Below are 71,757 nucleotides of genomic sequence, written 5' to 3'. Positions count from 1 at the left end.
ATAAATGAATATTAAAAGAAAGAAAAAAAAAAGACTGTGTGCTTGACTGTGGGAGGAATGCAGGCTGCAGATTCCAGTTTGCAATCCTCTGTCTACTCGAAGATATGTTGAGCAGAATGGATGCACGGTTGACAGTTGCATGCCTGTCTTTGAAGGAAAAGCATGTGGATGGGCTCTCATGAGCAATCTTAGCAAAGCTGTCCAACTTGAACTTTGATGGAGCTGAGGAGTTACTATCAGTTAATCTGTAACTGACTTTTATGGTTCTAGGATCGCTACATTCTGTTAAAGCAAACAAACAACAATAAGCACAAAAATAAACTGTCCATTCCGTCCTACACACAATGGCAAGGCAGCTCAGTGGCTACTGTTGAGAATACATGAATTATTGAGTGGATTATTTTCCTTGCAAAGAAAATAGTCTGGAGATAAGCTGACAGCCGTTCTTAACTCGATTCAAATTCCTTTAGGATACGAGTCACTGTGAGCATATCAGAGGCCATGACAAAGTTCCTCTTTATCTCTGCTCTCTTTCCCTAGTGTTGCTCATTGATGGGATTAAATGATGTCACGAACTGTTCCTACAGAGGAAAAGCTGTGATAAAATGAATGTTCGCTTTTCAGTTTCTCTGGACAGGATATGGAGAAAGACTTGCAGGAAAGCATCCCAGATTGTCTCAACTTGTCCTTCCCCACATACCTACCTCATAAATCCCTGTAGTCTTTTGTTTACTCAATAAAATCCTTAGCAACTCAACACCATAATCTTTAAGAAAGTTCTTTCCTGGAGTATATTCCTGAACTGCGGCATTAGAATTTCTTTTATACCTCTCTGTCATTTAAAAAAAAAAAAAAAGCACCAGAATCCCATTGGAAGGCTCAACAACAACTTTCATATGTTCCTGAATGTTGGAAAGAGCAATCCTTTGAACACTATCCTAAAGATTTAATTTACTTCGCACATCACTCGTGTTAGTGAGGTTAACTACCGGAACGAACAACCAAACATTTTAGCAGAACCAACCATTCATTTCTTTTACCACCATTCAGTGCAAAATGTTAGGGTAGGGCCAAGGAATTCTGTTCCATAGCATCCATCAGAGACTCAAGATTCTTCTACCTTGCGAGTCATCCATCTTCTCCATCCAGGGATTGACACCCTATCACAGCTCTGTCGCAGCTGTGCACACCTGCCACTACAACACAGAAGCAGCCATAGACAGTATGTCATTAACTCATTGCTGCCATGCTCCAACACCGTTACATTTACAAAGACAGGCAGTAGGGGCCAACACTGTGACACAGTAGGTTAGCCACCACTTGCGGCACCTGTAGCACCTGCACCCCATATGAACACTGGTTTGAGTCCCAGCTGTTCCACTTCTGGTCCAGCTCCCCGTTCATGTGCCTGCGAAGGTAGCAGAAGATGACCCAAGGCATTGGGTCCTGCTCCCATGTGGGAGATCTTGGTTCCTGGCTTTGACCTGGCCCAGCCCTGGCTGTTGTGGCCACTTGGGGAGTGACTCAACAAATGGAACACTCTCTTACACACTCTCTCTCTCTCTTTTTCCAATAATAATAATAATAAGTTAATCCTAAAAAAACAGGTAGCAGGTTGGACATGGCACAAAGGTGATGGTATGCCTCTCTATATTCAGCCAGTAGGCAGAGAAAGCAAGCATCATGAAAGAGACACATACACAATCAAGTCCTATCCCCCATGACTCATAGGAATGACACTAAGTGTCAGCCATGTACCTGATGCAAAGGCCAGTATACAGGACTTGCTTGATCAATGGTAACTACCACTATTGTTCAAATACAGAATTAAGTACCTTTGATATTTAAGAAAGAGGTGGACAACGCTACTGGAGGGGATTCAGGAAAGGTGATTACAACTGATACTCAAAAATAGGAGAGGATTTCAAGTAACAAAAGTGGAAGAATCATGCAAGCAAATGTGAACCAACAAAAAAAAAACATTGTGGGCTGAGTAAAGCACCTATAGAACTACAGGTGTATTTTAGGTACAGAACTGTTTGGCCCTAGCATGGGTGTAGAAGGCTTTCAACAGATTTAAAGTCTGGATCTTCGAGGAGACAGGGGAGACACTGAGAGTTGCTTAAAAGTACACATGTAAGTCTTCAACTACAAAAATGTATTTGCAAATTTATTTGAATCTCAGTGTTTTCTAACACAGTGTAAGCAACGGGACCTGCATTCTCAGACTGATCCACAGAACGGAGTTTATTGGTGTTTATCAACTCACAGTGTTTGGAAAGGACTTCTTATTCAGTCCATAAGCCCAGTTAAAGAGCTATTTCAGTGTTGCTTTGGTGATCATTGTCTTGATCTAAAATGAGCTTTCCTAAGACAAGCTCCTCAGACAACACACGCAGAGATTTTGAGAGCCTGAGATTCCTGGAAGTGCATGCCATCACAAAATACAGACTCAACTTTTGGCCATCATATTTGCATGCTGGGAAGAGATTTACATAAAGGTGGAACCACGGGAGCATATTTAGCGAGGCCTTCATTTCCAGATCCTTAAAAAGAACTACTTATCCCTAATTGACGCAAACCTGTTGGGCTCATTTGTCGGAGTCCATCTGTGTTGCAGGCATTGAGTGGCTTTTGCACAGGAATCTCTACTTCCACCTGCTGGTGGAGAAATCTGTGAGTGCTAATTCTCAAAAATAGAATGATCCAAGGCCAGTGCCTGGTTATGAATGCTTGAAGTGTGCATTTTTCCATTCATTTATGAGAGCCTACTGGATTCCAGATACTCTCGGTGCCAGGGACAGTGGAAAGAGGTCACGACAAACAGATCTGAAGCAATTTGTCTGTCTTCCAATCCTGCAGCTTACGAGTGCATTTCAGGTACAGGACAAAGGTGTACATAAGAAAATAAGCACCTAAAACTGTGGCTGGGGTCAGGAGAACTTTTCCCGTCAGATGATATCTGAGCTGGGATACCAAAAAAGAAAAAAAAAAAAAAATAGAGGCTTTAGACAAAGGGGGAGGATAACATTTCAGGCAAAGGAACCCTAGTCCTATTTTAGAAGACACAGACTATGCCAAAATTGGTGTTTGTCATTTCCTTTCATGTTTTACATAATCCTACTACATATGCAGATTTTCTTTAGCGACAGCATTGCTTGGCCTGATTTTAAGAATCCTATGCATGAAGTCATAAGAGTGCACCAAAGCATGTACAATGGCCATCGATGGTCTGTCAGCCTCACATTCTATGACCTCTTCGACCTGCTTTTGTTTTCCTCCACTGTCTCTCTGTGCTTCCTTCTGAGGAATTCCTGAATACTTCTTTCCAATTTATTGATTCCCCTTGCAAGTGTGACACGACCTCTATCATGTTTTCTGGGTTGCAGACTTTCAAATTCATCCTTTTTCATTTAGCTCATTTCTATTACTTTCATAATTCCATACTTCTTATGAATCATATGCCTTTATTTTTGCCTTTGAATATCTTTTTTCTTCAAGATTGATTTCTTTTTATTGAAAAGGCAGATAAACAGAGAGGAGGAGAGAAGGAGAGGGAGATCTTCCGTCCGATGATTCACTCCCCAAGTGAGCGCAACTGTCAGAGCTCAGTTGAACCAAACCCAGGAGCCAGAAGCTTCTTCTGAGTGCCTCCTGCAGGTGCAGGGGCCCAAGGCTTTGGGCCATCCTCAACTGCTTTCCCAGGCCACAAGCAGGGAGCTGGATGGGAAGTGGAGCTGCTGGGATTAGAACTGGCGCCCATATGTGATCCCGGCGCATTCAAGGCGAGGACTTTAGCCGCTAGGCTACTGCACTGGGCCCAGAAATAAGTAGATCTTAAAAAAAAATTTTTTTAAACATATGGCAGAATGCTAGAATTTATAAGAGTGGCATGGTGAGCACCTGAGCTTTTATTATAACAATTCATTATACATTCATCTCCTCTATAATGAATTCATGTCTTCTCTCCCATCAGATTTCTGCATATGTTAACCGTTAACAGTAGCAAGATTGGTTGTATTTTGAGTACCAGAGGACTAGAAATAGACACACAATCGTGCCAAGCTCCTACCAACTGGTTCACTCCCCCAAGTGCCGGCAACAATGAGATCTAGATCAGGCCAGACCCCAGGGACCAGGAACTCCATCCAGGATCGGCAGCAGGAATTCAGCCACTTGAGCTATGACCCGCTGACTTCCAAGGTCTGCACTGACAGAAAGCTGGAATTGGGAGCCAGCACTGGATTCAAACCAGGCACCGCCATGTTAGACACTATAGACTTACTGAGCCCTTCTTCTAGGCCAAATGCCCATCCCTGATAGCTTATTTGTAAGCTGCAGAGATTTTGTTTTCATTTTCTCCTTTTTCTTTCTTGGTTTCTCCTCATTCTAGGTATTTGGAGGTGCCTCCACTCATGCTCCATTTTCCAATCTAGAGTATAATCTCACAAAGACAGCTGAAAGGTATGCTAAGGTAATATTGGATACCTTGAGTCCCAGGATAACTTAAAGACCACAGATACAAGACAATCTCACATTAGCTGTGATTTAAACATTAATTATTCCAAACTGCAATTTAGGAGTCCATCTGCGTGAAAGAATAATAACTACAGAAATGCCACAAAGGCAAGTTCAAGGCTCATCAAGAGCAAAAACTTTTTTATTTATTTCTATTTTCGAAACAGAAATTTACTGTTGTGACAGTTTGGGGGGTGGGAACTGGGAAGAGGGGAATCCGAGCTATACAGAATTGTATGATAAAATTCAAAATTTTAAATAAAAATTTTTAAAAAGCAACAGGAATGTATTATCTTCTTGGAACTAAATTCTGTTCTATACTATCTACCCAGGACTCTGGAAAAAGATAGAAATTACTTAGTGAAAAACCATTGAGTATGCCTTCATTTTTGAAGCTTTGAGGGAGGTGAATGATGTAAGAATAAGGAAAGATTATAACAAAAACCATGGAAAATAAAATCAGGAAAACTTTTTATACATAAATGAGTGTGTGTGTGTGTGTGTGTGTGTGTGTGTGTGTCCTCATGTTCAATACAAGATGCTGTGAAATCAACTTGTTCAAATGTCTCTGACTTACTGCTTCAGGGAATAAATCAGTGAGTCCACATTCTTTCTTGAGTAACCCCACTCATTTTGAAATTCATGAGAGAGTGGAATTCATTGATCCAATGTGGAACACATCATCACCAGAAGAGGGTAACGGTGGAAAGATGGATTCCCCAAAACAAAAATGAGAAGTGTTTCTTTTTAAATCAAAATGAGATGTGTCTGCCCCATCCTCCGGATTTTCCTCTTTATCTTCTCCCATCAGAGGAACCTGGACTTGGGTTTAATCAGTTGGATTTGAACTTCTGCTCTCTACAACCTCAGACAAGCCATATGTAACTTTTCTGGGATTGAGTTTCCTCAACTATAACATTACAGGGCTTTCATACATTTCTGCAAAGATTTCCCTCTGCTTCAGAGGTGAATTTCTCATGCATACTAAGGTGCTGTCCATGGTTCTACCATGGTATAGAGTATTCCAAGGACTTCAGAGTTTATCCTAGTTTAAGTAGCAAGATTCAGAAGATAAGAACTCAAGAATCCCTTCATATCAGGCTAACAGAAAAATGCAGAAGAAAGCTTAGACCAAGAATTAGGAAATCTGGAGAAATGTTGATCTGGGTTTTTGCCAGTCTGGTATTCACTTACCCTTTCCAGTTTATGGTAGCATGACTTCTCTTCCATTGTCCTCATCGGCCTGTGTGATAGAGGTAGGGCATCTCCAACTCCTTTGACTCCTTATTATGACAGAGAAGGAGTGTAGCTACGTGCAAGATTCAAAACTGGGACAACTTGAGTTCCTGAGAGTCAGCCCAGGGATTATGCTGGAATTCTTTCATAAACTGGATTTCAGCTGAGGCTGGTGAACTAGTAGAATGTTTTCATGCACATCCTTGGGGGAGATAGGAGAAGTCTCATGAGAGAGAAGACGATGTGGTCAAGGATAACTAATGCAATCCTGAGACCGTGCATCTAAAATAAGGGCCTTACTCTGCCCTCCCCGGATGATGTATCTTCCCTGAATGTCCTCTTGTTCACCTGGAAAATAAAGGACTAAACAAAGCCATTCTGAAATTCTTCAGCTCTTTGTTAAATCACTGTGATTTCTCCAAAGTTCTCCAGTCCCAAGGGTAGCCTCTGGGTGTGTTCCATTGACAAAAACTTAGAGTTACCCTTGGGCGTGAAAGTTCACGTATCAATGAGATAAAATTTGAGTCCTAAAATTATGGTCCATCCTATGGTTCAGTAGAGCCAAGGATGTGAGATTACAGAGGCTGCTTGTCAGACACGTGTGATCTTCCAATGTCTTGCTCAAGATGTTCCTTCATTTGGCACAATGCCCTGCTTGTTCTCTGATGAATTATTTACTTCCCAATTTGGGTAATCTTAGTAAGACTGGCTGTTGTTCTCTTTTGTTATATATAAAAAATATATATATCCAAGAAGCCAGTGTTATGGCTCAATTGGCCAGTCCTCCACCTGTAAATACCAGCAGTCCATACAGGCACCTGTTTATATCCCAGCTGCTCCATTTCCCATCCAGCTCCTTGTGGATAGCCTGGAAAAGCAATAGAGGATGGTTCAAGGCCTAAAGCTAATGCAGCTGCTTGGGAAACCCAAAAGAAGCTCCTAGCTTGCAGATTTGGATCAGCTCAGCTCTGTTTTCTATGGCCATTTGGGGAGTAAGGCAGTAGATGAAGATCTTGCTTTCTGTGTGTCTCCTTGTCTCTGTACATCTGTTTTCTCCAACAAATATAAGTAAATGTGAAAGGAAAAAGAAGATCCCAGAGTGGGTGATTTATAAAGAAAAAAATATTTGTATCTCACAGTCTCTCAGTCTGAGACATCCATGATAATGCACTGAGGTTTGGCAAAGACCTTCTTTGTCCTCATAACATAGCAGAAGTTTGGGATGGTGATAGAACGCAAGTGGAGGAGGGAACCTGTTGAATTCCTCTTTTGAGCAGGACTCCACTCCCAGAAAAACCAGTTCATTTGCACATTACAGGCCCTGATTCCTTCCAGAGTGAAGAACCCTCATCACCTCATCAGTTGAAGTTCCTATTTCTCCACACTGCTGAAGATTCTGGTCCATGAACTATGAAGCACACACACACACACACAGCACCAACTGCTTTGGGAATGTGACTGTTGAGTGACAGTGGATAGTCAAGAGTGCTTTATGAGATCATTTCTTCTTTTAAAGATTCATTTTTATTGGAAAGGCAGAGAGAGAAGGAGAGACAGAAAGATCTTCTATCCTCTGTTTGTATGTACTTAAAAAAACCCTGACATTCTCTTCTCTCATAACCACGGGGAAATGATCAATATCGAGAAACAGTATAGCCAATACTATGGAACCTACAGACTTATTCAAACTTTTCCTGTTGCCTCAATGACCTCCTAACACAGCTGTCCCATTCTGGTGTCTGTTCTTTGAGGAAAGGTTGTCATCAGTTCTCTCTCAAGAACCACAGGGCTGCCCTGGTTTGGGGGTCTTTTCCAGAACATCTGCTTTACTTTTGATCCAACTAAACTCAAATGGAAAGTGCAAGGAAATGAAAAGACAACGTTTGCCAAGCTATTCTAGGTCAAGGAGATAGTTCAACTTTTATCTGAGTCCTTGTCTCTGTCTACCTCTTATTTTCCCAGTCCCTGTCCCTCCCTTTTTATTTCTTACCTTATGTCCCCAGGTGTTTTTCATAGAGCCACTGGGCGCTGACAATGGAGATGGTCATTGGTAAACAACGGTCACTTGTCACGCAGTGAGACACCTGCATGAGCGAAAACGGAAGGGGGAAATACAAGGATACTGGGAAGGGGAATTCTTTGGAACCGCATACGTGTTGCAACTGAAAAAGACCTTGAAGATGATCCTAAGGTCTCCAAACTTGAGGTGTTTGTGTGGCTTATTTGTCAAGCACAAACTGTGTCTCTTTCTCTCTGTAGATCTAACTTTCCGATACAAATAAATAAATATCTAAAAAGAAATAAAGCGAAGAGAGCAAGTGTGGTTAAAAAAAAAAAGCAGGCTCTGTCTCTTGCTCTCTCTCTGTGTAATTCTGATTTTCAAGTAAAAATAAATAAATCTTTAAATTAGATATATATGTATACATATACGTATGTATGTAAGAATGTGAAACACAGACTTTACCCATGTGAATTTATAGTTGGATACAAATGAACTAGGAAAACAGAGTCTGATTTATACACAAAATTCAAAACTACTCATGTCAGAAAGCAGGTGCTCTTGGGTGCCAGGTGACCCCTGGACTATAGATGCTCTAAACCTATGGAAAGGCTGTGGATTTGGGGAGGGTAGGAGCTTGGAACATTGAGATAGATAGATAGATAGATAGTTAGATAGATAGGTAGATAGATAGATAGATAGATAGATAGATAGATAGATAGATAGATAGATAGGAAATAACCCTGAAGCCAAAGCCCTGATTGGGTTGGGGCAGCCATGTGCAGAAATGGCTTCCTTCCCCAGGGTCCCTCAGAGCTAAGCGTGGCCATTGTGTGTGGTTTGGCAAGTTCCACGCAGAAGTCTGTAAGGCCCTCCACGAAACATCCTGGGGTAGCTGACTCACCTGAGCAGTACAACTGGTTTGCCTGTCCTCACCGCTTCCCCTCTTCCTTCCCTCTGGGCTCTCTGGCTGGCGGACAGGAGGCCTGGGCCCCTGTCAGCACTTTGGAGCAAGCAGTCTGTGGCATAGAGTTGTGGCGTTTCCACACAGACCTTGAGCTATCTACTTTGGAGCTTCTTTTCTAAGACAGACTCTGAGGTCTCCCACCCTGGGCAGATCGTTTCTGTGCCAGCTTCTTTTAGCAGACAGAAGAACTTCCCATGCAGGCATTCAAACAAAGCCAAAATTCAGAGGTGTTTTGCTCTGAATCAGTTCAACAGAGTCGATGGTTACATATTCAAGAATGTCAACGAGCTGGCTATTAAATACTTCTGTTTAAAAGTGTACAATTCTGAAAACATAAAAACTAAAGAAGATATTAAACCAAGATTAAATATCCAATATTCATGATTTTCTGATTATTTTTAGAACCGATTCCCATGCCTTTGATATTGTTTACATCTGTTCTGTCTGAGAGGGAGAATGCATCTTTGACTCACTCAACCTTCAGTGACTTCACAATGGTAATTTTCTCTGTCTCTCTTTTTTAAGATTTGTTTATTCTAAGTCGGAAGGCAGATTTACAGAGATAGAAAGAGAGACAGAAAGAGAGAGAGAGATCCTCCACCTGCTGGTTTAGTCCCCAAATGGCCGCAATGATGCAAAGCCAGGAGCCAGGGACTCCTTTTCGGTTTCCCAGGTGGATGCAGCAACACAAGGACTTGCACCCTCCTCTATGACTTTCCCAGGCCATGAGCAGGGAGCTGGATCAGAAGTGGAGCAGCCAGGACTTGAACTGGGGCCTACTTGGGCTAGCTATACCACGGCAACAGCCACAGTGGTTATCTTCCATTGGTCACCCAAAGAGTACTTCACCATGCAAGTGAACATGAAACCGTGAAAAACATATCAGCGTTTTTCTTTTCTGTTGTTGTTTGTTTGTTTGTTTTTCCCCAGAGAGTTGCTTGGTGATCAGCTGCCAGAGCACGACTGAGTAAGGCTAATGCTTTTCCTCGTAATATTATTTGTAATAGCAGAATTCTGGAAGCACACCTTTATCACCAGGGAGTTTATGGAAGAGCTTACAGGTGCATCCACACAATGCTAGCATTCTACAGCAGTGCGAAGGTACGAGGAAGACTTCCTGATGGTAACAGTGACACAGAAGGGCATTAAGTAGAAAAGAGAACGAGGAAGGCTCTTGTGTTACCATACTGAGTAAGCACCAGGAGGGAGGCCCTGAACAGGGCTTGTTAAATGCCACCTTTGTACAATAAAGGGGAGGGAATGCAAGTATAAAGATGTTTGTATCTTCCAAAATGAAGCAACAGAACAATAAATCAAATGCTAATAGATACTTGATTGTTAAACCACAGGGAGAGAAAAACAGGTAAAAGATGAGAAGATTGAAGTGAGAATTCTCCGACTGTGCCGTTTTCTTGTTTTGACAGACTTGTCTGTGCTTTGCATAATGTTTAAATTACTACAGGTTTTTCAAAATAATTTCCTAAAGTTAAAGCAAATGAAATAATGCAGTCTTAACTACATGTCAAGCTGAAGATATAAATATCCAACAGAAAGAATCATTTTTATTTGAAAGGCAGTGTTACAGAGAGGAAAGATGGAGCATTCACTGGTTTATTCCCCAAATTGTCACAACAGCTGGAGCTGGGCCAATCTGAAGCCAGGAGCCTGGAGCTTCTTCCAGGTCTCCCACATTGGCACAGAGGCCCTAGGCCTTGGGCCAGCCTCCATTGTTTTTCCAGGCCATAAGCAAGGAGCTGGATTGGAAGTGGAGCAGCCAGGACTAGAACCAGCAACCACATGAGATAATGGGGCTGCAGGTGGAAGCTTAGCCCTTTATGCCACGGCAATGGCTCCAACCTTTAGACATTATAATTTGATTGTATATCCCCAGCAGTGCATATCCAAAATAATGAAAAAAAGAATATTAGGTTGAATCCAGTGGCTTTATTATTGTAATTGGACAGGCAAATATACAGAGAGAAGAAAATACAGAGAGAAAGTTTACTCTCCAAGTGGCCACAATAACCAGAGCTGTGCCAAGGGCTAGGATTTTCTTCCAAGTCTCCCACATGGGCACAGGGTCCCACGACTTTGGGCCATCCTCTACTGCTTTGCCAGACAAGTAAGGATTTAGTTACTAGGCTATTGTACCGAGCCCAACATTGGTCTTTAAAAAACTAATTTTGTGTATGTTACACGACAATGAAATGGTATCCTAGCTGTTCCAGTTCCTAGCTAGCTCTCTACTTGTGGCCTGGGAAGGCAGTTGAGCCTTAAAAAAAAAAAAAAGTTATTTTTATTAGAAAGGCAGATATACAGAAAGGAGGAGAAAAAGAGAGGTCCATTGGTTCACTCCCCAAGCAGCCGCAATGGCTGGAGCTGAGTCAATCCGAAACCAGGAGCCAGGAGCCTCCTCCAGGTCTCCCACATGGGTGCAGGGTCTCAAGGCTTTGGGCCATCCTCGGCTGCTTTCCCAGGCCACAAGCAGGGAGCTGGATGGGAAGCAGGGTTGCCAGGATTTGAACCGGTACCCATATGGGAACCCGGCGTGTTCAAGGTGAGGACTTTTTTTTTACAAAGTGCCCAAGATACACATATCCTAATGGCAGACACTGGGATTGAGTCCACTTCCGATCTGGCTTCCTCCTGTTGTGCCTGTAACTCGAATACTCAGATCCCCGCCAGCCATGCAGGAGACCCAGACGGAGCCCCTGGCTCCTGGTTTCAGCTGATCCACTCCGGTGGCAGGGAACCAGTGAGCTTGGGGACTGAACCTTCTTTCTCTGCATCCTCCTCACCATCACTCTCCACCTTGAAAACAAAAATTCTTTGCTCACTGCCTTAACTGTGAGGCGTTTCTTCCTTCTCATGAAGTAGGAACCGAGGTTGTCTTCCTTTGTCGCCACTTTCCCAGGAACAGCTTGGCACTTTGATTTGGCTCCGGTTCAAATTCAACTCCATCCAAAGCCTCGAATCACCCCGCCAGATGGGTGAGCTGGCAGGCTGCTCCTGCGAGTGTTTTTCAAAGAACTTTGTGATCCTGCACGTAACTGTCTTACTCTTTCGAGAATACTGGGTCCCTGTCAGCCAGGTAAAAGGGGTTGGTTAGTGCTGCTGTGGGTCTTAAGACTCAAGGATCAGACTAACCTGGCTAGTTCCGGGTTAGAGGTTAGATATCCGTTGTACAAAACGGTGGCTTTTCCATCCATATGCCCCATTAGGCGCAGGTTCCCTCATGACCTGAAACTATGGAGACAGGTAGGTCTTCCAGCATGTTCTCTAGCATGCCCCCTCCGCCACTCAGGAGCTGCCAGGGTCAGGCCACTTTCTGGAGCACACACCTCTGAAGCAGCACACTGGGGACAAATTGTGTTCCTGCACCCTGCTCCTCTCCCATGCTTGGTCATCAACCCAAGCGGTGGCCCGCACTAGCGCCTTCCCTCCAAACTCTATCTCCTGTCTCGTTAAAGCTCTTCTTGTAAAGGACCCTTGTGGAATTCAGATCCCTAAGATAGAATTGAAAGGTGTATGACTCTCTCTTCATGTAAGGGAGCAAAGAGATGGTGTACACTTGACCAGGCACAGGCCCCGTTCCAGGTGGTAAAGGGAACGGATCGCTCCCTGCACATGTTGTTCTAACAAACACGCACCCCAGGTGATGGGTGTGAGAGGCTCAGTAGTATGTGCCAGTGCCACCTGCGCCTTCCACCCTGCCCTGTGGGCCCCAGGACACGTGTGGGCGCCACAGGCAGTGGCAGCTTTGAGAGACGTCTCAGACTGGAGAGAGGTAAGAACTGACGGGTGCTTTTGTTTTTAATCCTCTCCTTCTAGCTGGGCCACAAACCAGCAACCACAGACACTTCCTCAAGCTGCATCTCCAAACATTGGGATCCCCTTGACCATCCAAAACTTAAAGTAAGAGATGCCTGATCTTGTTCTGTGCCACAATCGGTTCTGATTACAAACTAGTGGAAGAGAAAGTTAGCCTGAATGGGTTGAGGTCTTCTGTGTCCAAGCTCTCTTACTGCTAAAGTTTCCCTGCTAGATCTGGGCCCAGGAAAATGTTCTTAGAACATTTAAGGGAAACTTTAAAGAAATATACTCCATTATATCCTAACTCTGTAGAAGACTATTAGTAGGACTTGAGAATACCCTAAACCACCCACGACTTTCTTTACAACAGAGATGGGGAGAACTCCAACAAAGAATAAAAAGAGTGTACTCTTTATGATATCTTGACTCCTGCAAGGCACCTCTTCCCGACCCAACACACACACACACACACACACACACACACACACACACATACACACTCACCCCTCAAACAACACAGGCTTCACCAAGGATTGTCAAAAAGAACCTCTCAGGGCCATGTCCTATTTGTCTAGGAGATGGTTTGGAGATTTGACTGCCTCCGCAGGCCAAGAATTCCAGAGTCAGGCATTTAAGACTGTGAGGTTGGCAGCAATTCAGAACTGTTGAACTATCAAAACTGCTTGAGCAGGATCCTTGGAGCATGCCCCACATGGGGGACCAGGGGTGGGTGGGAGGCTGGGTGGGGCTTCTCCCTTTGTTTCTCCCCTGACCCCAGACACAGGAAAAAGAAATTATGACATTAGTGTGGAAACAATGGTCTTACCCACTTTCCTGTAGCCCTTGACCCTTTGTACCCAAATCAATTATGTAAGATTATCAAAATAATTAATTCATTTTAAAAAGATGTATTTATTTTTTATTACAAAGTCAGATATAAAGAGAGGAGGAGAGACAGAGACAAAGATCTTTCTGTCTGTTGATTCACTCCCCTAGCAGCCACAATGGCCAGAGCTGAGCCAATCCGAAGTGAGGAGCCTGGAGCCTCCTCCAGGTCTCCCACATGGGTACAGGGCCCCAAGGCTTTGGGCCATCCTCAACTGGCTTACCAGACCACAAGCAGGGAGCTGGTCGGGAAGTAGAGAGGCCAGGATTGGAATTGGGGCCCATATGGGATCCTGGCATGTTCAAGGCAAGGACTTTAGCTGCTAGGCTACTGCACTGGGCCCGGCTTCCACATTTTCTTTTTCTTCTTCCTGTGTCTGGGAGGAAGATGAGGGAGAAGGAGAGGATCCAAATCCATCATCCTAATTGTATCAGTACCCGGGGATGGAGGACAGCCACCCAATATCATCCGAGAGTTCCCGAAGCGGAGCATGCTGTGCGGGTTCTGCTCAAGTGGTTTTGATAGTTCTGAAATGCTATTGATTTCATTGATCCAAGGCTGAGGAAATTCTTCCAGGGTCCATTGGCTGACTGAGTCCACCTTAGAGTCTCCATCCACCCAGAAACATGCTGTCAAGCTTGGCTGGGGCAGTTGATTGATTTGTTCTGCCCTCTTTCCTCTGCTATGGTACCAGATGTTCCCTGCAGGCTCCAATGGACTGCCAAATCCTCCATGTGCATCTGGGTTTGCCATCCACTGCTCTGTCTAAACCACTGAGGAGGCCCTGTTCTGACACGTGCATTCCATGTCTGACCACAGATGCTATGATTCTCCCCATGGTTGGAGTTCTGACCACAGTGGTTCAGTTGGGGATATCCCTAAAGAAATCTCTTCTGAAGGGATCCCACACCTGATTCTGTGAGCGTTTGCCAGAACAGGCTCCGGCTCTGTCTGTCATCCATATTAGCCCACATTCATTCTGGTAGTTGCAATTGCTGGGTCAATTCTGTTTCCAGCCCCTATCTCCTACGTAAATCAATGGATGTTGCGACCAAATACAACCCTGCCCATCACACATTTGAGCCTCATGTATGTTGTCTCAAAATCTTAGAAAAAGAAAAAGACAGGCAGAAGGAAGAAGGGTAGGAGGAAGGAGGAAGGAGGAAGAGGGAAGAAAAGAAGAAAGGAAGAAGGAAGAGAATATCATTTTGCTCTTAAAATTATATCTACAGGGCCTCATTGGCAAATCCACCCTTTGCAAATGCCAGGATCCCTTAGGGGTACCGGTTGTGTTCCAGTTGCTGCTCCACTTCCCATCCAGCTCCCTGCTTGTGGCCTTGGAAAGCAGTAGAGAATGGCCCAAAGCCTTGGGACCCTGCACCCATGTGGGAGACCCAGAAGAGTTGGTGGGCTCCTGACTTTGGATCAGCTCAGCTCAGACCATTGCAGCCATCTGGGGAGTGAACCAGCAGATGGAAGATTTTTCTCTGTGTACTTTCTGTAAATATGCCTTTCCAATAAACACAAATAAATCTTTAAAAAAAAAAAAAAAGATGCTTCTGGGTTCAGCACTGTGGTTCAATAAGCTCATCTCTCATCTTGTGTGCACCGGCATCCCATATGGGTGCCAATTCATGTCCCAAATGCCCCACTTCTGATCTAGCTCTATGCTTGTGGCCTGGGAAACCAGCAGGGCACTGCCCAAGACTAAACAAATCTTGCTATGCTCACTGCCTCATCTGTTGCGTGGAAATTCTTCTACAGAGACAAGAACTGAAATCATCTCTCATCGCTATGTTCTCTGTTAACAGTATGACAAAATCTCTTCTTGTCTTGTTCTATCATGCCTGGAAAGTGTATCATTCTTTGGTCCATGTCATATATGCTACTCACCCATTAGTCACACAATACATCCCAGGTTATCAAATTCTGGCAGTACTGCAAGGAACCTTACATATTTTTTTAGATGATATTTACATGGTTAATCAAGATGGGAAGAATTGAGGGTTAGGAAAAAAGTGGGTGTGATCACTGTTTCCAAATTTTGTATTTCTTCTTCCTATACCTCAGGGGAGAGGACCAGCCATACCCAGTCTGTCAACTGCCCCAGTATCCTGGGGATGGGGAATAGCCACCCATTATTGACCAGGGTCCAGCTGTGCCCTACATTTCCAGGGTTCTGCCCAGGTGGAAAACTTTATATATCTTGATAATGGCCTCACAGCACTATTCTATTAATAGTTGTGGGTTTTCTCTTATTGTGTCTATGAGTTAAACCTTATTAAAGGTGTGTGTGTATATATAGAAGAATACATAAAATATATAGAACTACGTCATTTCTAAATGTTTTTACCAATAAAAGCACACATGGAATCTGTGAAGAAATGACTGGTTCCAGGTTCAGGGCAGGAAATGCTTAAGTTGGCTTTGAGACAACCTGCTGAGCCCAGAAAGAAATAATAATGCTGTAGAAAAAAAAATATAACGCTATCGAGGAAAAATTGTGCTGAGGCTTGTGCCATGACTCACAAGCTAATCCTTCACCCTTTGGCACCAACATTGTCATATGGGCATTGGTTTGGGTCCCAGCTGCTCCACTTCCCATCCAGAGATCTGCTTATGGCTCGGGAAAGCAGCAGAAGATGGCTGAAGTCCTTGAGCCCCAGCACCAATGTGGAAGACCCGGAAGAGTTTCCTGGCTCCCAGCTCTAGCCACTGTGACTACTTTGGGAGTGAACCAATGGATGAAAGATGTCTGTCTCTTTCCCCTCTGTAAGTCTTTGAAAAAGAATTATGCTGTCAGATGGATATAGGAGATAAAATGAAAGGGTTTTCCGGTTTTCCAGTTGGCCAAATGTAAAAAAATGAAATGATGGAAAAGAAACATGATTGTAACTGATTGGAATGCATAGGTCTGTGTGTTCATAGTATTTATAAAAACAAAATAAAAACTCACGGATCACTGTTGGAAGTTGTAAGTGCATACCATAGAGGCAAAAACTAATTGTTTATCCTGCCTTCTCTGAAGTTTATTGTTTCAGGAACCATTCAGGATACAAGATAGCTTTTTTTTTTTCTCTCTCTTAAGATTTGTTTATTTGTTAGATAGGTAGATCAGATTTAAAGAAGGAGAGAGAGAATGATCTTCCATCTACTGGTTCACTCTCCAAATGGCTGCAAACTTGGGCCAATCTGAAGCCAGGAGTCAGAAGCGTCTTCTGGGTCTCCCATGTGGGTGCAGGGTCCCAAGGCTTTGGGCCGTCTTCTGTTGCTTTCCTAGGCCACAAGCAGGGAGCTGGATGGGAAATGGAGCAGCAGCTGAAACACAAACTTGCAGTCATATTTGATCCCTACCCTTGCAAGGCAAGTATTTAGCCATTGAGCCATGGCCCCAGGTCTGGGATACAAGAGTTGATTCCAGCAAAAGTATTCATAAAGAATGATAGAATAAAGCTAACTAAATGGTCTTGAGTATCACCAACAGATGCTAAGAGTGTATGTGAAAGGTCAATGGTTACTGGATCACATGTTCCTCAGGCCTGTGACTTCAGAAGCAAGGATTCTATCTTAACATTGCCAAAGATCAGATCTTTAAAGACCTAGGTACCAGCTAATGGAAAACATTAGGCTTAGATAAACAAATCAATTACCTCCACCAAAAGGCAATCATCCAAATCCAGGATGTGAGGAATTTTTGACTCGGTCTGTTTAACAAACTAATAAGACAAGGGAGATCTGTTGTATAATAAGACAGACGTGTCAGACTTAAACACCAAATGTATGACATGGATTTATGGAGACCCTGGCATCCATTTGGTTGTTCTACTTTTATATAATTTGCCCTGTGGCATTCACGTTTTTTCCTGAATGCATTCCATCTGGCCCCTCATAATACTAGTAACACATTTGCAAAGAAGTCTTCGCAACATCTCCCCCTTGACCCTAAGACCATCTTCTCTATGATCATCCTGTGGCTCTTTACTCGGCATCCCAGCCACCAGGAGCCAGAAGTGAACTCTCAGAGCGGCTCTTGGTGTGACACAGCGCCCTGCCAGATTGAGACTGACATGACAACCAACTGTGAACAGGTGGTCTGTGAGACAGCCTCCTGTATGGGACAGTGGGGACAGGGTTTCCTTCACATAGACCCAGTTCTCCAATACATCCTAGAAAGGGAAACCATCACCTCTTCTCTTGTCTCACTTTCCCTTGGTGGTGAACTTTCCTTTCACCACCTCTTTGTCTGAACGACCTGCCCTGAGGCTACTAAAAGCCAAGGGAGGCTCTGAGATGGATCTACCAGGCTGAGAGTTTGATATGCTAATAGAGAGATACATCACACAGAAATGGAATGCCACCACATTTTTAGAATTCCTTTGGTAACAAATCCTAATCTCCCAAGCCTATGAGCAACTCGTTCTCACAGGGCAAAATAGCAGGTGTTCAGACAGACAGAGCAAAAGACACATTGATAACTTTCACATTGCTATTCTTGTGCACATATTTCAATAGAATTACACTGTGCATCGTTTATGTTTTCAAGTATACAAATAATAAATGACAACATCCTCATTGTAAAAAAAAAAAAAAAAAACCTACTGACCATTTTGTAAGTTACTGTTTCCACCTCAAATATATAGTTTCTTATCTGTATTTACATTTTTTTTCTGGTAGAATTTAATTTCCTATTGTAATTTCCATGTAATTCGATATTCTGCTAAAATATGCTTTTCCATTCCCCAGTATTCCGTCACCCACTTCTGGAGTCTTAATCAAGTTTTAACCAATCCAGCTTAATAGACGGTTTTTCTAACTGTGCTGAATGAGTAGATTTTGTTCACATCTTCGATTCTTTTATCTCTAGAGTGAGATGGTTGAGTTGAAAAGTACTGGCACTTTTGATAAAAGGCATCAGAAAGTGCTTACTTGTCCTCAAAAAGTCATAGTGTTTTTTAACTCCAGCAGCAGGGTATGACACTGCTCACTTCTCCAAACCTACGTTTATGATATTAAAACTACACATTTTCTAATTGTGTCTTAAAACATTTTATATTAAAACACCTTTGCCCAGGGACAGCAATGTGGCATAGGTGGTAAGGCCACTGCCTGTAGGGCCAGCATCCCACATGGGCACCAGTTCAAGTTTTGGTTGCCCCACTTTCAATCCAGCTCCCTACTAATGTGCCTAGGAAAGCAATAGAACATGACCCAAGTCTTTGGTCCCTGCATCCACATGGCAGACCCAGAAAAAGCTCCTGGCTGCTGGCTTTGGTCTACCCAGCTCCAATTATTGATGCCATTTGAGGAGTAAAGCAGTGGTTAGGTGCTCCCTTTGTCTCTCCCTCTGTAACTCTGCCTTTCAAATAAATAAATAAACATATCTTTAAAAAAGAACATCTTGGTCTAGTGGTAAAGAAAAATTGCTTGAAATGTGTGTCAAATACACACTAACTATTTGTACTTATTGCTGCAAATGGTGTCTTCAGATGTGGAAACTGAAGTTCAGAGAGATTGCATGACATGCTAAAAAACACGCAACGTGTATGTTGTAACAGAAATGAAACTTTATCTTTTTAATTCTAAAACAAAATGGGATTGCTCTTCGCTTTGTCAGAACAAGCAATAAAGGCTGTGGTGCAAAATTCTGTTGAAGCTAAGAATTCAAGGACATCCAATAAACAGGTGTCTTCTGGCCAAGTCATATCTATAATTGGCTCCTTGGATAATGAATGAATTACTGGTGTCTTTTTTTTTTTTTTTTATCAATTCAAGGGATTCAGATCAAGACTGGGAGGTAGAAAAGAGATCATTGGAACAAGTGGAAGTGCCTAAGACATCCTTCTTGCTCCCGTGGGAAGGATGCTGTACCGCTGAGATGCTGCAGGACACTGTGGTCCCCATGACCTCTTCCCTTACCCCAGCATGAGGACAAAGCAACCAACCACATCTGCTTCATTGCAGGAGAATACAACTGGCTAGCTATTGGGAGAAACATTTACTGATGCTTTACTCTTCACTTTTGAACACCATTTCCACTTTTCTCCCCAGGAACACATCAGGCCAGGTTGTCATCTGTTGGTTTAACCTTGTTTGGCAAAGTCAAAGTCCTCTTTCTCCAGTAACTCACAAGAGAATGCATGAGACAACAGAAAAAGAAAAGAAAGGAAGGAAGAGAAGAGAAGGGAAGGGAAGGGAAGGGAAGGGAAGGGAAGGGAAGGGAAGGGAAGGGAAGGGAAGGGAAGGGAAGGGAAGGGAAGGGAAGGGAAGGAAGGAAAGAAGGAAGAGGCAGAGTTACTTAACGTCAGAAGAAGCAGATACTAGGAAAAATGAGGGGGAAGCTAGCGGAAGGAGGCAACACAATGTAATCTATAAAATGCTAGCCAAAAGTTTATTTGGATGAAAGAATCTGAAAGACTTAAGGCCAAGAGGCACTAGTCAAGATTTAGTGGAGAGGGTTTAGTGGTGGGAGGGTGGATATTCTCATGGATTTTTCCTCCTGAGCTTTCAGATCTTACTCCAGGAAACAGAACTTTCTCTTTGATCTAACTGGTCAAGTTTCCCTTTGGTGGAACTTAGAAAGGAAATGCCTTTTTTTAAACTTGTCCAATCTGAGATCCTTTGTACCCATGACTACAGCAGGCCAAGAAAATGAATACAAACAGAACAAGAAAACGCTGGAATTCGTCAATTCAATTGTCCCCCGAATCCAGCTTCATACCCCACTGTTACCTTACACAGAGAATCCCATAGAACTAGGTAGCAGCCACAGCATTTGGGAGTTCATGCAGTCACAGAGTCAGTGTTTACTTGAACGTAGACCCTTAGGAAGCCACGAGGTCTCCTGCATGTACAATGACAGACTTTGAAAAACCTTTATGAAGCAGAACACTCCTGGAACTAATGTGTATTTGTTCCTCACATTGAGAGGGCTCAATTGGTTAATCCTCCTCCTGTAAGCACCGGCATCTTATAATATAGGTGCTGGTTGATGTTCCAGCTCCTCCACTTCCCATCCAGCTCCCTGTTTATGGCCTGGAAAAGTAGCAGAAGATGGCCCAAGGACTTGGGACCCTGCACCTGCATAGGAGACACAGAAGAGGCTCCTGGCTGCTGGCTATGAATCGTTTGTTGTGGTCATTGGTGCGACAGCATAATGGCTAACGTAAAGCCCTCACCTTGAATGTGCCGGGATCCCATATGGGCACCAGTTCTAATCCCAGAGGCCCTACTTCCCATCCAGCTCCCTGTTTGTGGCCTGGGAAAGCAGATGAGGACAGTCCAAGTCTTTGGGACCCTGTACCTGTGTGGGAGACCCGGAAGGGGCTCTTGGCTCCTGGCTTTGGATTGGGTCAGCTCCAGCCTTTGCTGCTGCTTGGGGAGTGAATCACCCGACAGAAGCTCTTCCTCTCCATCTGTCCTCTTCTCTGTATATCTACCTTTCCATTAAAAATAAATAAATCTTTAAAAAAATGTTTGTTCTACTTGGCCACAAACATAAGTGATAATACTGTGTATCAAACACTGTTCCATACTCGGTCACATTCAATTGTTATCATTCTACCCCCAGGAGATAAAGATGATCAAAGGTCCTACTTTACAGATGGGGGGAAAAAAAAAACTGAGACATAAAACATAAGCAGTTTGGCCCCGGTCACCCAGTTGGTGACCTGTAGTACTGGGATTTAAATTTAAATAAATTAGGTTTTAATCCCAGAACCCAGACTTAATCAGCTCACCACAACTAAGAAAGTTGTGATGTACACCAAGTTCTGAGGTTCTCCCAGTTTTCTCTCCCTGTAGGACCTGTGCTGTCTTTCACCAGGAACTTGAATGAGCCAGAAACTTCCTCTGGGTCTCCCACATGAGTGCAGGGCCTCAAGGCTTTGGGCCATCCTCTAGTGCAATCCCAGGCCACAAGCAGAGAGCTGGCTGGGAAGTGGAGAAGCTGAAATACAAACTGGCACCCATATGGGATCCCTGCACATGCAAGGCAAGAATTTAGCCACTAGGTTATGGCACTGGGCCCTCTAGTGTTTTTCTAAGCATGAGGTTTTGTAAGTTAAAGTACACATAATGAAATGATACATATCCTTTCAACCCTTCTGTTTTCTTTTTATGTAACATGTGCTATTTTACATTGCTAAAAACGTAATAGATTTATTTTATGCAGGCTGTATTATGTATTCTGCACAGTATATTTACTGTTCTCATTTTGGACCCCTGAGTTTTTCCAAGTTTTTCCCTGTGGGATGAATTTGGGTTCTTAAGTAATTTCACCTCTCATGATAGTTAAAAAAAAAAAAAAAAAAGCTTTATTTACTTTTATTGGAAAGGCGGATTTTTCAGAAAGATCTTCTGTCTGCTGGTTTACTCCCTAAATCGTCGCAGTGGTCAGAGCTGAACTTCTTTGTAGTCAGGGTCCTCTTCTGGGCCTCCCACGCCAGTCAATGCAGGATCTCGAGGCTTTAGGCCATCCTCTCTTGCTTTTCCAGGACACAGGGAACTGGATGGGAAGTGGAGCAGCCAGGACTCGAACCAGCTATATGGGGTGCTAGCACTTTGCAGATGGAGGATTAGCCAATTGAGCCATCGCGCCAGCCACCCCACTCACACTCCCTTCTCCGAGTTTACCTTCTGGAAAGGAGCTGATTAAACCCCATCGTACTAATGTGCGCAGGACTGGTTTTAAGAGCTGCATTTTATGACCTTTTAGGCTGTGTACAACTAAAGGAATGCAGTTTTAATTGTGAGGGGCTTTTTGTTTGCTTGCTTTTGATACATCAGAAAAGCGCGTGGAAGGAAGGCCTTCCTCATTGCTAACAAGCCTATAGGTGTTACAACAGCAATATGTCACTGGTTCATAGAACAGGGCAAAGTCACGGGGAGCCCTCTTGGGGCTTCGAAAGCAGTGAGATGGCAAAGGAGGGTGAGGGGAAAAAAAACTGGGCAGAAGAACAGAAGCGACTCATAAAATTCATGTAGCCTTGAGTTCATGAGCAAGTGTCTCCAGGGGCGCAAATCCTTTCCATCCCCTGCAGGGGGCTCTGCAAAGGCCTGAGTCTCCAGACAAATCTGGTGGGAGCCTTCCCTCCTGCGACGCAGACAGTTCCCAAGCCCTGCTTGCAGTTAAAAGACCCCGCGGGGATGCCCTTCAAGCCCTGCTGTACCTCCCCAGCCCCATAACCCTCCCCACACCACGCACACCTCTTTGCCGCAAGCTCACAGGTTCACGGCGAATCCCCGCCTGCGGGGAGTGCCGGAAGAGCCCCCAAAGCTGAGCGGTGTTTCCCCACCCCGCAACTCTAAGGGGTGCCACGTTCTTCCGCAACGGCCCTGGGAGCGCCAGCCGCAGAGGAAGGCGGGCACGGTCAAGTCTAAATCAAAGGTGCCTGGTGGCTGCGTCCCCTTTTGGATCAGAGACAGAAAGGGCGGGAGTAATCCGGGGCGGGGCGGGCTGATTCCAGATGAAGGCTGCGGGGCAGGACTCCTGGCTCTCCGATAAGCGGCCCCCCAGCAGCTCCAGGACACCCTCCCACACCTGCTCCGCCTGGACCCCGGGCGCACGGTGCGCGCACCCACCCACCTCCCTGGGCCGCCCGCTCCTCCCTCCTTCCTCGCTGGTTGGCCCAGGCGCCGCAGAGCGCGACGGCGGCAGGAGGAGCTGGGCGCGCCCGCCACGCAAAACCACCACCGGGCTGGCAGGCGACAGAAGCTCAGCGCGGGGAGCCCCGGCTAGCAGTGACAGCGGCAGGGCCAGCGCGCTCTCTCTCCCGGGCGCACCGGCGTCTCGTTTCCTCCGCGCCTCAGCTCGACAATCATCTCCCGGTATCCCTGTCTCCAGGAGCGCACGGCCCGGCCCAGCTCCGAGCACAATAGCGGCGATCCTAGGGGCCGCTCGGAATCCGGACGACTACCATGGGGAAGCCGGCGAAGAAAGGATGCGACCCCAAGCGCTTCCTGAAGAATAACTGGCTGCTGCTGTCCACCGTGGTCGCGGTGGTACTAGGTGAGCATGGACGCTGGCGCGGCGGGTGGGCGAGGCGGCGCAGCCTCACGCGCGCTCTGCGCCCAGGCCGCGTGCGGGGAGTGCGGGTGCTAGGGTGTGCATGGCGCTGGCGTACCCGGTGCCTGGCTTCCTGAGCGCCTCCACGGCCTTGGCCTCGGATGCCACGCGCGGGATCTCCCCTGAATGCCGTGCGTTTCTGCAGGCGAAGAACAATGCTCCTTGGGGATTCCATCTGGATTCCCCAGCAAGGAACCGCCTGCCGGTTCTTGCCTTGGTCGAAATGGCCAGAGGGTGGCTTGAAAGGTGGAAAGGATTTTTTTTCTTTTTGGTTCATCCTGAGACCCACCCCTATCCCGCATCTCTCCCCCACCTTCTCCCCTCTTTTGAACCGCACTACGCTGACGGAGACGGATGTGAATGACACCTGCTGGACAGACTGGAGGAGCCAGCCACCTGGGCTTCTGGGGTGGCTGGGCGGGAGCCTGGGGGAAGCCGGCTGAGGACGCCGCCTCCTCTCACCTTTAGTACGGGGAGCTCAGCGAGTGGTGACTGCCCGCAGCTAAGCTCGGAAACGCTGACAGCTTCGTGCCTGAATTCCAGAGCGTGCAATTGTGGCCCACCGGAGGTCGGTCACAGGGGGACACTTCTTCCTGAGCCGCCTTCCGTAATACATCTACCAGCCTTCTTGTCTGGTTTCTCAGCAAAGGTGTATTTAAATGACTGGAGTGGCGGGGCGCTTGGAGTTATTCGTATTTAGCTTTGGGATTGCCACCGACGTTGATACTTTACGCATATCTAGCTCTGGGAGGCAATTGTTTAGGGTTAGAGCCGCTCCTTGGCCTCCTTTGCCCAAGGGCCAGCAACCCGGGGAAACCCAGCAGGTGAGAATTACCGCAGAATGTGTGAATTACTTGACAGGCTTCACCTGCTTGGAAACTGAAGTTGGGCTAGCTAGAAAGGGAAAGTTGTTCCCACCCCAGTCTCTTGCACTTCTTCCTAGTAGCTTGGTATATTTTGTCTACATCCCCTCCTAGTACCCCGACCTTAAAAAAAAAAAAATCTTTGAAAGCTAATGAATGGAGTCCCGGGGTCAGATGGGCGCCTCTAGAACTTTGTGCAAGGGAAAGTCTGGTTCCTAGTAAATAAATAACATCCTGGTATTACTTTAGCTGAGAATATTTGCAGCAGGAAAGGAGAAGCAAGTGTTGGCTTTTTCCCACGAGGTGCCAAGTGGCTTTGGGCTACTTTTAGTGAAAGCTTATACTGTCTCCTGCCGCCCCCCCCCCCAACACATTTAACATGGCCCACTCCAGCAAGAGTGACTGGCCTTCCTTCGAGCCACAGGGAAGAAATTATACTTTTAATCATGGGCATCCAGGATTCACTTTTTAAATTCCCTTTAGATGGAATGACCTGAGCCTGGTGTATTTTTATTGCCCTGTGGCAGCAGAGTGGTTCTGCCTTGGGGCTGAGTGGGGAGCTTGGCAGAGATCTCCACCTAGGCCATGTTGTGCACCACTAGTCAGCAACCCAGTCACTGGAGAGTTGGAAGGCGTCTGGAGCAGTTGTTTCACGGCCTTTGGAACCATTTGCGTAAATGCATCTTCAGCGAGTGGAGAGGGCTTTCCTGCCCATTTTACAGATGGGACCTTGATCCCAGGTAGATGATTTCCTCCAGTTTTATGCATTTCGTGGAGCCCCACGGGTGTGTTTTGGGTTATTTACTCCAAAAAAAAAAAGGGAAGGAAAAAAAAATTCACCATGGAAAAGCCTAAGCCAGGTTGGTCATTGGCTCCTCCAGATGGGCTTTATGTTTCCATTTCTGGCTGAGAAGTTCCAAGACTAGACCAGAGTGTTGATCAGAAAGCATTTCCCATGTCCCCCTGCACCTCTTTCCTTCTCTCTTCAGATCCCCCTGGTCTTGGGGTAGGGGTGGGAAGAGAACATTATGCTCCTTTGTAGCTTGCGCCGGTTCCCTAGTTTAGCAAGCAGAGATATTTCTGCCACTCCAACTGTGGCAGGGAGTTTGAGCAAGGGTTTATTTCGTAACAGCCTGAATGGGTCCAGAAAAATCTGGAGCACTCTCTCTCGTGTCTCGACATTTCAGAGTGTGGACCTTCGAGAGAAACTAATTGTTCAACGTATGAACTACCCTGCTCCCCCTGCAGCAATGTGGCATTCTGATCGTAGCTACTGTGAAATGCTTGTTCCCCGCTGGAAGGCTGCAGACCTGACATGTACAAATCTTGCTGAAAGGAGAGGCAGTGCTTTTCATAAAAGAGGCAGCTGGAGGCTTCTGAGTTCTGAGGCCTGTGAGAGGTCATCTTTTTCAGCCGTGGAAGTTGGTTCTTTGGGTGGAATTGTTGCTTCCCTTCTGTGTTGCCCTTCTATATTTTGTGTATAATACCTTCAGAATAGTCAGCTGAGAGGCCTCTTCCGGGAATACGACTGTGGACACCTTCATTGCTTACACTACCGTTTTTACAGTTTTCCCTGATGTTGTAGGGCAGTAGGACTGAGCACAGCCTGGAGTCAGGAGTCCTGGGTTGAATTCTGGTGCTGCAGGAGTTCTCCCGTTTAAATGCATGGCTTGTTTTCTGGGATCCTTGCCTGGAAAAGGGGGTGTTAGTCATTGTCTCATTTGTTAGTAGGGTTGACTATGATAATGTCAAAACGCCCACTTATGCGTAACATGCTGTGTCTAAACCAGTGCCAGCCGTCATTGCATTTATTTATTAGGAAAGAGAGGGATGGAAAAGAGCTATAATCATTGTGGTTTGAGGACTCACAACCTAATTCCCAATGGTTTGAATAGGTGGAAATTTGAAGGCAAAGTGTTTCTGTGCTCTGCCTTAGTGCAGTCTCTGTGTGTGAAAGATCTGTCCAGTGTTCTGATTCAAGGCACCCAGCCATTGGCTTGAATGGAGTGGTGGTGGAGTAGTGTGGGTTAAGGCCCTCGTGGAATCCTCCAAGCTTATCATGTAAACCTGAGTTTTCTCTCCAGACTGGTTCTTCCAATTGTGTGGGAAATCTGTGATCTCACGATGAGGGGGTTCTCATTACAGAAAGGCCATGGCTCTTTATACCATGGAGCTAACCAGCCGATTCCAGTGACTTCCTTTCCTTGGAGCAATAAGGAAGCCATCATTTGGCAGAATCTAAATCTCTTGTCTGATGCCTGAAACATCTCCTTTCCATTTTTTTCCCCTCTAAGATTTATTTTATTATTTGAAAGGCAGGGTCACGGAGAAAAAGAAAGATAGAGAAATCTCCCATTTGCTGGTTTACTCTCCAAATGGCCGCAATAGCTGGAGGTGAGCTGATCTGAAGCCAGGAGACAGGAGATTCTTTTCGGTCTCCAATGTGCATGCACGGGACTTAAGCCATCCTCGGCTGATTTCCTAGACTACAAGCAGTTGTGTGGCAAGTGGAGCATCTGAGACATGAACTGGCACCCATACAAAATGCCAGCACTTGCAGGTAAAAGGTTAGTCAGTTGAGCCATCACACAGCCCCCTGTTCTGTTTCTTTTTACCTAAGTCTGTGTAGACCCCGAGGACAGGTGCCAGCCTGCCCCATCACCTGCACGGACCTTGACTCAACGGTGCTTAGAAATATATCTAGAGCATCCAACACCCATGTCATTCACTCATTCAGCACCTACCAGGGCTCTTCAACAAGCTCACAAAGTGAGTAAAAGCCAGCAACTGTGGGGGAAAGATGTGTAAACCCCGCGGAGAGAGGGACAAGCCGTGATCCTCCAGGCCTTGCTTTGAAGACCCTGTTGTGAAGGAATTGGGAGAAAATAGTAAAAAGAACCAGAGAGGTGATTTTCGTGTTCTGCCCTGTTTCAGGAACCTTGAGTCTGATTGCAACTGAAGAGAAGCGATTATGGAAATAAGACCATGAGAGCAGAAGGGAGCATAATAGGGGGTAGAAAGAGCCCTGGGGTAGAGGAGAGGCGTACCCAAGAGGTGGGACACTTCTGAGGCTCTGGACAAGGGTGGACTGCCCAGCTGAGATAGGAGGGGAGGGGCTGAGGACTCACCTCTGGCCACCTTTAGCTGCCTTCTGCATTCCTGTGTTCCCTCTGCTTCGTGCCCCACTCCCTGCCCCAGACCTCAAAGCTTGTCACTGCTGTAACTACTTACACAGCCTGGCTCGCTGCTAGGACCAGGACAGCAGGTGTTTATCCTCACCCAGTTCTGGAAGTCGTGAGACCAGCAGGGCCTGTCTGGGGGAACCTGGAGTAGCTGCCTTAATATTCCTGGAATTGGGATGGGTGGGGCTAATCCCTCTAATCTTTGCTCTGCTTGCAGCTCTGTTTCTGTGTGTGTGTGTGTGTGTGTGTGTGTGTGTGTGTGTGTGTGTGTGTGTGCGCGCGCGCATACACATGATCTCCTCTAACATTTTTTAAGCCATTACTATTGTTTGAGAGAGAGAGAGAAAGCTGTCGTCCACTGGTTTGCTCCCTAAGTGCCTGCAGCAGGCAGGGCTGCTGGGCTGGAGCCAATGTCAAGAGCACTGCCCAGGTCTGCCTCATGGGTAACAGGAACTCTATTTTTGAGCCATCGTTGCTGCCTTCCAGAACCAGGATGAGTAAGGAGCTGCCTGCAGTCAGGAGTCAGACGTGGGTATCTTAAGCACGAGACTAAATGCCAGCCCTATCTTTCAGGAAACACATTCTGAGTCCAGCTAGCTGATGATTAACTACAGCCTGTCTTGCTGTATGAGATGATATTCACTCTTTGGTCATACGGGGTAATGCCCACAGGCTGCAGAGGTTGGGCACATGGACACACCTGTGTGGAGGCCCCAGTCAACCCTCTTTGAGATCTTAAGAGTGAAGAGCTTTGACTGATTTCCCAGGCCATGCAGGGAGCTGGATGGGAAGTGGGTCCACCAGGACATGAACCAGTGCCCATATGGGTTCCGCTGTATGTGCAAGGCGAGGACTTGAGTCGCTAGGCTATGGTGCCAGGGCCAAAGCAGTGGATTTTCTAGTGTGTTTGTTGATGAAGATGTGGAAACAAAAGTTCTGCATGGATGTCTGCTGAGGGTTGGGGATGGGAAGCAGAAATATAGATGCCACAACTTGTTATAAAATCTCCATGCTTTCATCCAGCTTGAAGAACCTTTAGCCCTATGAGTATATGTTATAGTCATTTCTTAGTTCACTACTGGAAGACAGAGATTGCTAGAAATGTTCCCATCTGGAGCTGAGGGAGGAGTAAAGGGCATTCCCAGAGGATAAAATGACCCTGACATGAAGTCAGCTCCTCTGTGCTTCAACTGCTGATTAGTGGATGCCTTTGTGATAATCATGTAAGTTATGTATGAGTCTGCTATCAGGGCAATGTCCTATGTCTAATGGATTATTCATTATCATAAAACTTGATTTAGATATATAATATGTTTACATATATCTACACAACGTAAAAAGTTATGAAGCACCGAATATTCCAAAAACACAAAATAAATTAGACTTTTTTAGGGGCCGGTGTGGTGGCCCAGCTTGGTACTGTGGCATTGCATATCAGAATATAAGTTTCAGTTCTGGCTGCTCTTCTTCCAAACCAGCTCCCTACTAACGTGCCTGGGAAAGGAGGCAGTGGAAACTGGCCCCCAACGCGTGGGCGTCTGCCAGCTTTCAGAGACAAGGATGGAGTTCGTGGCTCAAGCCTGGCTATTGCAACATTTTGGGGAGTGAACCAGTAAATCAATCTTTCTCTCTCTCACTCACTTGTTTCTTTGTGCTTGTCTCTTCTGCTCTGCCTTTGAAATGATCCTTTATAAGAAGAGAAATCTTTACAATGTTAAGAATAGCCTAGTATCCTCAAGATCAATCATTGCCATAGTACACAAAGGGTCTAAGGGGAAAAAAATATGGAAATCGCTTTAAAAGCTAATGTAAAACTTCCACGAACTTTTGGAACACATCCTCTATAATAAGTAATCATCTTGATAGAGGTAGAAAAAAGGTGTACTGGCTGCTTTGCTTTCCATGTAGAATATAACTTGAGGGTCCCAGACAGGTTGCAAGTTGAGTGATAGGTGTTTTGTATGTGTGACTAATTCCATGGTGTACCGTCCCATGACAACATTACTAGCAACATGATCATTGCTAATTGGTGTCTATTATATTTTCTGGAAATGTGGGAGTTACAGCTGTGTTAGATTTGTCTAAGTTACCGTGTGTGACTAAATATACATTGGCATTTAGACATGTGCCTATGGGAATTGGCTTATATCTCTCCTAAGGTAATAAATAGTTACATGCATATATATATATATTATATATGTAATTGCACATATATTTATACATAATGTGTATGTTTGTATGTGTGTATGTCTCTCTCTTTCTCTTCCTGTCTTTCTCATACACACACACCTGCTCAATTAGAGAAGTCTGGCCCAAATTTATATACCAAAGAATCATGAAAAGAGATTGGAATGGACTTGGAATGCCTGAGCCAGTGCTTTCATTTCTGAAACAAAACCAAAACTTGACAGATGAAGGGCATCAGTAAGGGCATCAGACTTTCATTTTTCCTTGTTCTTAGCCGAGTGCATACCACAGGTCTAGGAAATCAGGTCCCTAAACACAATTACCCAAAAAAATGATGAAATGCATCTTTAAAAGATGGATTTAGCACCTTAGACTCTGTCTGTCGGGGTTGTTATCTGTACACGTATGTAATGCCACCTGTTAGGAGGACTTTGTAAACTGATTAAGGTTGACAGGCCTTATAATATCTTCCTAGATATGACTTCATAAACAGAGTATCACATCCTGTAAGTCCAGAAGCTGCTCCCCTGTCAGAAATTTGAGCAGTGGCCTAAGGCAGTTGGGAAGCTTCAGAGGAAACTATGTTATATACGGGTTTTGCATGCTCCTTCAGAGGAAGTGGACCTCTTGTTGGAGCTCAGAGGTCAAAACCCTGGGTTAAGTCAGGCAAGGTATGAACAAGCAAGCCTGGGAATCAGCTATTGCAGAGCACGCGCACGCAGATGCATACACAGACAGAAAGCTCGCCACGTTAATTACTTTCAAGAAATTGTGATTACCTTGAACAGAGCTGAGGCTGAAAATAACCATGCCAGGGAGTTCGCCTGCACGCTGGCTTGGTGCCAAGGAAGCTGTATTCGCCCAAGGAACTGCTAAGCTCCCTGAATGGCTGGAGATGTGGGGGTCACCTCCGCATCGCCACAGGGACAAAGCGCTCTCAAAAGAAAAGGCACCCACTCAGATGCCACTGGGGGACCCACCAAACACTTCCCGCAGAGTTTAAGAGTGTTGGCTCTGGGCAACAGCCTGAATGACAGCTCTGTCGTCATCAGTGCATTCCACAGTAGCACCTCTGAGAATGGCAAGGCACTGTATCCACGACTCATTTCTTACCCAAACATTACTGCCTCAGCTGGAGATGTACATACCTGTTCTGTTTCCACAGGTATACTTAACTAGTTCCTTCCCAGCCAATCCTCCTGCCCAATGTGGGATGGACTCAGCTGGTCCCAGCTGCTAGCTGCATCACACTGCATAATCCAGGCTGTTTCTCTACCTGCCAGGTCCAGCTGCAAATATGTGAGTTCCGGACAGCAGTCCTTAGCCAGGATATACACTGTGACCTCATTCTCCATTGCTAAAAGCGTAACCAGTGTTCCGATGGCTCAAGCCACAGTGCTCACCCAACCAAGGGGGAAGGAGGAGCCTTAAGGGGAGAGAGCTTGGGTGCAATTGGAGGGGCAAATTGTTTATCTGCCACTGTTCTATCGCCTATCTTGATACTTACAATTCAGTAAGCAATTAAACCACAAGCAGAAAAAAAAAAATGCACTGTCTCCAGAAAAGAACATGTCATCTTTGAGCCTCCCCTCTTGGATGGGAAACAAATTTTGCTAAGCGTTTAAGGGTGTCCCACATCCTTATGGTCTGACCCATGTGGCCACTTGAAAAGCTTCCTGTAAGATTCCCCCAATTACTATATACTCAGATGTGTATTTTTTTTTTCTCCTTCGAGGAGTTCTTTGTCTTATAGCTAGCCGAACCTATCACTGATACTTATTGGGGGATTTATAATGAGGCTTAAGCCCAATTCTTTCCCAGTTGACAAATTAGCAAGGATGAGTTAGCTTCCCGCTTTACAGATAGGGAAAATGGAGGTCACGAGTCTTCATCATGGGGTTGATGAAGAGCTGGGGTTGTACCAGCTGGGGTTTGCCTGAGTTCAAAACTTAGGTTGGTAACCCCTGTGCAAAGCTTTGAGAGCCCTTGCTGGTAGTCCAAGTCATTCTTGCAGCGTAGCTAAGGCAGCTCTTAATCCTTCCTGCTGTCACCCTCTCGGCTGTTCTTTGTGTCTTACCGTGGTACATTCCACAGTGGCCAGTCCTTCCCCTGCTGTGTGCACTCTGTGTTGGGGCATTCTGGTTGCGCGTGTAATTGTTTTCCTGCATGAATGCTGTCGCTGGGGTGTTTCATCTGCTGTTAGCCTTTTCTTGCGCAGGCCTGAAGAAGGGCCTCATTACCCATTATCTATTGTATAGACTTCCACAGTGTTCAGTTCGCGATGGTCTCCCTTCTCATTGCGACAGTTCTCAGTTTATATTCACAAATGATCGCTAATGGATTACAGTTCTCCTTACTCCGGAGCTCAGCAAGGGTTTCAGAATCCTTGAAACTACGCTCTAGGCAGCCACTGTGAATCAAACTAAATTGACGTATAGGATAAAAAAGTCTTGTGTTGGAAAAATCGATTCATTTAGCAATCAATTAGGGACATCATTTAGCTTGAATAGGAATGGATGTTGCTGGCAAGAGATGCGGATGGAAGTCTGTTTTACCTTCTCTGTCTGCAGCAGTATAGGCACAGATATCACCAACAGGAGCATTAGTGCAGTAAATACTCCAAGAGAGCTGTACCGTGGCTACGTCAGAGAAGAGAGATGGAATCGGAAAAAAGCATCCACAGGAGACCCTGGTCAGAAAGTCCTAGCGCAGATGTGATAGAATTTCCAGACTTGAAGATTGGAAAAGTCCATGTGGAGGCAGTGATGGGAGTCCATCCTCTTATGTCTCATTTTCATATTTTATAAAAGTTTATTTGGTGAATGTGTCTTAGCTTGTTTTCTGTGGCTGTAACAAAATATCAGACAAGACAGTGTGGAAGAAAAGAGGTTTATTTTAGCTCGTGGTTCTGGAGGTTGAGAAACCAGGGCATGGTTCCAGCAAGGGTCCATGCTGCCTCAACCCCTGGCAGAGAACAGAACAAACAGGCATGCACAGAAGAGAAAGAAAACGTGATGTATCTTTAGTTTATAACCGCTCTCTTGAACAAACACCCCACTGGCCTGTGAGCCAGAATCCACTCCAGGAAGAAGGTATGAACCCCCTTCATGACCTAGTCACCTCCCAGACACCCTACCATCCAACATTTCCACGATGGCATCAAATTTCCCAAGCAGGGCGTACGATTGTGATCACATACATGTCTGTCTCCCACCTCGTTTTCCTCTCTTCTTTGAGCCTGTTACACTCATCTAGCACTTGCTTGCTAAGGCACCTTCATGTTAAATCTGTTTACTTAGTTATTTGAGAGGTGGAGATTGACAGCAAGTATTGGTTCGCTCCCCTTAGAAGCTTCCAGCAACTAAGGGCTAGGCTGAACTGTGCTGAGAGCTGAGGTCTCAAAACGAGTTGCTAGGGAGGAAAGCAAAAGCCCAGCTCCCGAAGCATCACCTGCAGCCTCCCAACCTCTCCACCGTACCCCTGGTATCCCAGTTGCCCACTAGTTATAAGGGTTTTTGAGAGAGAACTTGTGGGGAGTTCCCAGTCAAGCCCAAGTCACCTCAAGCTGTACTTTGTTTGGGATCCTGCTTGTCCTGCTTGTTTGGGATCCTAGAAAAGGAACAAGTTATTGTGGGCTCAGAGTGACCCTTGAGGGCATTCTGTCTGTCAGGAAGATCAGATTGAGCAGCAGAGTCAGCCTGATCTGAGAATTCTTTGAATTCTTTGGGCTAATTAGGAAAAAAAAAAAAAAGTAAGAATCTCAGGTTCCCAGTTGCTGGTGTCTGGATAGCCTGAAATCTGGAAGCAGGGCACAAGGACTCGGGCCATCCTCCTCTGCTTTCCCAGGACTTTAGCAGGGAGCTGGAGAGGAAGTGGAGAAGCCAGTCCTGTGGGATGTTGGCATCAAAGGCGGAAGCTTAGCCTAGTGTGCCACGGGCTGGCCCCACGTCAATGTCTTAGTGTTTTTATTTCTGGGTTTTCTCTAAGTACTCTTTCACATCCTTGTCCAAATTCTTACCTCATTTCTCCCTCTGTCTGGAGATTATTTCTGTGATAAGAAATTTGCCTGTGTCTAGTTGTTCCAGAAGGTCTCAAATAACTGCTTGGGTGAGTGCTAATCTTGTCCTGAATGAGACCAAGGATGGTTTTTGTTGTTGTTGTTCTTGGGTTTTGTTTTGTTTTGGTTGTTTTGCCTTTTTGATAGTGGAAGTTCATTTGACCAAAAGGTGTAATGAGCTTGCTTCACTTTTGCTTCCTCTTCATGGATTCCTTGCTGGCACCTGCAGAATTCCCTGAGGTTTCACTAAATCCAGGGCATTCTGAATCCCAGCGTGATGAAGATCGGGATTTATCACCAGAATAGAAGCCACGGGCCCTGAGAAGCATGCCCAGGTCTTCTCTGTAACCAGTGTGACACCCACATTCAATACTGGTATTTTCCAGTAATCTCCAACAAGCGTGTGCATTTCAGAAAAGCAACAACAGCAAAACACCAGCAGCTTATATTTGCTTATTTAAGCAGAAATGATTGATAAAGACTGAGTCTTTTAATTAAAAAATATTTATTTAGTCATTCTTTTTTTTAAAAAAAAGATTTATTTATTTTTATTGGAAAAGCATATATACAGAGAGGAGAGACAGAGAGGAAGATCTTCCATGCAATGATTCACTCCCCAAGTAGCCACCAGGGTTGGAGCTGAGCCAATCCAAAGCCAGGAGCCTGGAGCCTGGAGCCTTTTCTGGGTCTCCCACACACGGGTGCAGGGTTCCAAGGCTTTGGGCCGTCCTCAACTGCTTTCCCAGGACACAAGCAGGAAGCTGGGTGGGAAGTGGAGCTGCCAGGATTAGAACCTTACATCCATATGGGATCCTGGTGCATGCAAGGCGAGGAACTTAACCACTAGGTAACCATGCTGGGCCCTAGTCATCCTTTCTGATACATTTTAGCTGGCTCTTTTTTCTTTAATTTTTACTTAGTTATTTAACAGACATTTACAGGGACCCAGACAACTGAGTCATCACTGGCTGCGTTCCAAGGTGAACATGAACAGAATGGGAAATAGAGCTGGTATTCAAAACTCAGGTGCTGGGATGTGGGAGATGGGTGTTTTACCCACAGAAGCCTAAACTGGCTATACCCAAGAAGTTGGTGGAGACCGTGCTCATGGATGAAGCCCTGCAGGTTTTTGGAATCCACTAGAGGCTTCGTAAATGCTCATGGGTGGGATGTACAGAGGTGGTGCTCGGCTTGGGTTCTGTCTCTTTTTCTCCCTCTTTGTCCATCTTCCCATTTATTGCTCATAAATCTTAAGAAAGGGAACTGAAAATCCATAGGCAGAGCTGGGTTCCAGGTGTCAGCAGTAATCCTCCAAGGCTACCAACGAAAAGCTGTATGTGATTTCCTGGTTTTGGAGTGTCATCTTTGCTGTGGCTGTTGAAGTGGCCCTTCAATCCGGTTCACTTGTTAGCGATGAAGCTCATGGCAAGGACCTGGAGAAAGCTTATGGAATTATAAAATTTGGTAACATTATAATATTGTATTACTGTTTCCCTGAAACAAAGGGGAGAGGGAAAAAAATAGCAAAAAATTGGACCCCAAGTATGATTTTCTTTATTATGTTTGTGTGTATTTTGAACCCCTCTGCTCATCTTGAGTGAAAGGTGCCTGGCCCTCACTGGTGGCTCTGGGGTTATTATTACTGGAGTGTTTTTTTCCTTTCATGATTGACAGCTAAAACAAGCTGGCCTATGTTTGTCTTTCTGTTCAGTGAAGGTTCAGAGAAGTTTACACTGGGGACTACCTTTATCTTCATGTAAGAAATATCATGGAATTTTTAAAATATGCCACTTGTGGACGGAAATAAATCTTCCAGTGCGGTCCTTTGGGGTATAAGGAAAGAGGAGGGAATTATAGCTCTTCTTTAGGAGATAATGTCAGCCATTGGTGGGCCTTTCTCATGATTAGGACTCCCGGAGAACAGAGTTCAGAGCGATGCAAGAACCATGGGCAACCAAGTCCCAGTTACTTAGACTTGGCATTCTGGGTCCAGAGGTCATCAACCCTGGAGTGACAGGGTGGTACCAGCTCTCAGAAATCCAAGCGGAAAGGCCACGTCTATCTCCCCAAGGTCCACCTATGCTCAGTCAGTGGCAACTATATCCTTCTGCGGGATGGTTGGGCTGATTTGGGATGTCACGAATCAAGAAGCTGTCTTACAGAAGTTGTGAACCTGAGTAAAGAGGTGTTGACCCAAGACATCTGGTTGTGTAAAATTCGCCTGTATTCTGAGATTTCAAGGGCATCTCCAAACCCTACCAGTGTCGATGTCCAGTGTGGTAACTCCATCAGTGCCTCAAGGAGGTGAAATGTATTTTTCCAGGTAACCAAGGCAGGGAGAGTGTGTGGAATGGAATCATAGGTAGATAAAATTTTTGCACGTGAGTGCAGAAAACAAGCCACTAGATTGTCAGACATGAGTCCCTCAAAATGTATAAATATATTTGTTTTTATTGGATAGGCAGACTTCCAGAGAGGAGAAACAGAAAGATCTTCCATCCACTGGTTCACTAACCAAGTGATCACTATGGCCAGAGCTGAGTTAATCCAAAATCAGGAGCCAGGAGCTTCTTGACCAGATCTTCCATGCAGGAGTAGAGCCTAAGGTTTTGGGCCATCCATTCGCTATTGCTTCCCAGGCCTCTACCAAGGAGCTGGATAGGAAGTAAAGCAGCCAGGACTTGAATGGGTGCCCATGTGGGATGCTGGTACTTGCAGATAGGGGATTAGTCAGTTAAACCATTGCACCAGCCCCAGACATGAACCCTTTTAAGAGGTGTCAAGTAGAATAAAGAGAGTTGAAATGGGAACTCTTGGAGCTTACAAGCCAGGTCATAGCTGAGTTATCTCAGCAAACAATCTGATTGCCCTTAAAGGAACTGATACACATGACCCCTGTGGGGGCAGCGAGAGACTGACTGTTCCTAGATTAACAGATGCACTCACCAGCTGGATCTCCAAGCCAGTAAGTGGGATGCTTGCCCTAGTGTGGGTGGGGGAACATCCAGCCCACAGGTGTATAAGGGCCATGAAGTCATTTGGTCTGACCATAGGCAAGCAATTGGAGGCAAGGCTAGAAAAACAATAATTCCACAGCAGGTGGGTTTTCAAGTTGGTAATTTTGTATGGTCCTTGACCCAAAAGATGTTCTCCATGCCTGCTATAGAGGTGAGATTTCCTGTTGGAACCATCCTACTTTTCCAAGTAAACTTCATTTTCACTTGAATCCACAGTTCAGATTCCACGACAAGTTCTAATGAGGATGCGAGGAAGTGGAACAACTGGGACTCTGAAGTATTGCTAGTTGAAGTGCCTCAGCTCCAGGTCTTTTTCTTTTTATATATTTATTTATTTTGGAAAGACAGATTCACAGAGAGGAAGAAAGACACAGATATTCCATCTATTGGTTCACTCCCCAAATGGTCCCAATGGACTAGGAGATTCTTTCGGGTCTCCCATGTGAGTGCAGGGTCCCAAGGCTTTGGGCCATCCTAGACTGCTTTCCCAGGCCACAAGCAGGGAGCTGGATGGGAAGTGGAGCAGTTGAGACATGAACTTTCACCCAAATGGGATGCTGGCACTTGCAGGAGGATTAGCCAGTTGAGCTAGTCTGTTGACCTCAGTGCCAGGATTCTTGAAGAAACCATGTTGTTACAAGGAGGTTAGGCCTGGTTCCTCAGTCATAAACTGCCACAGTGACAGAGGAAGTCACCTCCAATCCTATAACAGAGCAACAGAGCCAGGGGGGTCTGACTTCGAGTGTGTCTTAGAGCTTTCACTTAGTCATTGTGCCCAAGGACACCTGTGTAAACTGAGGGACAGCTGAATTCAGTCCTTACTGCTTGGCTCCCTGTAGCTTAGCTCAAACCTGGTGGGTTGAGTACCAGGCAGCAGTTACAATCTGGCAAGGCCTGCCAGGGCCTGAGATGGATAATCCAAACAGCTGTGCTCTGTCCCCTTGTCTCTCTGAGAAGCAGGATGAGTTAACTGATTCATACTTCTCCTCACCCAGACTTCTTTATCTCAACGAACCTTTCACTGACCCAGGCTGTGGATCTGGGATTCTGCTTGTTCTCTTGCCTTCAATTCTCCACTCGTCACAAAGCTCACATGGCCTTTATAACCTCCCTGACTCTCAGCCTGTCTCAGCCCTGTCTGCTTTTTCTGATTCTAATCCTCAGCCGGGCTTATCTCCAGTCTAGACCTGCTCTTAGGCTACTCATGATCTCTACAAATACCTAACCTTTGTACTTTACTTCATAGTTTAACAGACCCTTAATCTCTTAGTCTCTCCTGGTAGACATTTCAAGGGCAGTCCTGTGCTCCAGCAACTGTGGACTGGCCTTCCTGTAGACTAGCGCCTTCTATAGTTGATCATGATTGTCTGCTGGGATAGGTGCTCTCAGTGGCAGCATGAGGAGCCCCTCTTTTTGGCCTCACCCCAATGCACTCCCAGTGGAGCGCTAATGGGAAGGTGCTGAGTTTGCATGGATCTGATTGCTTCTGAGATCACAAGAGGTTCCGTGTGTTTGCTGCCATTGTATCCTGGTTGCTGTAATACTTGCTTTCAATACAGCACTGGTCATTTTTCTGTTCCTACCCTGTCTTCAGTGGGAAAACCAGAAAAAAAGGTGACAGCCACGGAGGAAATTGGCTTGCAGAACTACTTAGCATTAACTTCTAGAATTCAGCCATCATCAGCAAGCTTGTGTTAGCATTTCAAAACTGGGTTGTTTCACCGAAAGATCCGGACTCTTAAAATCTGATGACTTGGTGGCTGTTTCATGGGGTGAAAGAAATAACATCAGAGAGAAGCTTCTATTTGCTTGTAATCATTGTGCTAAGAGCACAATGTCTGCCAGAGATGTGGTATTCACATAGAGATGTGTGCATTTACATACCCAGATGTGACTGCACTTGGTTGGAGCTAGCTGGACCATCACACACACCGCCCACACCTGCTTCCTTCATGGCTGCTCTCCCCCCTGCCATCTTTGATGTCAACTGTAAAAATGTTTGAAATATTAAAAAGGTAAATATGAAATGTAAGAAAGTCTTCAAGGGAATGGGAACATGTAATAGATAAGCATTCTGAAATAGGATAACGCACAACCCTGGTTTAAATCACACACTGTTCTTACATACCGTTTCTCATTTGTTTCTTGAGTCATTCTTGTGTTGAAGCTCTTAGATAAAGCAACTAAAACTTGAAGCAGTTTCATGACGTGGCTAAGGATGTGGTAGAAATGGAACTAGAATCTAGCTTCTTGGCTCCTCCTGCCATTATCCTGTTTGTTTTTGCATACTCAGATTATAGGTTAATTCTGAAAGCCGCATTCTTTCTACTTCTGCTATTGTGACTCAGTCATGGCTAACATTTAGCCTTCCTGAGAGTTAGGGGCCGAGCTAAATCCTCTGCCTTCCTTACTTAACCCTCAGACCAGCCTTATGCCGTAGAAGTTCTTCCTACTCCTCTAGGAATGAGACTACAAGGCTTTTCAGATACTGAATGTTCTCAGAAGAATCCAGATGCTCTGCTTTGATTTGCTTTTGTACTCCGTGATTAAAACTTAAGCTCTCCTGCGGGCTACAAACCGCTAACTGTAATCACAACTCCTCTTTAAATTGATCATCTTCTTTGGAGCTGTTCATGAACACGTCTGCCTTCAATCTTCCAGTCGCTGATTCACTCTCCAAATAGTCACAGTAGATGAATGTGTGCCAGGCTGATGCCAAGAGCCTGGAGCTCCAGCCAGGTCTCCCGTGTGGATGCACAGGCCCAAGCACTTGGGCTGGCTTCTGCTGCTTTCCAAGGCACAGTGACAGTGAGCTGGATGGAAGATAGAGCATTAGGTGATTCTGTGCTCAACTTTTTGAGGAGCCATCAAATAGGTTTCCATGGGGTCGGCAGTATCTTATATCTCTTTTCTATTTCTCTGTGTCAATGGAAGAACAGCAATTTTCAACAAAACGCAGGGTTTTCTGCTATTGGGAAGCTTGGTGCCCTCTAGCAGGTTCTCCTTCCTAATTATGCAGCAGCATTGGAAAGGCTGCGGGAATTTATGCTGCAAAATGGGATGAGAAGGTTTCACTGTTGAGGTCATGGATGAATCCTCCCTGCCACCTTAAGTGAAAGAGTCAAGGTGACTGTCTCCTGTGGTGGATGCATGCTGTCAAGGAAGCCTGTGGGTTTTTAAAAACCAAATGAGAAAATAATATCCTTGCATTTATTTGGAGTGGTGATGACTAGATGTAGAGTCAGTCATTGTATAATAGAAGCCCTTGGATGGGGGACTCAAGAAAGTGTTGTGTTGTTTTGCTTTGTTTTGCTTTGTTTGCCACTCAACGGAGTCCTGAGCTGGCTTGGGAATAGACACATTTTCATTTTCACATATAAGCTTTCTCTGGCATACTAGCCGGTTTTCTGGAAACAGCCTAATCGTATGAGAAAGAATGTTTGCTTGGTATTTGAAGCCCTGAGCATTACAAAGGATCCTTGGAGCATCATTAGGCATGATTGTTATAGAACCCCTAAATGGGCTAATTGGTAAAGCACAGAGCGAGTGCATCATGCCTCTTCAGATAGATTTAACCTTGGGGTTCTTAAGCATTTGTGAGTCTCTATTCCTAGGTTTTACAGTCATGAACTCAGCAGGACTAAGGGAGTTGTTTTGCTTTCATCTGCCTATGGCTGTTTCAAAAATGACTTAAAATTGTGCATTTATATCACTCCATAGCCTTTTGACTTCAAGATCAAGTATAAAATTGTGCACTCAGAATGGAGAAATGCATTAAGTCATGTCTACATGAAAGAAATCAATGACAAAATGGAATATGAAGGGAAATAAGGTTAAGCTAAATATAAGGTTATTACTCGTTGCATCTTCTTGAGGTTCAACTGTTTTGTCTGCTAATGGGCACAGGAAATATACCTGAGATGGAATTTCTAGATACATACTAAAATGTGAATTGTAGTATTTGTTGTATTTCATATCTGTGCATCGCCATTGTGTGTGTGTATGCGGTTTTTTTTTTTTTAACTGTGTGATGAAGAAGAAAAGTGTTATGTAAAAACAAAATAGTCATACTTGGATTGACTAAGCTAACTAGATTGGGTAACTGAAGAAAACAAGTTTTAAACATGAAGAATAAGTTTTACAAACTTAACTACTTTCTATTCACTACATTTCAACATGTGGGGTCTTTTTTCGTTTTAAGTTAAATTTGGTAGATTCAGGAGCAACTTTTCTTGCCGTTCATATTTGTGCAAATGTATGCAAGACAACTCAACCATATTCCCCTCTACTCTATTCTTGCTTCCTAGGCATTGTCATCGGAGTTTTGGTTCGAGAATACAGCAGTCTCTCAACTTTGGATAAATTCTACTTTTCTTTTCCTGGAGAAATTCTGATGAGGATGCTGAAGCTTGTCATTTTGCCGTTGATTATCTCCAGCATGATCACAGGTATTTTGAGAAAGCTGATATTTCCTGTGATTATTTAGACTTTTCTTAAGTTGGTCTTTTCTCAAGTATCACACACAGAGAGAGAGAAGGAAAGATAAAGAGAACAATCTTCAATTGCTGATTTGCTCTCCAAGTGGCCACAACACTTGGAGTTGAGCCTGCAGGGTCCCAAGGCTTTGGGTTGTCCTCCACTGCTTTCCCAGGCCACAAGCAGGGAGCTGGATGGGAAGTGGAGCAGCCAGGACACAAATTGGCACTCATACGGGATTCCGCTGCATGTGCAGGGCGAGGATTTAGCCACTGACCCATCACACCAGGTCCATGTGTGTGTGTTTGTTTGGTGGAATATTTTGTTAGTCCCCAAGTGGTGTCACTCTGTCGTTTGTGCCCGTAGTACCTTCGCCCAGAGTTCAATCCTCCCTTATCAGCATCTGCTGTCTTTTGAGGAAGATGCTATTTTCAGACCTGTTATAAATAAAGCTCTATCTAGGACACAGAAAGAGGAAAAAAGGCTTATTGGTCACTGAAAGGTCAGCTTGTGTCTTGAGGAAAAGTGTGATTGTCAGTGTTGGTGATGTTTGCAGTCATTTGCCTACTTGTTTCCCAGCAGGACCTGTACTCCTAACCCCTCAGCAGCTGTCTTCATTTCCCTCTGCTTCTCCTCCCCACCCACCTTCACTCCTCCACAGAGCTGGCAGCTACCACTCACCTGCCCTGGGAATTTGCCCTGGGAACCAACAGCCCAAGTGTGTTGGGGAAAGGGTGATTATGAATTGCATAATTTTTTTTCTTTGAAAGGCCAACATTTTAAAACCTGAACTTGGGTCACACCTCAATTTGGAAATGAACTTTTCCCATATTGATCATTTTATCGCAGGGTTTCTGCCAGAAGCACACTTCCTCGTGTAGATAAATAGGATTCCATTTATAAAAAAAAAAAAAATGTCACTTGTTACATTCCACTATTTCTGATACGATTGGTAGAATGGGGCATAATATACTGGTGCTTTCAGCTTCAAAATTAGTATTTTATGTAGCTCTGCAAGCAGGAATCTGGACAGTCCTCTTCTAGAATGCTTCTCTCTGCAGCCACTGAACTTTTTTGGTTGCTGGACATTGGAGGAGGCAGGGAGAGGGCGAGTGTGGTGTCACGAACTGTCCCATTCAGCAACTAGTTGTTTGAAGAGCTGTCACATTTGGCCATTGAACTTCTCAAGCGCCAGATTCTGGACAGATTGCAGTCCCTTTGTTCTCCAATGCTCTTCGTATTCTTCACTGATTAGAAACCTAAAGAGAACATTTAGTGTGTTTTTTTTATGTGTTTAATCATAATACCTTGTTCCTCTGAAGCGCAACAGCCTCAAAGATGAAGCATTTATTGTGCCCATTTGTTTGTTACAGTAAGCACTTGAAATTTTTAATATTTCATGCAAGTATCCCAGTTTCTAGCTTTCTCTAAAAGATTTAAGATGTGCAGTCACTGGGTCCGTGTCTCCAGCGGAAGCCAACAAGCAGCTGCTCCATGGAGTTAGACCAAATGCATTTGACAAGGCCAGAGACCTCGGCTGCCCCTACTGCCCAATATTACGACCTACCTGTTTTTTGATGGACTAGTTAAAGAGTAAGGGGACATGAACACAAGCAGAGTAAGGACAATGATGCTGCAATCAAATTTCAGCTCGTTGGGACAAAGGGGAAATTGAGGGTGCTAGTATTGGCAAGGTGATGGGGAAATGGGTTTACAGCTTTTCAGTGTTAACTGGCACAGACTTTCTGGAAAGTAGTTTGAAACACGTTCTGATCTTTCTATAGTTCTGTTCAGACTCAGAGATCATCAAAGTTAGGTTCGTAGATTTAGGGTGTAAGGTTGTTCAGAGTAGAACTTTTAAAAATAATAGTTATGAAGTGTTAAGTAGAAGATGTACCCATAAGTTAGGATATTATGCCACTGTCTGGAAAATCTTGTTTTGGAAATATATTTAATGACATGAAAATGTTCCTAATATAGCACGCAAAGAGATTGAAACTAAAACAGAGTATGCAAGATGTGGTGTAGAATTCAAATTTTATTGGATTATATATGCATTTTGAAAGTAGAGATCAGGGCACCAGTACTATGGTGTATTGAGTGGACCTTTGTAGTGCCAGCACCCCATAAGGGTGCAGTTCAGATCCCAGCTTCCCCATTTCTGATCCAGCTCCCTGCTGAAGTGCCTGGGAAAACAGCAGAGGATGACCCAAGTGTTTGAGTCCCTGAATTCACGTGGGAAGCCTGAAGAAAGTTTCTGGCTCATGTCTCCTGGCTCTGATTGGCCCAGTTCCAGCCATCATGGCCATTTGGGGAATGAACCAGTAGATGGAAGATTATTCTCTTTTTTTCTTTCTCATTCCCTCTCTCTTTCCATGTAAAAACAATAAAGAAAGGTTGAGACCAAAAGGTTAACATTAGGGTTCAGTCCGGATATTAAGAAAATATGGTTCTTTGCTCCCTCCCTCTTTGAAGACAATTGTGTTCTTTTAGTTATTTTCCTTGTTTGCTTTTTTGTTTTTCTTGTATTGCAGGAAAGATCCTGACCCTGGCTTCTCTGTGTCTATGGCCATTTCCCTGCTCTGCTCCTTGTCTCCCTCTAACTAAGGGTCCCTCAGGACCCCCATAAATGGATCCTTTCCCCTGTCACCACCTTCACACTCAGCCAGAAGAGACATCTATAGAAAATACACAGGAAAGGCAATTGTTTACTTCTAAGAGACATTTATTTATTTTAAAGGCAAAAACAGCAAATTGAGAAGGAAAGATAGAGAGGTCTTCCATTTTTTGATTGACCCCCTCAAATGGCCATCCATAATGGCTGGGGCTTGATGGGGCCAAAGCCAGAAGCCTACACCGCTGTCCAGGTCTCCCAGCGAAGTGTTAGAGGCTCAAGCCCTTGGACCATTTTCAAGTGCTTTTCTGGGAATGTTAGCAGAGAGCTGGATTGTTTAGTGGACAACTGAGACTTGCCCAGGAGCTAATATGGAATGTTGGCATCACGGGTGGTGGCTTAAACTGGCTGCGCCACCACACCAACTCCAGAAAGGGCAGTTTTCACATTGTAAAATCGTGCTTAAATGTGAATGTCAGTAGCTTACTGGAATACATTTCTTGGACCAGAGAAGGATGCATACGGAAACCTCAGAGTCAGGGGGTTGTATATATATGAGTCTCCTGGATTGCAAGCATTGGAGATAGAAGAGCAGGTACAACAAAGACCCGAGGCCAGTGATCTGTGCTTCTCTATCAAGGGGTCTCTCTTGCCACATTAGCAGGTGGGGCAGGATGGCCAGGGGGAGGAGGGAATATGTATCAAAGAGTCTCTCTTCTCTCTCTTTTTTTTTAAGCTTTAGTTATTTTTATTGGAAAGTCAGATAGATATACAGAGAGGAGGAGAGACAGAGAGGAAGATCTTCCATCCAGTGGTTCACTCCCCAAGCAGCCACAACGGCTAGAGCTGAGTCAATCCGATGCCAGGAGCCTGGAGCTTCCTCCAGGTCTCCCACGCGGGTGCAGGGTCCCAAAGCTTTGGGCCGTCCTCGACTGCTTTCCCAGGCTACGGGCAGGGAGCTGGATGGGAAGCAGGGCTGCCAGGATTAGAACTGGTGCCCATATGGGATCCCTGCGTGTTCAAGGCGAGGACCTTAGCTGCTACACTATCGCACCGGGCCCTCAAGCAGTCTCTCTTGCCACATTAGCAGGTGGGGGCGGAGTGGGGCTGCAGAGGGAATCTCCCATTAAAGTGTCTAGTGACACTTTACACTCTACAACTGTTCTTGTTTTAAAACAGGAAGGATTCCTCATCAGGGGAATTGGAATATGGACTAGCTAGCAGAAATGAAGCAATCATTTTGTTACCGGTGACAATGGCATGTCATCGTGCAAGAAAGTGTCCTTCTTTAGATGCATATGAAATTCCATAGTTAAAATATGACATGGTGTCTCCAATTTCCTTTAAAACAGGAAATGGGGGTAGAAATAGCATAGAAGATGCAACATGCAGGCATTTGCAGGGGCAGGCTGTGTGGGCACTAACAGAACACCACTTGCTGTTCCCGCCCTCAACCACACATTGCCACACCGGGCAATGTTTGGCCTTGGGGCCAGCTAGCATTTCCCTTTGTGAACCAAGTTGCTATCAGAGCACCAGAGAAATGGCAGGGGAAACAGCTTCTGGACTCGCCTGAAAATTGTGTCTGTGCAGCAGACCAATTTAGGACCAGAATAGTGCCCTCCATCCACTCCCGTGCTCCCCTGAGCATCTTTCTGAACTGTTGTGCTCTTAACCAGGCTCCTGAAAGATCCCCTCCTAGGCTTTCACAGCTCCCCCACCCCACCCCACCCCCAGTCTCCCTGCAATAGGCCAGAGTCATGGGGCACAGCTGCACTCGTAGTGTCTGTTTCCCAGACTTGACACCCGACACGGGGGCCTGGGGACAAGTTTCATTCTCCCACAGGGCCTCTTGTGCTGACCCTGTGGACAACCTCTTCCTGGGACCCTTGCTTTGATGACATACCCACGAGCAGAGGCTTTGCCTTGTGGGCCTCATCCCAGCATTCAGGTAGACCAGGTGTCCCAATATCTGCTGGCCTACTACAAACTCATTTAGCATGCTGGATTTGGAGTCTGTCCAGGTTGGGCTGAGCCAAGTTCATGCGGGTCCCTGTGCTCATTTCTGCCAGCAGAACAAAGACAAGTGCATTCCTCCCCTGCCCTGTGACGTCTAAGCCCTGGGTTTCCTGCAAACACCTCCTCACAAAAGCACATGCAAGCCCTCCGGCAGCAACACCTGCTTCCAAGTGCATGCCAAATATTCCCCTTTCCCTCCACCCCAAGCCACTTGGGGTGAATTCTAGCAATAGCACTGCCTCCCAGACAAGCTAAACACCAATTACTAGACACCAGTAATATTTATCGGTGACTTCAAATTTTTCAAGAGCACTGGCTAGGGGAATGGAATGATTCCCCAAAGATACAAGGCTCTACCCTTAGAATTTCTCTTTTTAATATTGCTGCAGATTTGGCAATGATTGTTATTTCAGCATCCGCGTGGGATTTCATAATGTTTAGGGTTTGACTTCAACCATAATACAGATTTTACACTATTTTTTTTAACCGACCAAAAGTAAATTCAGAGCCTTGCGAAAGCTTAAATGTGAAAATGTTGTGGGCGAGTGGGTATTAATTTTTGGTTTTTTTGAGAGGCAGAGTTATGAGATCTTTCATTTTCTGGTTCACTCCCAAATGGCTGCAGTGGCCTGAGCTGGTCCAATCCAAAGCCAGGGACTTCTTCCAAGAACTCCCAAGAACCAAGGGGTTCTTCCTACATCCTACGTGCTCCTTTCCATTGCTCTAGCCTGCTCTGAGAACTAGAAAATAAGGCAGACTAAGCAATTTTGCTTTTGTGCCTGAAATATTTCCCTCAGATCATCAAGAAATGTGTGTTGAGTTCACACCCAGCTATGAGCCAGAGGTTTGACTTTATTAGTTTGATTTCCATAATTTGCTTCCTTGGAAAACCAAAGGAGCATGTAGTATGTCAAGAATGGAGTTCCCACAATGAACATGGCTCTTGTGCAATAATAAAAAGAGCCAGAGGTAAATATACCTTGTTTCAGTCCCTCCCTGGGACATGCAGCCAACAGGGTCAGCCAAGAATGCGCCTTCTGCCTGGCTCATGGCTTGGTTGCACTGTGACCATCTAATTTTGTTTTTCGAAAAGAGGGGAGCTTTTGCAGGGATTTTGACCGTCTTTATATTGAATGCATGAACCTGAGAGACCACTTATTTACTCATTCAGTATTCAGTGAAGCAGGCTTGGGTTAGGCCCACAAAATGTAAAGTTCAACACTGTCCCAAAAAGAATCTATTACAAGGCTATGGGGTAGTGCTCTGTGGGCTTGAGGAAGGTGGAGGAGATGTTGGGAGTAGGATTCTGAAGGGAGAATAGGAATTAAGAGAAAGGCAGAGAAGGGATAGCTCACGCAGGAGAAAATAGCAGAAAGCATAGCATCTTGGGCAGGCTATGGGGCTTTCACTGGAATGCTGGAAACATGGGGAGGGAAGTGAGATGGGAGCAGGAGATGTGATTTTGTTGGCTTCAGGTGCCTTGCCCTAGAGCCTGACCTTGAGCCTGTAAGCTCTGGGAAGCAAGTCTTAGCATTAACTCATACCTGTGCCATTTTCTGCATGCATTAGGCAGAAGTGTATCTACAGTGTCCATTGCTAGTTAAGAGCACAGAGAGGGGCCACACTGCCTGGGTTTGAATCCCAGTTATGTTCTTACTAGCTTTTGATGCCTTGGGCCTTATAAAGTAGGGGAAGTGGCACTGTGTCATTGTGCCTTTAAAGTGCTATACACATTTATTCTTTACTCTCTTTTGGTTTAATATTGCTCAGAGTTTCTAGAAAGTCTCTGAATTGGACCAGAACCTGAGCCACACACATGCAAATGCACCAAATACATTTGTTCTGAAACTTGAAAACTATGAAAAAAGACTCGTTTGTTAGCTTGTAAAGTTCACCAACTTACAAGACATTTCTGCTAGAAGCATAAGCTACTGGTTCTATAAGGGGAAGGAGAAGCAGAGAGCTTGATACTAATTACCAAGAAACCCAGAAAAGGGTCATTAGGCTTTAAACAAACCACTCATGTCAAAACATTCATAAGACCTTGAAGAAAGAATGGTTGAGTACCTCAGAACCCTTTGAGATATGTTTAATGCTTTCATTGAACAATGAGCCTTCTTACAAAACCAGTTCATGGGGTCTTTGGAAAAATCAATCCCAACTCCAAACGCCATGTATTCCTTGGTATTAATACACAAACAACAAAAGTGTTGCAGCAACTCCCTGGCCATGGAAGAGCCAGGAGGCCAGCCAACTCCATGTGACATGTTTTGGACATCAATTAGGGACCAGATGATGGGCTTCAACTGGTGACCTTTAGTTGTTTCTTCCCATTGAGTTTATTTTGTTTAATACATAGAATAGTCTAGAATAGTCTAGGGTGTCAATATAACATATGGTAAGGGTATTCTTTGTATTCATGTCTCTGACAAAAATAGATACCCGGGCCCTGTGCAGTACCCTAGCGGCTAAAGTCCTCACCTTGCACACTCCGGGATCCCATATGGGTGCCAGTTCTAATCCTGGCGGCCCTACTTCCCATTCAGTTCCCTGCTTGTGGCCTGGGAAAGCAGTGGAGGACAGCCCAAAACCTTGGGACCCTGTACCCGTGTGGGAGACCTGAAAGAAGCTCCAGGCTCCTGGCTTTGGATTGGCTCATCTCTGATCGTTGTGGTCACTTGGGAAGTGAATCATCAGATGGAAGATCTTTCTCTCCGTCTCTCCTCCTCTGATGTATATCTGATTTACCAATAAAAATAAATCTTGGGAGGGGTATGGGAGGGGTGGGGGGAATCCCCAGCGCCTATAAAACTGTACTACATAATACAATGTAAGCAACAATAAAAAAAAATAAATAAATAAATCTTTTTAAAAAATAGATGCCCTAGGTGAGGCAGACACAGAAATGTGTCACACACATTCCTCCCTACCTTTGGTTGGCTCCATTCACATCCAAGGAGTAGTCACACAGGCTAAAGGCATATCCCTGTGCCTTGCGGGTCGACCAAGTGCAGTACTGCCCAGCCTTATACTCTCCAAGGGATGAAAGAAGCGCTTCTCAATGCAAAACAAACTTGTTTGTTTAATCCCCATGGCAGTACAGTAGGTGGGGCCTTATCTCCATCTTTGGAGATAAGGAAGTAGGAGGTTAAAGAGAGATTAAGTCACTTTTCTAAGACCACACAGATCAAAAGGGCAGTACCTGGAACCTTCTGCCACCATGGGTCAGAGTCTGGAAGGAGGGTCCTGGGGCCAGCCACTAAATCAAAAGGGCAGTTCCTGGGACTTTGATAGAGTTCTTCTCTGAAACCTTCTGCCACACAGGTCAGAGTCTGGAAGGAGGGTCCTGGGGACAGCAACCAAGCATTCATCCCATCACCTTGTTTATTGAACTTCTCCTATATGCTGGTCGCAATGTATGCATTTATGGATAAGCAAATACCTAGATGGTTGCTTAACCTTCTCAGTGTCACCACACTGGTCCCACAGGACAGCCAAGCCAAGAGTAGAGTGAAGGGCAGGCAAAGGAAAGAGCCTGTACACAGACCCACAAGTGGACAGAACTCTCAGTCTGCTGAGAAAAGGGCTACAGGAGGTAACCAGATGGAACAGAGGTGGCACAAGTTGGCCTGGAGAGACAGCTGGCTGCCCCTCTCGCCAAGTTTACTGGAATAAGGATTTTCTTCTATGCTGCTGATGGGCTATACCACCATAGAAATCGAGTGCTTGTGTTTTAAAATATCTCTTTAGTGACTGCGTAATGAAGGAATGAGTGAGTGACAGAGCAAACACATTGATGCGTACTGAGAGCCTGCTGTTTGCCCGGTGACACACATATCCATTCCCATGCCAATGAGGACAGCTTATTGGGTACAGATGAAGTGTCAGGCTTTGTGGCAGATAAGCTCCAGATCTTATTCTTATCCTCACCACACTGTGCAATATGAGGTTGTTCAATTTGCTCCTCTCAGTTTCTCTTATTAAAGAGGATGAGATGTATAAAAAAAAACCCTGGGCTGGGATAGGCAATTTGGCACAATGGTTAAGTCAGTGACTGCAACTCCCTTATTGGAGTGTCCGGTTCCAGTCCTGGCTGCTCAGCTTCCTGCTGCTGTGCATCCTGGGAAGCTAGTAGACAGCTCAAGTCCCTGGGTCCCTGCCACCTTCATGCGCAGACCCAGGTTGAGTTTCTTGTCCCTGGCTTTAGCTGTTGTGGACATTTAGGGAAGTGAGCCAGTGGTTGAAACATCTCTCTCCCTCTGTTGCTCTGTCTCTGCCTCTCTGCTTTTCAAACAAAGTGAAAGTAAATACATACTTTTGAAAAAAAAAAATCTGTATTCTGAAGAAACCTGTGTCCTGGAATAGAAGACTGCGCTTTGAGCCCTCCCTCTCCCACCAGAACCCATTTCTATCCCCCCTGCAGGTGGCCTTAATGGTACAGATGAGATCCCTGTGCACATGGGTGGGCTCTAAATCCTATGAGACACGGAGTTTCTAGAATGTGCTGTTCATTTACAGTCGGGAAGCACCAGACTCCAAAGCTTCCAGTCTCAGAGTTATTTCTGACACTGTGACAGCCAAATGGAGAGTGAGTGTCGCGGGCCTCACAGCAGCTCTCTTCTCCAGTGGGCGGCGGTTTAATCAGCAAGCTCTCTTGCAGAGTCTTTAACCCTCAAATGTTTATTTTTAAAGCCTTCTATTGTTTAGCTCAGGCAACAGAGCTTTATACCAAGTCCAAATGATTACTGGCTTGTGCAGGAGCCAATGCCCCAGCTCATCAGAACCTTCTTCAGAGACAGAGAAACCAAATGATTTTTTTTTTTTCCCTCTACAATAAAGAGCCAGCAGGTGCACCTCACTCCCAAGGACAATCTGGGGTTTTATCCTGGTTTCTAGGGCATAGCTCAGCCTCAAAACCATCCTTAGTCTTCAAAGAATCTGACAAAGCAACCAGTTTTCCAATCAAATGGGGAAATTCTTGTTTTTAAAAAGCAGGGATTGTTAACCTTTGTAAACTGTAATCATAGAGAAGTGATAGAAAAAAAATGAATTCGACAGGGAGCAAATCACTGTCCACTCTAAACACTTTTGAGCAGTTTTGGTTGACTTCTCTGTAGGTCCTTTGTACTTGCCTTTGTGATAAATGAGCGCCCAGCCCCCTTCTTCCCCAGCAGGGCAACCATCAGCTCCCTCAAGTGAGTCCCTGGAGTTGACTGTAAACGGAAGTGTTCCTTAAGACTTCAGAGGGCTCTGGGAATGCCCTAGTAGCAAGAAAGCCAAGTGGCTGTTGAGAGATGCTGTGGAATAAAGCGTGGGATATTACCTCTGCCTAGCAGGTGATGAAGAGGTTCTGTCTTTAGGCTTTAATGCCTGTCCTGAAGAGGCAGACATCATTGAGCTACGTCATAAGGGCTGAATGGGAATAAAATCTCCTCCACTGCACTATAGCAAAATCTGTTGTGGTTTGCTGGGTTACTCTTTGCTATTCTATTTATCTGTAAGGCACATGCATTCATTTAGTACATGCATAGGTAGTTCCTGGTATTGAAGTTTTAAGGGTGGTTTTTATTCGGGAGAAAAATAAGCAAATATCTGAGGGAGGGGACACCCAATAATGAGAAAAGAAATGTTGGGAGACACTGAGGTGCATGCTCCCACATGGAGTTCTTTTATGGGTGATGAACATTTTTTGTTAGCTGCCCTGGAAACCAAGCCACATGACACCACTGTGTCTAAGTGGTTTCTAAGGAGGCCACCTGCTTAGGCCCAAATTTCTGCAGGGAGTGAAACTCTTAAATGGGCTGAGTATGTGAGCAAAACTTGTCTGTATGAAGTGCATTTTGGTCACTTGGATGGCTTCAAGCACAGCATTCAAAGTTCTTCTTCCATCGCAGTAGCCACCTGCTCACTTGCGATGCAGAGCTTTTTGATTACTACAAAGACATAGGAACTTCTGTCACCACTGGGTGTTCTTTGGGACAGGGCTGTTTAGACTTTTGCAGTACATGAATGATGCCAGCATGGCATGATGGAGTCAGCACAGTGACTCAGTTGGCTAATCCTCCCCGTGTAAGTACCATCGTCCCGGATGTCCCAGCTGCTCCACATCCCATCCAGCTCCCTGACTGTGGCCTGGGAAAGTAGTGAAAATGGCTCAAAGGTCCATGGGCCCATGCACCCTTGTGGGAGACCTGGAAGAACCTTCTGACTCTTGGCTTTGAATTGGCTCAGCTCTGGCCATTGCAGCCATTTGGGAAGTCAAACAGTGAATGGAAGATCTTACTCTCTTTATCTTTAGTTTTCTCTATAAATCTGCCTCTCCAATATAAATGGGAAAAATATCTTTAAAAAAACACTGCCTGCTCCATAGGGTTATAATAGCAATTAAAGGAAATAATACATTAATAAACAGGCAGCTCAATATGGTATCCATTGTCATCAGTATCATTGTTATTGGCTTGTGGAGTGTTAGGCAATCTAGATATTTCATAGTCATTAATATGTCCCATCATAGAGATTTTCAAACTTTAAGCTGTGGTTCTTTGTGTGTCACATTCCTCTCTGGTGGTCTCCACTTGGTTCCCAACACCACCTTATAAATCATTGAAGATCCTGGATTTGGGGACCACCCCGATCCTTGATGGCTTGAGAAGTAGAAGGGGAACTGCAGAGCATGGGGAAAGATGGTTGCTGGTTTAAAAAAACATTCTGATCTCTTCAGGAGCATGCTAGAACTGAAGATGAAGAGAGGAATGGGAAATCAGATTGTCCCTCAAAGTGACTACAAAATAGTTGCTGAGCTCCAACAGAGAGGAGCTGGCTGACTGCCTACAGATGGCTTTGTTTAGGATATTTCCAACAGGCTCATTATTATGAAGCCTTTTATTACCAGCTGGGTCTTAGAGGACAAGCACAGGCACCAGCCCGTGGCCAAGCTATTATGACAAATTAAGACATATTAACATATGCTGGAAACAATTACCCACATAGATCTAATTTGTTTTCCCCGTTGGAAGAAAATCCCGAGAGGGCATCGAACACCTGCCCTAGACAGTTGTGTAGCAACCCTGTGAACCTGCCACTTGTCTGCTCTTGCTGAGGTCCTGGGAACTCCTTCAGGTGGATAAGAGCTCAGTGTGCCTCTACAGGTTATTTGGACATCCGTTCAAGGGGTGATTTTCTTGTCTTCGTAGTTAATGATCACCTCCTGTGAAGGGACAGGTAGGAAAATTTGTCCTTACTGAGGATTTTGTGTATTTGAAAGGCAGAGTGACCAAAAGAGAGGCACAGGAAGAAAGAAATCTGTCATCTTGTTCACTCCCCAAGTGGTTGCCATGACCCAGGCAGGGCTGGGCTGAAGGCAGGAGCTGGGACTCCGTCCACATCATTATTTCTGAATTACAACCTTTGTCCTTCTTGATTTGTGCTCTTCTTCATATGGTTATTATTTTTATTTGTCTTGCCATCAGGGAAATAAACTCTAGCCCTCTCCCAAGTGCGTTTTTCCCAAGAAAGAGAATAGAAACACCTATGAAAGTTACCCTTGGATGTGGCTGTTACAGTGTGCTCGGCACAGGTGATTTACACAGTCTTGTGCCAGCGGATGATGATGAATGGGCATTTTAACAACATCCTGGTATGGCTACTAAACAGACTAAACCACCTTCTCTCCAAATATTAACTTCCAAGGGAGCAATCAGCAGCAGGGGAAACGTCGTGTTTAGCTTGAGAAATTAGTTGTTGCGTCATCATAATGGTGATAGCTTCCTAGCAGCTCTTTCCTGTACATCATGTCCATATGAGATCATATGAGAAGCCTAATCCCCTCTCACTTAACAGAATGGATAGGTCTTTTCCAGCATGAGAAGCAAATGTAAACATTCCAGGCACCTTGATAGCCACACAGGCTTACTGCCTTTCCCTTCGGGTTGCCTTGCAACGCCCTTTTTTCTTGCTAATCTCTGCTTTACAATTGGTTACTGGACAACTCTTCAAATGACAGACACAAATTCATTGTCTTTCAGAATCAGGCAGGGTTGAGTCTGAAACCAAGGAAGGGCTGGCTCCATCCCTTGCCTTCCTTCTCTCCCTGCCCTGTAGAAGTACAGTTAGCAGCATCTTCTGACTTCGTCGTTAGAGGAAAGGGTTTCTTAAAAGGAAGGGTACATGACTTCTACCTCTCACACCACTCTCTTTGCCATTCCAGACAAGTCTTCCAAGTGGAGGCGATGTGCAGTCATTTGATTGATAGTTGTAAGTCCCTGTGGAGACAGTTCACAGAGTGGTCTGAGGTCTCTTAAACTGTCAGAAATTGTTCCTGTATTTCCTTCCTCTTTCAAGCAGGCACTGTAAGTTGTCTCCCAGCAGAGGCAGTCCACCATAGGGTTGTTCCCGTAGAACCCAGTTGAAAATCATGAAAAGAGGAAGGAAATAGGCCGGCTGGGCTGGGTAATGAAACTATTGTGATTTATTATTGGCTTTGACCCTGAGACAATCGAAAGACCCAGCCGTAAGTGGATGATTAAAAACATGATATGTGTTTCAGACACGTGACGGAAGTCTGTGTACCCGTTAAAATTAATATCAGAGCAAATTGGTGATGATAAGGGAGAAGGCTTATATTAGAGTATTTAGGAGAAAGAGCTAAAATGATAAAATTGTCTCAGCTTGTTTACAAAAGTATCAAGAAAAAATAAGGGTTGAAAAGCCACTGGAATGATAAAGTAGTTAATGTTCTCATTTTTGTGTTTTTCTCTTTTATCATCTCATCACACATAAAGGTTAAACTTTCTGATTGACTGAGTCCCTCTCATCTTTGCATGGTGAGAGATCTAGCTCAATTCCTCAAGGTTAAAGTGAATTCCAGAAGGTTTATCATAAAGAATATGAAGTTACAAGAGGAACAAATTTTGGTAAAGATTTATGTTTATTTTTATTGGAAAGGAGATTTTACACAGAGAAGGAAATATCCATCCTCTGGTTCACTGCCCAAATGGCTGTGATGGTGGTCAAAGCTAAGCCAGGAGCTTCCTCCAGGTCTCCCACACAGACGCAGGGGCTCAAGGCTATGGGCCATCCTCTACTGCTTTCTCAGGCCACAAGCAAGGAGCTGGATGGGAAGTAGAACAGCCAGGACACGAACCAGTGCCCATATAGGATCCCGACGTTTGCCAGCAGAGGATTAGCCAACTGAGCCATCATGCCAGCCCCTCTTCTGCCCCTGGTATCCTATCCAGGCTGCTGACATGGGCCTTGTAAAATGCAGAGAACAGCTCTCGGCTCATTATTCATGAGCCCCAGAAACATCTTAAATACAAATTGGTATAATTTCACCTCTTTTTCTCTCCCTTGCCCCCTGCCAGGTGTTGCCGCGCTGGATTCCAACGTATCCGGGAAAATTGGGCTGCGTGCTGTCGTGTATTATCTGTGTACCACCATCATCGCTGTCATTTTAGGTAACCTCCCTGAAACGCTTCTCTGTAATTGTGACTTCATTTACAAAGTATGTGGACTTCGGCGTTGCTTTTTGCTATTATTTTCTAATCAGAAAGCAGTTTTGTCAAACAGCCACGAAGCTTTCTGCATTGCAGTCTAAATAGCATCTTTTATGTAAGGAAAATGTGAAAATGTGTTTTAGCTTTAACAGTACTTATTAGCCTCAAGAGAGGAATGAAAGAAGGTGACAGTTCCCTACCTTGTCAAACCAAGAATTCACATATTCCTTCATCTGGATAATTGGTCCATAATAGTGGCATTGATTCTAATTAGGAAACATTTGCAGAAAGATGGCATTTCAATGCATTTCACGTAAGCTAACGGCCAACAGAGCCTGGCCTTGCCAAGTGCGAGCCCCGTGTATAGAGGGGCAATTTTTAATCAGGGAATATAGCTACTCTTGTACCACTCTGATTAGGTGAGGAGAACATGGTCCTTCCTTGGTGACACGGGACAGAATATTCGTTAGGATGCCCAGAACCAGAAGAGAGACGTGCAGCCAGCTCGAGCCTGGAGACCTTTTCAAGTGGATGATGTGGTTAAGGTTGTAGTGCTACTAGGCAGGGGACCTCTGAGGGCCCTCGTGGGGCTCCTGAGTGAGACAGACACAAAGGAAGGACATTCCAAGGAAGTGGAATACTGTTTATTTAGGACTGGACATGCATCCTTACTCCAGCCCTGAGTCAGGGAAGGCAGTAGACCAAGCCCAGTCTCAAAGGCCCTTTTGTCGCTCAGCAACCTCCTCCCCGTCTCTCTCCGGCATTTCACATCTCTAAGTCATGGCTTCTGATTGGCATCTCCTCCTCCTGGGGAAAGAACACAAAAGGGCCTGGGGACATTTTTTTTCTGCTTTTTCACTTGCAGTGGAAAAGCCTCTAATGACTTTGTCTCTTCTGTCATCTCCCATGTGGACCTGTGGCAAAACAGGAAGCTGTCACTTCCAAAAGCCACTAGACGCTTTCAGATGCTCTGCCCTGTGGTCACTTCTTTCTGTGACATGAACTGTCCTTCCCCATCCCTCCCATCCCTGTGCCCCTGTGCCATCCCCTTCAAAGGACAGATGACATAGTTCCAGACCTCCAAAGGGCTTGAGGTATCAGGCTTGTTCTGAGTGGCCCCACGGGAGAATCAGCCAGCATTGTGGATAAAAGTCACACAACGATATTGAATGGATGCTCTCGGCTGGGACGATGCAGTCACCTTCACCCCAGCACCTGCGTGTGCAACCTCACAATCTCAAGAGAAGAAGATAATCCTTGTCAAAACGTGTTTCCAGAAGCAGTTCTGGGATGCAGTCCTTTCATTACATGCACACTTATGCACAAGTACACACACACACACACGGAAAAAGGAACTCTTCCTTCTGCTTGTTGGTTAGAATGTAAGTGCCATTAAGCAGGCTGCTCTGGCTGGCTGGACCACCAGCTCCCCCTGACCACAGGACGTACTCCGCCTCCTGTTGTGAAGATGCAGTGTCAGGTGACAGCACTAGGTTCTTCATGTCCTGTGGGTGGTGTGCTTGGCTGCAGGTATCGTGCTGGTGGTGAGCATCAAGCCGGGCGTCTCCCAGCAGGTGGGTGAGATCGACAGGACGGGCAGCACCCCTGAAGTCAGCACAGTGGATGCCATGTTAGACCTGGTCAGGTGAGTACACCGCAGGTGGCTCAGTGGTATATGATCTGTTGAGGTGCATGAGGCCCCTGTCGACATCACGGTGCTCTGTGATCATGGTTTTGAAGTTTTACACAACTTTCTCGTTATTATGAGACATTTTCCTTCTGTCCAGAACTTTGTAGGTCCTGCTTTCTACCAGTCCTGCTTGTTAAGCCATGATTCTGCGTTATCTGCCAAAACCAGGCCCCTCTCTAGGGAGGCAAACAGGAATAGACGCAGAAAGTACACCTGTCGCGTTCGTGTTGGTCTGGATAAAATGGTCGCTTCTGAAGCACAAAATGAAGAACCCACATTTCGACTGCACAGGAGAACTTAAAAAAAAAAAAGATTTGTTTTTTTATTTGAAAGGGAGTGTTACAGAGAAAAAGGAAAGACATAGAGAAATCTTCCATGTGCAGGATCACCCCCCAGATAGCCACAATGGCTGCAGTTGAGCTAATCTAAAGCCAGGAGCTTCTTCCAGAGTCCCAAGGACTTGGGCCAACCTCTGTTGCTTTCCCATTCCAAAAGCAGGGAGATGTATCAGAAGTGGAATAGCTGGGACATGAACCGGCACCCATAGGGAGTGCCTGTGTCACAGGCAGAAGTTTAGCCTACCGTGCCGTTGCGCCAGCCCATGTTATCTGAATTTTACCCACAGCATTCAGTATCAGAAATCAATCAGTTGATCAAGAGCGGTCATTAAAGCAGAGACTCAAACAAAACTGATATAGGAGAGGCATTACATATTTTGTCTCTGCTTAAAATTTAACTACATGTGTTTACTAACTTTTGATGTAAAGCCAAGGTCTTTTGAGTGGGTCCATTCACTGTCATTTCGTATCATTTCTGTTACCATGCCCTACCCTTCTTTATTTATGCATCATCTGCATTTCCTGATCCCGTTTCTGAGAAATGGGGTAACAAAACCCTTAGCAATAACAAAGAAAGCTGAGCGCCAATTTCTTGTCATTTCCGATGTTTACCCATACCTGATCTAACCACAGGCATTTTACTCATTTGGCTTTATTGAGTTTCCAGGCATTGAGCTTAGTTTTAGAAATCACACCTCCTTTTTCACACCCACATTTCACTGACTTACATAATATTTCATTCTCTAACTATGATGCCAGTTGGCCATTGACATGTGGGGAACAGAGTCTTGGTCAGCATCTATCCTCATAGATGCAAAGAGGAAATGCACAGGAAATTTTAAAAGATCCACAGTCCCTTTACCACCTAGGCACTGGGGCAGCATTTCATTGTGGATAGCAAGTCCGTCTTGGAAAGGTTTTACAAAGCAGAGGGGCCAGAGGAGAACCCTAAGGACTCGTTCATGTCAGATGCATTTCCACCAGTGTGTTGAGGATGACTAAATCACCCTGACATAATACTGCTTCTTTTTTCTCCACCAGGAACATGTTCCCTGAGAACCTCGTGCAGGCCTGCTTTCAGCAGGTAATATGAATGGCTTTTGCCCTCCCGTCACTCCCCTCTTGCCATGACCAATTAGGGTGATTTATTTTCCAGCTTTGATCTGGCAGCATAGGGTGGCCGGAAGTGCACCTGCTGGCCGCTGTCCCAAGCCACTGTGAAATGCATGTGGTAACTAACCCCACTCCGTTTTCCCTTGATACTTTTGTCCTCCGAAAGGGACAAAAGGGAGGAAGTCAGAATCTAACAAACAATGAGGACTTTTAAATGTGGGCTGCACTACCTGTTGGGAGAGCACTATCATGTATTTTTTAAGGAAATAGCCATAAGCACATAAGCTCTTTTCCCTGTCTTTTCAGGCTGGCTCAGCCCAGCTGACCCACACGGTGTGGCCAGAGTTTTCTTAGCCGTCGTGTGCGCATGGCTGGCACTCTTTGAGGCAACCCAGCTGAGATTTTTTTTTTTTCTGCAGGCGAATTTTGCCCGTCTCTCCATTCCATTGACTTCAGGCCCTTTTAGTGATCTGTATGCTTGAAAAGAGCTCAATATCCCAAGTCTTGGTGTTCATTTGCATAAATTACATGAATAGAGATCTCTGTGTGCACCAAGAGAAATGGCAGACGTGGTGTTCATGGCCAACTTCGTGAGGCACAGAGGCGCGCCTATGCCAGGGTGCCTTTGCAACTCAGCCACAAGTGCTCACTTGTTAAGTATGTGGTGCTGGCTGGCAGAACCTTGAAGAAGGGACATTGGTGCCTGGTGTTACAGCATAGTAGCTCTTTCTTCCCCTGCAGTGTTAACACTATATAGAACCCAACAGGGATGAAGGAAGTGAACTGGATGCTCACAGCATAGTTCTACAGGTTCTAATGATTTGGGATCAGCTGTGTAGTTATATCTTTCCGCCATTTATTAAAGTGATGAGGTGCTTCCTCCAGCTTTGAAATTATTGACAGAAATAAAAATGATTGATAGGAATCCTTAGAGTCTGTCCGAGAAAGCATCGACATAGGAGGCCAAAATTTAATCCAGTCTCCACACGGGTGAAAGGGACTTAGGAAGCTGAATTGAAAACAGAGGAGTCAGGACTTGAACCGGGCTCTCCCGTGTTTCTGTCACTTAGCCTTGTTTGCCTGAGTAACTTTCCTGTTGTTATATGATCATCTTTGTGTTTTTTCTAATGTACAGTACAAAACCTCGCGTCAAGAAGTGACACCTTCCAACAGCACAGGGACGAATGCCACTGAAGAGCCCGTCACAGCCGTCATGATGACCACAGCCGTTCCTGAGGTATGCCCTGCTGGCCATCTGGCCAGCTTGCCTCTGGCAGCTTACCTCTGCCACTAATGAGTGAGCAGTGAGTGATTCCACTGCTTAAAGCGGGACTGGCACTTTGGCTCTAATGGCTAATCTTATTCACCTCCAAGCGCAGGCATCCCACGTGGGTGCCTGTCCATGTCCCACAACCAGCTCCCTCCTTGTGGCCTGGGAGGGCAGCAGAGGATAGGCCAAGGCCTTGGGACCTTGCACCCTTGAAGGAGACCCAAAAGAAGCTCCTGATTCCTGGCTTTGGATCAGCTCAGCTCCAGCCATTGTGGTCATGTGGGGAGTGACCCGGCGGATGTCTCTTCTTCTATCTGTAAAATCTGTTTTCAATGAAAATAAATCTTAAAAAGAAAAAAAAAGGACTGAGACAATATTGAAGTATCCCAAAGACCAAGAAGGATGTGGAGAAAACTTGTTCTAGAAGAGCTGCAATCGGTGGTGTTGATCATGACTTCAATGTTAGTGGTTCAACTTTCTACTAATTGCAGTATTTTTTAAGATTTATTTATTTTTATTGGAAAGTCATATTTTACAGAGAAGGAGAGACAGAGAAAGATCTTCCATTTCATGATTCACTCCCCAAATGGCTACAAAGACCAGAGCTGAGATGATCCAAAGCCAGGAGCCAGGAGCTTCCTCCAGGTTCTCCCAGATGGGTGCATGGTCCCAAGGTCCATCCTCTATTGCTTTCCTAGGCCATAAGCAGGAAGCTAGATGGGAAGTTGAGCAGCTGGGACATGAACTGGCACCCATATGGGATCCCCACACTTTTAGGTAGAGGATTATCCAGTTAACCCATCACGGCAGTCCCAATAATTTCAGTATTTTAAAACACACACATAAGACACACACATATTGGTCATTGAGAATGATGTCATTGAGGTTGCCAGAAAACTTACCCTGTAAGCACTGGATTAGTACTGGTTAATTTGGTGTTCATTTCTAAAATCGTGCCGGTCACCCATGACCAGAGGCGGTAAAGAATGCACCTTTGCCTCATTATTGGGGTGGAACACATGAGAATAAGCCCTAAAGAAAGTTTATACAGGTAAGTATCTGGTACCTCCTGCACTGATTTCTGATTTTTAAGCAGACTCCAACTGTAACTCATGACTGATAAATGCCTTGATGCTAAAATTTATAATAAAAATGCAAAGCAGTTCAAACGTTAACAAAAAGTCTTTTTAAGAACTTAAGATGTGGATTTGTTGAGAAAAGAAAAAAGCCTTGAGGAGGGGTAAAGTTTATTGCGTACCTAGGTTTATTACCATTACTATTTTCAGAAATATTGTTGATCATGCCTGGGTAGATCCCTAATTTATTATGTTTGACTTTCATTTTTTTTTCTCATCCCAGCTTTGTGCACATTTTAACAGGAGTATAATCATGTACCAATCTATTTTCTTGGTTTGGATCCACAGAACAGGACAAAGGAATACACCGTCGTGGGCCAGTATTCGGACGGCATCAATGTCCTGGGCCTGATTGTCTTCTGCCTGGTCTTTGGACTCGTCATTGGGAAAATGGGTGAAAAGGGACAGATCCTGGTGGATTTCTTCAACGCCTTGAGTGATGCAACCATGAAGATCGTCCAGATCATTATGTGGTGAGCAGACGTAGTTTCATGCCATTTTGCTTCCCCTGATGGCTCTGCCTTCTCAAAATAAAGAAGGGGAGGCGTCTGTTCCTCCACTCAGCTCACTGTAAGGGAAGGTGAATATTTGCTGTGAAAACCATCAGACTATGAAATCACCCCTACACACTCTGCAGGGCATAGTTCACAGTCCGGTTTCCAGCCACTGTCTTTACCCTCCAGCTCTGCGAGATCAAAGTAACTTCCTAAAGGAATGATTTGAAGGAGTTCCTTGCACATCAGAACACAAAATTTATTCTTTTATCAGGCCCCATTCAGAACTGAAATGCAAAAACATTTTTAGCTGGCACAACGGGAGGGGAGTGGGGTCCCATGTCATCTGCAGTGAGAGCTGCCATGTGAGACCAGCAGGTGTTGGGCATAGCACCCTCTGCCCCATCCCTGGAGATCTCTGCTTCCATTTGTTCATTGAGTTGGTTGAACATTATTTACAGTGACTTACTGTGTTGTGGAAGACAAGCCATTGAGGTGAATTATTTAATCCTGCAGGATCCTCAGCTTCATAATCCATAAATAAAGATAATAAAAATTTCCCCCAGGCTGAGGAGATGTCCGTTAAGAGAAATGGTGCATGTAAAACACCCTCCCCAGCACAGGATGTAAGGGGGGGTTGGTCTACATCTGGAGCTATTATGACTGCTTATGCAGCTTTCACAGGCGCCTTTCCTTTGTGGCTATCTGGGAAACACGCATGCGTCCGTGTTTGTCAGCAAGGATGAAGCTCAACTGAGATAAGCAGAAATGACAATCGGTAGGATGTATGTGAACTGAGAACATGGCCCAGGCTAAGTACCATGCTCACTGCATATAGTGTGCCATGTTGGTAACCTATTCTCAGGAAGGTTTGGATGGGTAGTATATAACATGCACGCAGGTACAAAAAGCTAGAACCAACATGGTCCACCTCAGACTTGCAACAGAGCCCTTGGTTTCATGATGTATCTATGCTTCCCTGGTTGAGTGCGTATTTTGGGTATTTTTGCATTAAGAAAGCCCCTGCTGATGGAATTGTGTCTTTGTCACGCTCACTTTCTAGTTACATGCCGCTCGGTATCTTGTTCCTGATTGCGGGGAAGATCATAGAAGTGGAAGACTGGGAGATTTTCCGCAAGCTGGGTCTTTACATGGCTACTGTCCTGAGTGGGTATGTCTCTTCTTTTCTCAAGAAGCCAGATACCCAGGGAATGGCTGCAGAAAAGTCTAGCTGCAGTCGGTTGAAGTCAACATCTTGGCCACATGCAGAGAAGACGGGCTTCAGTGATAAGAGGGTAGAGGGGAGCCAGCCTGTCCTTGAACAGCTGTCAAGTAGGCAGATCATGCCGTGCTAATTCCGGCTCTTGGCAGAACAGCCTGGACCAGGCTTGGTCACTGCCTTTATGGGTTGTGTTGAAATCAGTTTTTCAATCAAGAGAGAAATCTACTCATTAGCCTCCTTTGGCTCTTTTTTTTTCCTGGTCTTCATTTCCTGAAACAAACAAATAAACAAAAAAAGCAAACTAACTGCCCAGGTAAAAATCTCCCCCAGTGCTGGTTGGCATGCTAATGTTAGACTGTAACACCTCCATGATCAGAGAGGGTACGGGGGAAGCCTTTGGGTTAACAGGAACTGTGTGGAGTTTCTCAAAAACCATAAAGCAGGAATAGGTCATTTTGGTGCTCATACAGCCCAGGCCCGGTTCCCTGAGAAGAGATCGGTTGGGGTGTATTATGAATGGTGCTCCTGGATGAAGACATATTAACACAGAAAATGCATGGTCGTCAATGACTTCGACACGGGACATGCCCCTGCGTTGCTGCCTGAGTTGTCAGGGTGTCATGACAGTTAAACACCATCATGGAGCCTGGTGTAGTAGCCAAGTGGCTGAAGTCCTCACCTTGCATGCACCAGGATCCCATACGGGCTATGTTCATATTCCGGTTTCTCCACTTCCCATTTCGGCTCCCTGGTTGTGGCCTGAGAAAGCAGTTGAGGACAGCCCAAAGCCTTGGGACCTACACCCATTTGGGAGACCTGGAAGACTGGCTTCAGACTGGCTCATCTCCGGCTTTTGCGGCCACCTGGGAAGTGAACCAGAGGATGGAAGATCTTTCTATCTCTTCTCTCATCCTCTCCATAAATCTACCTTTTCAACAAAAAATAAATAAATCTTTGGAAAAAAAAAAAAAAAAGCACCACCATGGACAAAGAAGGTGTTTGCCGTAATGAAGCGCCAGGAGCTAGAATGACCCTTGAAATGGTTTCTCCCTCATTTGCAGGCTTGCCATTCACTCCATTATAATCCTCCCGCTGATATATTTCATCGTGGTACGCAAGAACCCTTTCCGGTTTGCCATGGGCATGGCACAGGCTCTTCTGACGGCACTCATGATCTCTTCCAGGTAACCACCATAGGAGGTCTCTGTGAAAATCCCCCAGGCCACTCCCTCCCCATCAGCTCTCACTTTGTTGAGGAGAGCTGCCCTCCCGTGATCTTTGGCCATGTCCTTCATGCCCGTCTCTTCATACTGTTGAGTTCTCGCTCCCTTGGCCTGGCCTGAGCCCAGGGAGGGTTCCTGTGCAGCTGGAGTCATGGTGGGCACTGCACCCTCTGATGCTTGAATCTGTCAACAGCACCTGCGTGCCTGCAGCTCCCAACCTGCTGTTTTGAGAAATGAAGTGTCTTCAGGTGGGGATTGAGGTGTACCATTCTAAGACCCCACATTTCTTTCTGCTTTGGTCCATGCAGTTCAGCAACACTGCCTGTCACCTTCCGCTGTGCAGAAGAAAAGAATCAAATAGACAAGAGGATCACGAGGTTCGTGCTGCCCGTGGGAGCCACGATCAACATGGATGGGACCGCATTGTATGAGGCCGTGGCAGCCATATTTATCGCACAGCTGAATGACTTAGATTTGACCATCGGGCAGATCATCACCATCAGGTGAGGCAAGGTGTCGCACTCATTTGCCGACTGTCCCTGGGGTGGTGGCCTCAGTAACATCAGTCTATGAAGGGAGACCAAGAACGGCCCTGTGATGGATCAGTTTTTATGGTCTCTTCAGGGTTCATGGACTGCAGACATGAGGCCTCACAGTCCAGGTAGCCAAAGATAAGAGTCTGCAGAGTGTAGCGCATCCAATGAGTGCCAGGCACAGAATAGGTATCAAAGACTTAAGACAGAACAAGTGCCCAGACCATGACTGTAAGGCATCCCAGGTGGGTGGCTGCTGAGGGCTCTGATGAGGGTTAGAACCTTCCGTGATGGCTTCAGGAAGAAAGGGCTGAACCAACCTGGGAAGGTGATGAAGGCTTCCCAGAGGAAGGAAGCATTTCACTGGATCCTAGAAGAGCGGTGGAATATCACAGGCACAGCAGGATGCTAGAGGAATTTTGGATAACAGAAAGAGCATGTACATGGTTTGTGTTCTAGTCGTGCCCTGGTTACAGAATACATGTTAATTTGGGGAGACCTGGCATATTGAGGCCAGGGTGGAGGACATAAAAAAGTGAAGACAGGGGTCATATCATGAAAGGCTCTCTATAAGGAGAAGCTAGTGAAGTGAAAAGTCAGACCTCGGACTCAGGTTGCAAGATGAAAAAGGCTAGCTTGACTCCCAGGAATGACAGATGATCCTAGATTAGTAGATTATAGATTAGTAGATTATATAGAACAGAGACTAGCAACCAAGATAGGTGGAAAGATAAAGAGTTTAGGGCCTGGTGTGATAACCTAATGGCTAAAGTCCTTGCCTTTATGTGCTCGGGATCCCATAGGGATGCCAGTTCATATCCCAGTGGCCCAGCTTCCCATCCAGCTCCCTGCTTGTGGCCTGGGAAAGCAGTCGAGGATGGCCCAAAGCATTGGGACCCTGCACCCGTGTGGGAGACCCGGAAGAGGCTCTGGGCTCCTGGCTTCAGACTGGCTCAGCTCCAGCCATTGTGGCAACTTGGGGAGTGAATAAGTGGATGGAAGATTCTGTCCCACTTCCTCTCTGTGTATCTGACTGTCCAATAAAAATAAATCTTTAATGTAATAAAAAAAAAGATAAAGTTAAAATTTTTTTCCCCACTGAATTAGAATGCCTCTAAGACTTCCAAGTGGAGACATGCAGGGAACATGCAGGGAACATGCAGGTCTGGATTGGCAGACACGGAAGTGAGGTCATGAGCTTAATGACCATCACACATCTGGGCCAGGAGTCAGTTGTCTGTGTTTGAATCTCGACAACAGCATGATTAGCAAGTGACTTGGGTTCTCTAATCTTGGGTTTTCTCACCTGCAAAGTGAGAGTAATAATAGCCCCTATAATTGACTCAAGTCGTGGTGATTAAGGAAGATGATGCATATAAAATGCTTGGATCAGTGCCTACAACCTGAGTACTCAGTTATGATGGGAAAGGATGGCGTGCGCGTAGGCAGTGTGTGTACAGAGAGAAGGGAGGCAAAGGAATATGCAGCTTTGATGTACTTCCGCCAGCTGATGTGCCTCATGATGTATCTGTACTCATCTTCAGTCAGTTCCAGGAATGAATGAATAGGAATAAATACTGCAGGATTCAGGGTTGGGGAGATCTTAGAAAAGTGTACTGTGTTAGAACATGGTTGACAAACCACATTCTTACCCTCTATCTAGGCTGTGGGTATTAAGGGTCCATGAACTCTGAAGGGTTCAGATCCAATGCTGAGTAAGCCTTGGGACATAGCTTAGGCTTAAATATATATCGGCATCGAACTGAAGTCCCCAAGTGAACTCTCATCCCAGCCCATCACTCCAGTGGGCCTTTCTGCAATGACAGAATTGTTCAAAAGCAGTGCCATCCAACTCAGTCAGCTACGAGCCATGTACGATGCTAGCAGGTACCACCTTTAACAGACCCAGCACTGACATGTCCAGTACTTGATCAGTTTTTGGAATGCTCAGTGAGCCGTTTCCTCCTCAATGTCCTCGCCCCTTTGGGTTTCCTGGCACATCAGCTGGGGAGGTACATCAAAGCTGCATATTCTATAAAAATGCATTGGTGGCTAAAGAAGCACCTGGCAACAGATTCCAGGAATTTTTCCACCTGTCTCACCCCAGCTTGGAGGACCCAGTTGGCACTGAACTGATTTCCTAGGAGTGGTTTCAAAAGGTGCCGGTTCATTCATAAATTTCCTCGCTCTTCTAGGGTCATAAATCTCTTAGATCTTGCTACCCATATATCTTATTACCTGACTGCTAAAGGAATCAACTTTGCACCTAGAACTTGTATAATCCATTTTCATCCACACCTCACTCCTGCTTCTCTCTTATGTCTTCTGAAATCTGACTTGAAGGCCAGCTACTGGCCCCAAACCAATCCCAACTATAATGCCAAATGTAATCATTGACTTAACATAAGAAAAACCCTCTCTGGCTTAACCTGGAAAAAAAGTTAGTTTTAACTTTACAGGCTCCAGTTATAGTTCCTGTGGCTAATGGTTAAAGACATTTCTCAACCCCTACTATTATATTTCTGTCTGTGGAATGCACACCTAAGAAATAGTCACTCGAAACACACCCTGTTGTGGTTTCATTGTCATGTTTGCTGACGAGTGAAGAAGAACTGTCTTCAGGGAAAAATAATTACAGAGTTTGGGGCCCAGAAAGAGCTGGAGGAATAGGGAGGAGCAGGTGCTGTGGTTCTGATAGCACAGGTTGAGTGTTACTGAAATACCTGGGAACAGACTTGTAGTGGGTTTCTCCAGAGTTTGGAATAGTTGCACTTACAGTAATGAGACATCTTGGGGTGGGACCCAGGGATAAACATGGATTCCATTTGTGCTTATCATTCACATAGCTAGAGAATGATTTACTTTCAAATTTTTAGTTTGCCAGTGTTTTTGACAGAGCTGTCACATGAAGTCACTTGTAGAGTTCTCCAAACTTTTAGTTTGGACGGTTGGCACTCAAAATGTTTCCGATTTTAAGACAGAAAAAAAGAAAGTCTCAGTGTATGCTTATAATTGTAAGTATGAACTATATAGAATGTGTTCTCTGTTCATCTCACAGTAATTTGAGGGTTGAGGACAAAGGTTAAACCATTTTAGAAAGTTTTAAATTTTAGAACTTTTTAGACTTTCAGACACAGAATGTTTGATTATGATTTAGTTCAAGTATTTTCTTTTAGGACCGTACATTTATTTCTATAATATGAATGTCCATTAACTTTCTTGAACACTCCTTGTATGCATGGATTTCAAATTTTTTAAACCAGAGTCTGGCGCAGTAGCCTGGCAGCTAAAGTTGTCGCCTTTTATGTGCTGGGATCCCAGAGGGGTGCCGGTTCAAATCCCAGTGGCCCCGCTTCCCATCCAGTTTCCCATCCTGCTCCCTGTTTGTGGACTGGGAAAGCAGTAGCCTAAGAAAACGCTGTCAGTAAGGCCTCAGAACCAGATGTATAGCCCAGGAGTGTCTGATTGCAAAACGTGGGTCCTCCTCCAGCTCATGGGCCCCTCAGAGAGCTGAGTTAAATGAACACTAGACTTCATAGTTAAGAAGGAACTTTGTACCAATGGTGGTTAGGTTTTCTTCTGTAAAAACCCTCTAAGTCAACATCAGCAAGATGATGTTTTTATACCATTTTCCTTTTCTGCAGATTGATAGCTTTGAGATTCAAAACAAAACCAGTCAAGATACCAAGGTTCAGCAAACTAACTCAAGGCTCAGAGACAGCTTTCTTTGGCTAGTGGATTCTGAGCTTGAAGCCCAGCCCCAAGCTGTGTGGATTTGTTGGTCACACCAAGGCTTCTTATTGAAATTGGCAGTTTCCATATCCTCACCTTTTCAAACAGGTTTATTGGTTGATTGATTGAAAGACAGATTTACAGAGCGGAGATACAGAGAGGAATATCTTTAATCTGCTGGTCCACTCCCCAACTGGCTAGCAGCCAAAGCTAGGAGTTTCTTCTAGCTCTCCCAGTAGGTACAGGATCCTGAGGCTTTGGGCCATCCTCTACTTCTTTCCCAGGCCAGAAGCAGGGAGCTGGATGAGAAGTGGAGCAGCTAGGACACGATAGAGTGGAATATGGGATCCCGGAGTGTGCAAGGCGAGGATTTAGCCACTGAGCCATGGTGCCGGACCCATCTTAACCTTTCATCCCACTGACATCCTGACCGCAGTTCAGCCTCAACCCAGAAAATATCGTGCCACAAAGCCCTCCTAAATAAAGGGACTTTGCAGAGTGCTGAGCCCTTGTTGGCTCCAGAAGGAAGCAACAAAAGTGAGGGAAATATTGCTGGTGAGAAGCTTCCACTGTTTCACAGCTCAAGACACAGCATTAAAAAAAAAAAGCAATAAATAGATAAATAACAACCATGGAAATGAGGTTCATCTGGCTGCCCCTCCTGGATTCTAGACCACTCTTCTAGAAGATTCTAGATCACTAGCTAGAAGGTGCAGTCAGAAGTAAATGCTTACATTTTGGATGCGACTCCAAATGCTTTCTCCATCCCAGTATCCTACAGGACAGCTCCCAGAGAGGTCAGTTAAAAAGAAAAAAGTAACCCATTTTCCTCCCCTGAAATTCCTTATCCATCTGCTACCACTACTCTCTCTACCCTTCTTTCAAGGCAATTTAAACTCTTGGTGCATACTGGATGCTCGGTTAATGATGGGTTAGATGAGTAGCCAGGAGGAAGCAGGTGTAGGTACCTGGTACGTATTTAAGATGGATACATGCACTCATGAGTAAAGTCTTCTATAAGCATCCTACAACTGGTTCTTAGCTGAGAGTAGTTTCAGACCGCCTGATCCAAGAACACAGCAGTTGCAGTTTCCTGGGACTGAAAAGGATGACTTTAAAGAGGGTGACGTGTGGGTGTCTCAACTTTCCTGCTTGTGTGTTTTGGCTATAGTGTCACAGCCACGGCTGCCAGCATTGGAGCGGCCGGTGTGCCCCAGGCTGGCCTGGTGACCATGGTGATCGTGCTGAGCGCTGTGGGCCTGCCAGCGGAGGACGTCACGCTCATCATTGCTGTCGACTGGCTCCTGTGAGTTGGAATACATGCACTACCCTACCCAGATGGGTGAGCAGGCCTCTCACCCATCCGGCATCTGCAGTCTGTCCCCAGATTGCCTAATGAGCCATCTGGGGCTGCTTCTGTTTCCCTCTGACCAGGCTATCTGATAACATGCTTAAAAATTAACCCCAAACAACTTCGAGCAAAGGTTTTTAAAAGCCGGTGAAGTCCATTAGCTCGCTGTACCTGACAATGTTCAAGGTTAGGGGTTGGGCATGGGACAAGGTAAATGTAGAGTAATAAAAGGAAGAAGCTGGGCAAGGCCCCAGATGTTGCAAACTGCATAAGCACCCTAGCACATCTCCAACTCTGTCTCAGCATCAGAGGTTCAGAACCAGCTGGTTCTGGATAAATCCCAACTCCCCAGCTGCCTACAGAACCATCAGAGCTAGTGGCATGAACATGGAAGACTGATTTGTTCGCTTTCTGAACAGATGCTCTAACCTCTTTGAAGGCCACTGGCATTATCTGCAAGATGCCTGACTCAACAAGCTATTGTAGACATTACAATAGGGTTTCAAAGCATCAGGGATCTCATGAGTTGAGATGCCTACGTCTGACAGCCAGTGTGCATTCAGTACATGGTGAGCATTGTTGTTGTGATTAGAGTTAGGGCCATTCAGAGACTGACCAATGGTCTGTGTCTCTCACACACACACTCACAGAGATAAGGAACACAGCAGAACATCTGGCTGAGCACATGCATTCTAACATCCGCTCTGGGCCTTGGTCTGCCGGCCTCAGAGCCTGACTCCATTTCCTCGCCACCTGACCTAAGGGTAGCTCTGTATTGAACCGTCCGCTGAAAACCAGCTCAGTGGTTTTGGCTTAGTGGAGAATCCAGTGCTGTACAGTTAGAAGGGAACAGCTGAGATGGAAGAAAGGGAAATGGTAAATTTTCCAGATAGTTGAAATACCCAGTTTCTGTCATCTTAGCCAAAGGAGAGTGTACAATGTCAATTATATTGAAGTTGGAAAACCCATAAGACAAAGTTTAGGACAAAAGACTTTGCTGAATTTTGAACTTCTTGCAGTCCCACTGCCCCAAATACTTGCGAGGAGGGGAAACAATCTAGGGAGATTTAAGGAAAGGCATTGCTGACTGGGGCAGGGGGCGCAACCCCTGTGGAGCCTGTTGGTTCACTCCGTACCTTCATGAATGACCTCAGGCCACAGGCCCATAAGGTGCCTCTGGTCACCTGGCCAGGAGGACAGCATTCCCTGGGATCTGAAATGAACATATTGGAGCTTTTTTTGTCCTCTGCCTGACTCCTCCTCGTTCTTTCTCAGGGACCGGTTCAGGACCATGGTCAATGTCCTCGGGGATGCTTTTGGTACAGGCATTGTGGAAAAGCTCTCTAAGAAGGAGTTGGAGCAAATGGATGCCTCTTCCGAAGTGAACATCGTGAACCCTTTTGCTTTGGAATCTGTGCCCAATGATAGTGAAGACTCGGACACCAAGAAGTCCTACATCAATGGAGGTTTTGCCGTGGACAAGTCGGACACCATCTCATTCACGCAGACCTCGCAGTTCTAGTGCCACTGGCTTCAGGTAACTGGATGACTGGTGTGAAGGATGTTGCACAAGAGTCATCTCTTCGCCGATTCAAACGTTAATTCATTGAAAATACAAATGGCCAATTGTACATTTAATTTGATATCTAGGACTTCCAGATTATTTTCACTATTTGAATTCACAACCTTGGTTCTCTGGGTTTTGGGGTTTGGTGGGAGGTAGGGGATAATATGAAAAAGAAACATTTCTAATAATTTCCAATTATTAGAAAGTTGTATTCTCTGAATTTTTGTAATTCCATAGGGAAAAGTTGGAAAGTGTATGAAATAACTGCTAATTAGATTATGGGTATGGCAGAGAAATTGTTTTTCTCGTGTACAGACCAGTGTTTTTAAAAATTATTCTGTCATTGGCTACCAACTTCTACTCAGGCTTTCTAGTAAGCATGGGTTTCCTTTGACCTCACCTTTTTTTTGTTTTTATAGATTATTAAGCATTTAACCTTCCCTGCTCATGGGCCAAATTGTCCATACTGAACTCCTCTCTAACCAGTCTCAAAGAACTTGGCTTTGAAAGAAAACTAACCAGTATGGTTCATTAATGACAGTTTTGAGATGAGTGTAGGCTTTGTGGGGAAGGCAGAAGAGTTCTTCTATTAATGTACTGTAATGGAATGCTGAAAACTGTTCACCCAGTGTTCAGTATAGAGCTATATATATATATATATATATATATGTACATATATATGTATATATTTATTATT

At 45.2% G+C, this 71,757-nt stretch overlaps 1 protein-coding gene across 1 annotated transcript; it reads left to right on the top strand.

Annotated features, from left to right (window-relative positions):
• The first annotated feature begins 23,334 nt into the window (after positions 1-23,334).
• SLC1A1 (solute carrier family 1 member 1) lies at positions 23,335-71,016 on the top strand. The gene is made up of 12 exons (XM_040988741.1): positions 23,335-23,425; positions 41,096-41,236; positions 55,260-55,352; positions 56,922-57,036; positions 58,461-58,503; positions 59,668-59,769; positions 61,227-61,411; positions 62,496-62,603; positions 63,716-63,838; positions 64,186-64,380; positions 69,314-69,448; positions 70,769-71,016. Exons 1-12 carry the CDS (start codon positions 23,335-23,337, stop codon positions 71,013-71,015), a joined length of 1,578 nt encoding a protein of 525 aa, XP_040844675.1. The 3' UTR covers position 71,016.
• The last annotated feature ends 741 nt before the right edge of the window (positions 71,017-71,757 follow it).

This window comes from Ochotona curzoniae, unplaced genomic scaffold (assembly GCF_017591425.1).
Source record: "Ochotona curzoniae isolate NIBS_2020 unplaced genomic scaffold, NIBS_Ocur_1.0 contig_50, whole genome shotgun sequence".
Classification (NCBI taxonomy): domain Eukaryota; kingdom Metazoa; phylum Chordata; class Mammalia; order Lagomorpha; family Ochotonidae; genus Ochotona; species Ochotona curzoniae.
This window is presented reverse-complemented; position numbering and strand designations above follow the sequence as displayed.

What these genes read in the sequence shown, in the direction of transcription:
- SLC1A1 (XM_040988741.1), top strand. Translation starts at nt 23,335, where the DNA reads ATGGGGAAGCCGGCGAAGAAAGGATGCGACCCCAAGCGCTTCCTGAAG. An exon ending in CGTGGTCGCGGTGGTACTAG is followed by an intron (nt 23,426 to 41,095) that starts GTGAGCATGGAC and finishes CTTGCTTCCTAG; the next exon opens with GCATTGTCATCGGAGTTTTG. An exon ending in GCACTCATGATCTCTTCCAG is followed by an intron (nt 63,839 to 64,185) that starts GTAACCACCATA and finishes TGGTCCATGCAG; the next exon opens with TTCAGCAACACTGCCTGTCA.